Below are 72089 nucleotides of genomic sequence, written 5' to 3' on the forward strand. Positions count from 1 at the left end.
TTTGCCTCTTTCTGTGCCCACTTTGGTATGGGACACGTGGGTTTGTTTACAAGACATTTTGTGTTGATTCTCTTGGGAATGAAGGAGGAGGAGAGACGACATCAGAGGGAGCTAAAAGTAAGAGAGCCGCAATTTGCAACTGGGAAAATCCTTTGAGATTTATGTCAGTGTTTACCATTCCTCCTCCAGCCCTCTTGCTTAAAGAGGGACCACATGGAGAATAAATCATCCCTTTATAAATGGATGGGACGCTCAGAGCCTTTTGAGCTGGACCTAATTTGCTTGGTAACTTTCAAAAGGAGAGACCCCCCTGAGTTAGTCAGAGGCCTCAGTGAAGTGCATTGGCATAGCACCAGATGTTAAACAGGCTGGTGGTGTTTGTGTGTCACTTTCTCTGTGTTCATCCAGTGCCTCCAGTCTCAGGAAACTGGTTTTAGAAAAGGCTTACACAGATTACCACTGATCAGTCTTGCCTGGTATGGAAGTCCAGAACTGCCAACATAACAACTAAACTTAGCTAAACTTCTATTTTAAGTTATATTTGCCCCATGCATGAGCTGAAAGGCCATAACTGACTAACCTGATAACAAGACACAATATTAAATCTATCAGTCTACTTATTTTATTTTTTAGTTTGAATTTACCTTACATTTAAAATTATTATATTCCATTTAAATTTTGATTCCTGGAGTACTTCACTCTTTTGTATTTTCTATTTATTTAATTTTGATCTGTAATATTTTCTATATTTCATTTGGCTTTAAGCTGTTTTTCCAAGGTTTGGCTGCTAACTCATTAACCTTTAGAATAAATAAAGTATATCGTACATTATTATCTACCAGTAATGCCAAATTCATTTTATATTGTGAGCCACATACTGACAAGTGAAACTACATAATAAATGTGTAAATTTGCATTAGTCGTTGCCCAGACTGATGTGTAATTATAACATTAGTTTTCATTAATTCACACAAAATTCTAAAAATCTATTAGTTAGTTATTCTATTATTAGTTGCTCTAGTAGTTAATTACTTTAGTGTAGCATGGCATTGTGGATGTGAGTCTTTATCAATAGGAAAAGCTGTTAAACATGTGAAAATACCGCTAAAATATCAAAATCTAAGCGGTCTATGCCAGGTCCATTCTGGCCCCTGTGCCTTATGTTTATCACCTCTGATCTATATCGTTCAATTACAAATTCTAGTAAGTCCAACGTTGTTTGAAAAGATGAAAACGTGGAAATGCAGATGTTTTAAACACTTAAGGAACACATAAATGTCATTTTATTAGTAATCAGTAAAAACACAGATATTACACTTTTTCAGTTTTTCACAGTAATTGTGCTCCAAACATTACAATGGGATTATTGGAACATTTCACAAAAACGTAATTGCGTTGAATTATTTCACTCTATTGAGAATAGAGCCTCAAAATGATTTAACGATTTAATGATTGATTGTAGACATCGCTTGCCTGGGACTTGTGTACTCCCTCGTACGATTTTCCCATTTTAGGAGCTCAGGATGACAAATTGCAAAACTCACAGAAGGAGACTTTAGCTTTTGTTCTTAGCTACAAATCAGAAGGAATCGCTCTACCGAATAAAATCTGAATGTCAGCATTCACCCTTTAATCCTTCCCTAAGCCTCTCTAAACCACTCGTCAACCTGCCCTTTGCAGGGACCCTGGTGAGGGATCTGGGGTCAGGGAGAGATCACAGGGTTTATTCCAAGGTCAGCGTCAGTTCAAGAACCCGTCGAGTCCGCCCTCATTCCTCCTGCTCCTCCTCCTCTCTCCCCACAAATGAATCTTTTCTCTCTCCCCCCCTCACCCATCCCAGGCTGCACATGCTGTTTTTCTCTGTTTGCTGTCATCAGTCTCTCTCACACACACACACACACACACACACACACACACACACACACACACACACACACACACACACACACACACACAGAGAGAGAGAGAGAGAGAGAGTGGCTCCTGCTGTTCAGTAATGTCACAACTGTCAGGCAGCTCAGAGAGGCAGAGAGCTTTCATCACGTAAACATACAGGTAGTGAGAGAGACAGAATTAACCTGCTGTTTGTCTTGTCATTAGTCTACTGGGTGGCAGCTCAGGACTGAGTCCACCCACACACACACACATACACACACACACACAGAAAGAGCACGAGCTGGCGTGTAGACAGCGATCTCTTATTGTGTGGAAGGCCAAAGCTCTTTCCAAACACAGCACTCATCTGCTGTCATCACCTCTATGATCACACCTCCGCTTTCTTTCTCAACACACACACACACACACACACACACACACACACACACACACACACACACACACACACACACACACACACACACACACACAGATGCACACAAAGATATAATAACAGCAGGCTGGAGGAAGCGGCCATATTTGGGATAAGGAGCTGCAACAGGCGAACCTTTGTGGACAGTAAATTTAAGATGGAGTCAAACAACGGTACAAGCTAGCACAAATGTCTGTTACACAACCCGTGACACATTGAGATCACGGGTTTGGCTTTTCTCCTGTATCGAAAAGGAAACTCCAAAACTGAACTGGAACTTTTGTTGCATGAGTAGATTTAATGATAGATGCTCAAAAAACATACTGTAGCAGGCTCTACGTACTCACACATGGAGGAGGTAACAATAACAAGAAGCATTGTTCGAGTTGTTGTTCCATAAGTAGAACATGCAGTTAGTGGGTGTGTGTGTCCTGAAGTCAGTATATATATGTGTATTATTTTCCAATGTTTGCTATGGGAACACTGTGTATTTATGTGAAGCTTAAAATTTCCACAGTGTGGGTTTGCTTGTATGTTTGTTATTGTCAGCATCTGACCAATAACAACAGAGGATAGGAGGGAAAATCCCACATCATCGACCAATCCTCACACTCTACCTGCACTTGGGGGAGAGTTAATAAGCAGCCTTGTGATAGCCTTAGCAGTCAAAAGGCTATCACATGGAGCTCCGGACAACATCGGGTTAGTCGGGTTGGGACACTTGAGACAGATGGCATCCCCTCGCTCACTGTGTGAATTCACTGGAGTGTTACCTGCACTGTTCTCTCACAATCATACACCATCACATGACACCACCTTTTAAAAGGGAGCAGTCAGGTTTAGGACCTTTTAATATTCACCGTAAACATGTCTGATTTAAATTAGAAGGCTGTTCCCATATTTCCCAAGGGGTCAAAGAAACAGCTGGATCTGCATCTTCTTTGATTTGGCACAGACGCCCTCCTGATACAGAACTCCCATTAAAACAAGCTTGAGCCAACGTTAGCAATACATTGGATCCTGAGGCTGGGGTCTTTTATGTTTAGTTCTCCAAGTCAAACGACTATCAGGTTTATTCACTTTCTATACGTGGGTTAATTACTGGGTGACTTTTTGGCTCCAATACCTGGATAGCTTGGCAAAAAGTGAAGTCCAGTATCCACTTAAGTAATATCTGGTACCAGTGTGTTCGCTGCAGCACCGTTCAGAAATATTTCCTACTGAAACATGAGCTATTTACAACTTTATTCATGGAGATTCAGGGATACAGCTGAAATGACTTCCACTCATCATCTCCGTGTCACTCTGTTGCTGAACATTCTTGACGAACAAATTTCAACTCGCAGCGCACAGCGATGGCGCCATAAATCTAACAAATATTTCTTTTCCGTCCTGTAATGTTGCAGTTTAATAGAGAAGGACCGGTTTTGCTGTCAGAACGCCTCTGATTGATTGCCTGTCAGAGAAGGTATTCTGTGTCTGAGAGCGATGCCAGGAGACAAGGCCGCGACATGAACATGATGAATCCCACATTCATTTAATTGCTGTTTTACAGTTCAGTGACAGCCATCAGCTAAATAAGCTGTCAAACGCACAATGCCACGACTGACTAGCAATTATTTTACTGAAACAAAGAACAGCAGTTTTTTCTTTTTCTTTTGCATTCCTGGCTTTCAGCAAACTTTGTGTGATCTTGATGTTTGCTTTGTGTTACTGGATGTTTTAAAAATACATCATGGACTCCTTGTCTTATAAACAGGGGTTATAAGCTACATTGAGACGGGACCATCAAAACGTTTATGAAAAAACATCTGCAACACAATAATATCCTTCTAGAAGCAAGTCGTGCTACTGCTTCAAGATGACCGTCATCGTGAGATGCCTCTGGGAACCCATTTGGGCAGTTATTTTGGAGCTTTATCTAAATTAAATGAAATTTTTTGTTTGTCTGTTTTTTGTTTCTAAATGTTTCCGATTGTCTGTTCTGACTTCTACTATGAAGCTCTGCTGTTTTAGTAAATGCAGGGCACTATTTAGGATCATGTTGCTGAAATATACAAGGCATTCCCTGAAAAAAAAAACATGTCTGGTTGGAAGCATATGTTTCTCTAACACCTGCACCTTTCAGCATTGATGGTGTCTGGTTCCAGATGTGCAAGCTGTCAGCTCACAGGCAGTGATGTACCCCCATATCATTAGAAGGCTTTAGAACTGAGTGCTGATGATAATTATTTTAAAATTTCGATTGGTCTGACCACAAAACAGCTTTCCAGCCTTCACCCAGGGCAGGGTTTCTGGATCATGTCCACATATGGCTTCTTCTCTGAAGATTACTGTTCTTTGAATAACAGATTTCTTGAGTGTTCCTGAGTCCACTTAGCAAAGTGATTTCTATGACAAAATTAGACCTGTTCTAATCGCTGCGCCTCCTGTGTCTTTTGATTTTTGGCCATCCACATAGAGAATTTTCCAGATTTTCACTCTTTCTTTTCTTTTTTTTTTGCCCTTTTCAGCTTTGTTGACAGACACATTGAAAGGAAAGAAAGTGGAGGGAGAGAGAGAGGGGAAGACGTGCAGCAAAGGGTCATGGGTTGGACTCGAATGTTTGCAGTGTGAAGGTAATTTTTCTGAAACTGTTCGACAATATATAGATGCAGTTTTTGCAGATTGGTGAACCTCTGCTCATCCTTATTTATTTATTTTTTATTATTTTTTATTATCCTCATCCTTATTTCTGAGAAACTCTTCCTCTATAAGATGCTCTTTTTATACCCAATCATGTTACTAACCTCTTGTCAGTTTAACTAATTAGTTGCAAAATGTTCCTCCAGTGTTTCTTTTTAGCATCACTTACTTTACAAGCCCTTTATTAACCACATTTCAACTCTGTCAGACATGTTGCTGCCATTAAATTGAAAATTAACTAATAGCATTCTAAAGGTTTTTTTTTTTTTAGTTTTTTTAAAATTAAAACCACGACAAGAGTGACAAAAGCTGCATTTGACATGTCTTTGCTGGGACGGCAATATCAACAATAATTCAGTGCCACAGGCCAGTGTGCTCCATGTGTCAGTCCTAACCACTGGGAGGGTTTAGTTAGCTTGGGTATCAGGTATAAAGTTTTTGACAAATCAAATAAAAGGATAAAAAAATATCCATTGTGGATTGATTGATGCAGACAGAAGTAGATGATTTGCTATGATGACCGATGGACAAAAGTATACGAGACATAACACATGTTTTAGGTACACTTGACTACAACACTCAATGTTACATCAAATGTCTATATTCTAAAAGTATGTAAGGCCTTTTTGCCCCCAATCGTCCCCTTTGGTATTTCAGGATATCTGCTGAATAGATTAACTGGGAGAAAAAGTATTAGACTAGTCCAAAGTCTTAAAGTCAAAAAAAGATTCTGAAATCATTAAAGAGGGAGTCAAATCCCACTCCTAATAGCATTCCTAGAAGGGAAGATTGCTGAGAGGATACCACTGAGCTCTAGATATCTGAGAATCATATTTCTGCCTCAGCTGTAGAAAAGTTTGACTGTAGATTTTATTATTTTACTGCACAGTAAAAATAACAACCCAAAACACTACATGGATTATTTGACTTCTAGAGGTAGCAGACACAAGCTTGTTGAACCCGTGATGTTTTGCAGCCTGGATGAAATACTAAAAACAAGTCATCTTTGAAAATCACTTTGCTACCATGCTGCACACTGGTAGTAGTTGTGAAGAGGAAATGAGAGGAGCGGCAGCAGCAATGGTAGGCGGATGAGGAAGAGGCGAAGGGGCGGTTTGTCATAGGAGTCATCAGTAACTGTCGCCACCGTGCTGCAGGCTTAATTAACTAGCTTGCTCATTAGCATTGCTGCCCCCTTCTCTCCCCCTTCCTCTCTACTTGCTCGCTGCTCTGAATAGAAACGCCTGATTATTCTGCGCTCCAGTCGTAGCCAATTACAGGCTCCAAATGGAACAACATTAATCAAATCTTTAGTATGGTGGCAAACTCAGAGGTATCAGATTGCAGAGGGACGCAAAACTAATATGTCACTGTCAAAGCTGGTTGCGCAGGCATTTAGCAGCTAGCATTATGGAGACGCGTGAGACAGGGTATCGCCTGGGTTTAATATGGAGCCTGATCTGGAAACCATTAGCATGACATGGCAGCAGAAAGGCAGGGCCTGTCGTCACCCCAAACTCATTTTTTATCCACCCCGCCCTCGCGTCTCTCCTCCCCGTCCCTCTGTTCCTTCTCCTCAGCCGTCAGACGAGCGAAGAGTAGAGAAGGATAAATTGGGGGAAGGAAGGATCCAAACTGGATGAATAGAGAAAGGGAGACGTGGAGGGGTAATGAGAGGTGAACAGTAGGAAATGGAAGGAACAATGAAGGGGAACGCCGAGGGCTTTTCACGATCTTTAGGCAGAGAAAGGAAGATAAAGGAAAGGACGTTTTCTGCCAGCGTCACTGATGTGAGTTTTGCTGGATGTGAACACCCAGAACTAAACGCTGCCATTCAGGCCATGGCCTCCCAGAGGGTGGCACCGGATTTGGGGCAGGAGCAAGACCCACACACATGGGACCATGACCCAACAAACTTTGTCTTTCCACCTCACATGGCTTCCTAGGGCTTGGCCTGAACCATCAAGCCACAGTTGGAGCCAGCCAGAGGACACCACTACATAATGGTCTCATTAGGACAAATGATTAAAGCCCAAGTGAAATGTGCTAAATGCCTGTGTCACTGAAGTGGCCTTTAAACGGGCATAAATAAACAAGAGTTATGCTGAAGGTTTGGGTGTGCACCCTGGCAGCATAATAAATTACAGGGTAATGATATTAAAAGCACAGAGTCGTTAAGATGCCAAGCGGAGATGCCATAAATCCAGGCGCGGGCTCCCACTGGCTGTCCCCATGCCGAGTAATTAAAGCAGATTTATGAGGCGCATTACATCAGTGCTAGATAGTTCATATATCGGCCTCCTTTATTGGACAACTTGACAGGCGCCAAAAAATATTGTTTCGAGTTCCCCGGCCCGTCGCAGCTGAGAGGCCTCTCCCGGCACTCCATCTTTTGTTGTGTCAGTCCTGCGCGGTGGTGATGGATGGACCGATCCACTCCTCCGTCGCTCCCCTTGCTTGTTCAGCTCCCCCCATCCTTCCTCAATGGGAGACTTGTGACAGTTCCAAATAGCTTTATCTTCTTGCAGCAGCTCTTTCACACCCTTCCTATTTCTGTCCTTCTCACTGGGAGAAAACAAAGAGCACAGACACAAGTGTGAAGCCCAAGATGGACAGAAAAACAGAGGAAATGAGAAAACAAAAGGAAGAAAAGGAGCGAAGGAATTGTAGTAGAGGGTTATGCTTTCTATCTAAATGCTCTGTGACTGAATGGGAAAGTTGAAATCTGATTAAAGGATAGATGTTGGTTTTATAACATTATTAGTAGTCTTTTGGCACTACTTTCCAAATTGCAAACTATGTAAAGCTCTTTTTTTAACCATGCAGAACCATAAAAATCGCACATTACTATTCTAAGTCTAGCATTTTTGCCTCTTATTCATTGATTTCACTTTTATTCACTCTTTCATCTAAAAAAGAAAATGCTTGTGGAGCAGCGGACAAAAGTTCCGCTTTGCACACGGCAATTTAAGGCTACGTCCACACTAGCCTGGATAAATTTGAAAACGGCATTTTTGTCTGAAAACGCTCCGTGTCCACACTACTTTTTTCAGTCAATTTCACAGAGTTGTGCGTCCACATTGAAACGGCCGAAAATGCTTAAGTTCCAGTGCGGCGCATGAGTGAAACGCAAGACGATTCGACCTGCCTCATTTAGTCTGCCGTTTGTTTACTTTCCGGCTCTTTGAAACGTTGCGGCAACATGTTGAGGAAAAGCACCGAGTTTTTTAAATGGACTAACAATGAGGTGGAGTTGTTGCTGTGTGAACACAAAAGTACAAAGTTGCAAAAGCGAGTGAGAGTTAAAGAATTTGAAGAAAAGCTATCTGGAGCATGTACAGACTGATTAATCTTTAATAGGGCTGTCAAAATTCAGAGCAATCAAAACAACTGCTGTATAATGCCCTCCGCTATCTTTGTTTAATTGGTCACATGACTGCATCACATAACTAAAATCTGTCATAGTTTTCGAAAAGACTCCGTTTTCGCTGTCCACACTGTGACGCGAAAACGGCATTTTCAAATGTATCCGCTTTGGAGAGCTTTTTCAAAATGTTGCGTTTTCTTTGACCGAAAAAGCCGTCTCAGTGTGGACGGAAGGCCAAAACGGAGAGAAAAACACGTGTTTTCAAACGAAAACGTATTAGTGTGGACAAAGTGTCAGCCAATGAACTTGTGTTTATTTGAACGCTACAGTGCTGCCAGGAGCCAATGAAATCACTTCAATTATTCTTGTGCAACTTAACAAAGTGGAAGACAAAGTTAGTGCCTTGCTGTGTAAATGTCTCCCTCCTTGGTTCCACTAGAGGTTTCTTCCTGTTAAAAGGGAGTTTTTCCTTCTCACTGTTGCCAAGTGCTTGCTCATAAGGGATCATCTGATTGATGGGGTTTTCTCTCTATTATTGTAGGATCCACAACAATAGCTCCTATCTACTACTACATAGGCCAAGATTTATAGAGAAATCTTCCTCTTTCAGCTGCTCCTTTATTCTCAAGATGCTGGCAGATTGAATGGATCCACATATTTGATTTGGCATAGATTTTTACACTGATGCCCTTTCTGTGACTCCCGGGGGCTTATCTCTTCTCCTTGTCTTATACTAAGAATCTTCTGGATGTTGGGCAAATGTGTTAATCACTAAACAACATTTCTTCATCACTTTATATTGAAATACACAGTTTAATTTGAACTGTATATAAAAGATGATGTTAGTGTGACAAATATTAAAATTTCACTCACCAAAACTTAAGCAGACTTCTAGAAAGCCAAAATATTAGTTAGAAAATTCCATTAAAAATGTTCCAAAAGGCACAAACCACATAAAGAAAGTGAAGAGGACAGTTCAATGATTCAAATTAGTGAGGCAGGGCCGAGCAGATACATATCGCTGCGTGGGTGCAACAGTTAATCAAAGCAGACATCACCCTAATATTAAGCCTCACCAACAGAACTCCAGGAGCTTAAAAAAAAACATCCACTGTAAAACTGTTATGAAGTGGGAAACTATCCATAGTGGCCAAAACATTTTTTTGTACAAGACTGTTGGCACGTTTGTTAATGCTGCGAAGCTGTTCGTGTTAACACAGGGATTGACTGACTTTCAGGCCTTAACTAACACTTTCAGCCCTGCAAGCTCCTTTAGTCATAAAAAACACCTTTCTGTAAATATGTGTAAATAAAAACTAAGAAATAGCAGTTGCCAAAGAATCTTCAATAATGTCTGCATGTACAGATATGCTAATTATCCATGTGCTCATGTTGCTTATGCTACTTAGCCATGTGGTGGTGTGGTGGGTAATAGCCCCTTAAAGCTAGTCTGGCAGAAATACATCATATTGGTTGAGTTTATTTTAGATTATGAGCTAGACACGTCTGACTTAATCATAGCAATCAAAACTTCCTCTGCTTGTGTCGGTTTGGGACTTCCACGCCATACTTGGCGCAGATGTTTCTGTATACTAAGCCAGTCACTTGGCTATGGTGTTACATGTACCTGCCTGCTAGCATCTTGCACTCTGCTGTTGTGTGCTGGATGGCTTCACAGGCATCTCTGCACAGCTTGCTTCTGGAGTCTCGCCTGGTGTTGTAGACCCCAGCCTCTATCAATATTAGCTTAGTTTATTATTCCAACAGGGTGACAGAGGGTAGGTGTTTATAGCCTAGATATTCCAAGGACTTGCCTTATTCTTTGTAGGTATTTGGCAGTTGTGGCTTTCCTAATGACCTCTTCATGGTTCACATTTGTGTGTGGGATACTTTTAACCACCTTCAATATCTGCAGTGTTGTCTTCTGGTAGTGCAATCTCCCCAGTTCTGACACCTCCCTCTAATTATTACCATCCAACTACACTTGGATGGACAGCGCATTGTACTTCTTAGACATCCATTTCTTGATCCTAGTTTCCATTAGTTCTGATAGTTAGATGACTTCCCTCCATGCTGCCTTGATCTTTGCCGCTAGTCTTCTTCTCCAGGGAGGGTACTGCTCCTTGGGACTCTTGTTAATCTTGTAGCCAAGCATCTAAAGCTTGTTATCGAGCAAGCAAGCACTTGGTGACAGTAGGAAGGAAAAACTCCATGCAGGGATGTGGAAGAGAGCCAGAGATGAATAACTAATTATTAGATGTGAACTGGTGTATAAACACTGAGTGAAAAAAGCTGCGTGAAGAAGAAACGTTCCAAGTATTATATCATTATTATTATTCTGTTACTGGAATTTAACAGGCACTGGAAAGCACCTGCAGTACATTGTAGAGGTAAATGTACCACAGCAGTAGGCTGCTGCTGGCAAAGCACAAACCTGTAAACACAAAATTCAGAGACAGCAAAAACGCGAGTGTGAATAATGTATATGCCAGTCAACTAAGATAAGATTCTTCTGCTTTGATTCAAACGAGGAAAATCTTACCATAGTGTTCCCTCGAAGCCACGTATAGTGCTTGGGTACATTTTTGAAACAGAGAAAACTGTATTTCTGTCCTTACAGCTGTCCTTATGAAAGACCCCTACATACACATTTACATATTGTACAAGCTGTAATAGCTCTGAGCTTCTAATCTTCTGTATATCTCAATAAAATCCCCGTGCCATTTAACTGCTGATGAACCCTAAATGCCCCCACAGGAAACACGCTCAGAGAGGCAGACAACTTAATTGGTTTGGCTGCATGTAATTTTAATAGCTCCTGTAATTAGATTGCTTATTATAAAGAATCCAGTCATAAATCATGCGAAACAGAGGTACATATACATTTCCTGTCATTAAAATATGTTGTTCTAGTGCTGTGAGTGTGCCAGTAAGAGTCACGTGCTGGCAACCTGAGCCTCCCGCTGCCAGTGCGAAACAGGTAGGAAGAAAAAAAAACCCTCAAGGTGCTGATGTTAATGATCTCTGACTTTTTTACTATCATTATTAATTAGGGCTTTATTAGTAACAGATTAAATGAAGGAGTGAAACAAATTTCAGCAACCATTCAGATCAATCGGAGGGAGTTTTATTTTAACTGTATTAATGCTGATAAATTAAACCTGTTTATCAAAGACTGGACTGACTTGTGCTCAGAAGAATATGAACCAACTTTCCATTATTCTTGTTAGATAATTAGTCTAGTCATATTTAAAGTTCATGGATGTCTTTTTTTCTCAGTTACTACAGTCGATGACACTCCTTATCAGTGTAACACTTGTGAGACCTGCTTCCCACCTGCACAAATCCCAAAACACGCAGTAGTAGGTTAACCACAAGAAGAAAAAACAAACCCAGACACACTACAGTTAAACGTGCTCGTACACTTATCCATGTGTAAATGCACACAAACTCCTGCTGTGTGTGCCCTTTTCTCTACAGGTGCTACCCACGGCACAGCATTGTCATGTGCCCACAACCACCAGAGCCAGTTTCGAAGCTCGGTGCGACCCTCATCTCTGTCCAACGAAATTAACTGCTGTGACAACTGTGCCATCCTAGACTCTATAGGGGAAAAACAGAAAGTGTGTGTGAGCGTAAATGAAGTGTGTGCGGGGTGAGGGGAAGAGACCTAGCCAGCTGCATGCAATATCTGCTTTGTCCTTTACAACAATAGACCAGGGCCATATTTTTTAGACTGCTGCATACCCCTCATTAATTTTAATATCTGATGATAACTTAATTTATCAAGTATTTTTTCTTTTTTAATGGAGCATTTAAGGCAAGTGTGCTGGTATGCCTGCTCTGTCACTTCAGCAGGCATGAGGAACAAGAAGAGGAAAGAGCACATCTGACAGTACACAGTAAATACTCTAGGAAGGGTTTGTGCCTTCCTAGGCTCTTTATCTGGCTCTCTCAGATACCTACAAACCTGAGCTATAGATGAAGTTGTTATGTTAATATGCTCTAAATCTGTAGCAAGATGTTTTAAGCGAGTAACACTCCAGGTCTATTTGATAACTACGATCTGTCTTCTTTAAAACTCCGTCCTAATCAATGATACATCAAAACCTGTACAGTGAGAGGATAAGCTAACCTACCAACCTTGCAATTAGTGGGTCATCCACTCCAGAATAATCAAAGGAACCCCAATGTGTCTTTCTTCTCCTACAACTCCTCTTGGGAAATCTGAAGGTATTCAAAGCATCACTTTTTATTAATTTACTAATGGAGTTAACGATGGCTAGCTCATAAAAATTCTGACTTTTCACCTTTTTAAACTTTATCTGCGTTATTAAACAGTAACTAGTGGGTGGAATGGGAAGCCTCAGCCCAGATATCTGCAGGCTACAACAAAAACTCAGAAAATGATTTGTTTCTCCACAGAGGCATCGTCAGCAGACTATGGATTCCAAAACTAGTCCATTAATAACTCCTGGATAGTGACAAAACACAAACAAGGATGTCCTACATAAAGTTTCCACAGGTTTTACCACTTCCCCTACATAATTCACTGTGACTTAAAATGCATACATGCCAAAATTGTATGTGTTGCAGATTTGTGCATTATTAGTGTCGTTCCTAAGGATAGTGGGCATCGTGATCCAATACCTCGACAACCTCGAGCTCCAAAACGCTGCAGCGTTTCCTTTTTCTCGTGTTAATTAAAAACTCATTGCTTTTATATTTATACCAAAGCCTTTGATTTGAATGGCTCTTTTGGTTCACTGTCTTGGTCTTTCTCAACATCTACTGTTTAATTCCAGTTTATCTTAACCGTTAACTTTTACCTTCTATTTTAACTTATTCATTAAACAGGTTTCTGATCAGTTTCTGTTGCTGTCCCTTTTGTGCCAAAGCAAGTTGTTAAGAAGCTTTAATGTTTTGTTTTGCATCACAGTATATCATGCTCTATTACCACTTGTTGGATAAATGCTTGCTTGACTGGTACATCTGGTACAGCTAACATAGTTTAACTGGATATAATACATTTTCATCTTTTGTGAGTCACAGCACAGACTTAGACATGGTGTCAGTGAAATCATGTAATTTTAAAAATTTGAAAGCCTGAAAGAAACTAGAATAGTAATTAATCCTTCATGTTTTAGAAATTAGAAATGTATTTAGAAAGTTTCGCTTCCTGAAAGCCTCAATAAATCACATAAAAATGAAGATTCGACTGTTATGAGGCTTGAAATAATAGAACATCGTGAAAGGTTTATGTTTAGCAGCACAGCGATGACTTCAGCGATGACACACTTCATTTGTATTGTATTACATATAAAGAAGCAACCTGTAGTTCATTTCTTTTCATGAACACCTTCATTCCACTTCTGTCTTCAATCTGTATCCCACTGTTTTGCATTCCTGAGCTTTGGTGTGTTTTAAAAATACAGTGCATGTGCATGCATGTGAGAACAGACTCTGAATTTTCCAAGTGCGTCAGTGTCGACTGTGTATGAATCTGTGTGTGTGTGTAATGGAGCTTCACAGCCGATCTTTCTGTCCTTGCAGGGTACAGCGTGATTAGTGTACGTGTATGTATACAGAGCAGTTACGGTTCTCACAGTGTCCGTGGTATGCTGCATTTTGCTTACTGTGGATATTATTTCGTGTTATGGGTGTGGTGCAATTTTATGGAAGAGACGGAATCGGCAGACGTGTTTGAAAAGCAGCGCGTCTCTGTCCCTGTCTGTGCCTGAACAGGCGAAGAATGAGAATGAGAGCAAACAGCAGTGTGCAGCCAAGAGTAGCCGAGCCACTCCATCACCGTGATAGGCCTTGTCATCTCTCTCTCTCTCTCACACTCCTGCTCTCTCCCTCATCCTCCCTTCTCCCTCCTCCTCCCAGTGGTAAGGGCGGGTGCTAAAGTTCACCCCTGCTTAATTTATCAACCACCCTCCCTTCACAGCCCTGTACAGTCATTAACTGCTCACACTGACACAGCACCCCGGCCCACACCCAACTCTCATTTATTGTCTTTTTTACAGCAAGGAAGTAGCATCAATTACTTAAAGCCTAAATTGCCCCTTGTCCTGAAGATATGGAAGTTGGGGGGAGACAAGATGGGGCTGGCTGGACTTGGGTGGGGTCAGGAGGCTGTGGGTTCTGGCTGCAGGAAGTTTTTATGGCATTGGTCTTTTTGAGGAAAGGGTAGAATTTATTGTGGGTTATTGGTTTGTTTAATTACATTAGGATATAAAATTTTAAGGGAATTGCATTTTTGCATTGTCGGGCAGCTTTTAAATGTGCTCGGACTCCAGTGCTGTGACATCACTGCTGGGTGCTCAACAGAGGGATGAGATGAGATGTTTGCCATGAAGATGAAATACTAAAATAAATAAATATATATATATGAAGACTACAATTTTTCTGACTCTTCCACAACATTTCTTTCACTTTCAACTTGGCCAATATGAATACAGAGCACTCCACCAGCACTTGTGAGATTTTTTTTCTATCATACACAGTGCTTTGGTTGCCATTTTCTATTTACATCCATCTACTGGAAATCAGTAGTGCCTACAGCAAGCATGATGGGTCTGGGAGCAAACTATAGTCTTTCATGTCTGTCACACATTGTGTAGTAGGGCCCCGGCATGAATCATAAATGAAGACTGTAAACCTGTCATATCAGAGCTGAGAACAGAAAACAACTAGAAGAAAACAGGAGAAATAACTGCTCCTCCTGCACGTGGAGTAAATAGATCTGTGTTTATGCTCTGTGCAGTATTGTAGTATTGCAGACCAGGTGACCACCGCTCCTAACAGGTGCTTCAGGCTCAGCGTCCTTGTAAGGGCAGGCTGTACAGTACACCGCTCGGCTGTTTACTCTCTCAGTCAACCAGCTGCACTGCACATTTATAATGCTCTCATAAGTACGCTACAGAAGGATACGTGTCCCCTCGCCACCGCTCCCTCCTTATGATTAATGAGCAGCACTTGGAGCCGCATTTGTTGCCGCCTCGCAGCTCCGACATGTCTTTCCGGACTCGACATTTTGTATCCTCTGTGAAAAATGAGCTCCTTGGTGTCGTTCATTACTCTGTTCCACTGCCAGAACTTTCCAATGCATATTCCTGTTTGCTAAGCTTTGTGCCATGCTTGTGCTGCGTGTGGGTGTCCGTGTCAATTTGCATCTAACTCACTTATCGAGACAGCTATCCACTGAAAGACATGCCGAGGGAATGGCTCGACTGTAATTTGGGACCGTTACAAAGGGAGACAAGTCAATAGCAGCAGATCTGACAGCCAGTGGAGGAAAAATTCTGCTCATTCCTGTTGAGGACATGCTGTATAAGAAGCCCTGGCCCAGCAGGAAAGTAGCCACTTTTCTGCTGCGCAGGCACACTGATATGACAATGGCCTCGCAATCATTGTTCCCCTTCTGAAGTTAAGCTGTAATTTGGTCGGTTGGAGAATGGACTCCATTTGTCTGACAATGCTGGCCACAGTCGACAGAATCGGCGCACTCGTGCATGGACGTGCTCACACAAAGCAGTACCCCACCCCACACAAATACACAACAAATCCTCATATGGCTCCATATAAACACACAACACAGCACTGGTGCACACGCAGATAAACACACTCCCTGCTACCCAGCACGCTCTCAAGGGCACATTCCAATAAAGCGGCATTGGAAAACAGCCATCTGATGGATTGGACCGGGAGACGGCAGCACAGGCAAATCCCCTAATGTGGCATAAATAAGGCTGCCGTGCTCCGATCGCTCTCTACAGACAATGTAAATTATATTGTCAGGCGCAGTCACTTCCCTGCTCGCTGCGCAGCTAACAAGAGTCACCCGCCAGAGCTCGACAAGGAGAGGAGGAGCTTGTAGTGGGAAGGAAAAGTAGAATTAATTAAAGTGGCAACAATACACACACAAACAGGTACATGCAAGTGCACACAAACAGATGCCTCCAAAACAATGAGCTACACACATACATGGGTAGTGCACATGTGACTGATTTATTTCCCCTGCTCCTCAGTGCTCTCCTCTCTCTCCTGTGGCTCTCATTGAAGGTCGATGCGATAGCTCTGATGAGGAACAAAGGTGATGCTGCTCAGCCATTTTGGCGCTAAGCTCCCTCCATGTCTGCCTGAGGCCTGCACATTCTCAGCGGGCTGACAAACTCAACACAGAGGCCTCTGAGTAATGCCAAGTGTGACACATTGGCTTCCATCACTTCAAAACTTCCCACAGCTGTCTTGGAATGATACAAAGCGGAGCAAAAGACAAGAGATTTGGAGATTTTGTCTTCTCCTAATATAAGCTTTTACCAAAATTGTCCTTCCTGTTTTGTTGCTCCCCCTGCAGCTGTTTTTTGTCAGGTTGGTTCCAAGACTTTGTCAGGCCACAGCTGTTTGACGCTCGCCAAATTAGTGTCTTCACAACAGGCTTTGTTGCTATGGAAGAACTCAGTAAGGCCTGTCAGATTTTCTCTATTCTGCTCGGGTACTTTGCCAGTTCCTGTAAAATGTAATGACACCTTGTAAAGTGTAGTGAAGATGCAGTGATATGCTGATGATGAGGTGCTATAACTCACAACAAATAGCGTGTCACTGAAGACAAAGCAATAAACTGAATTTAAAGGATTTCTTTGACAGTTAAACAGAGTTGTAGCACATGTGTATGCTTCTTAGAGCCTAAACCTAGAGTACACTGTGCAGTCCTTGTAATTATGGACCGCAAGTGGACACATTTATAAGATGGGAAATACATAAAACAAATGGCATCTTTCTCGCAGCCCTATTCCCGCAAACACTGAAGCTCCTTGCTAGCAATCTACTGTGCATAGAAACAGCTTTGCCCTCTCTCTGTCAAAGATTTCCTCCCATAGCAGGCTAAAAAAGTGTTTCCCAATGCTGACAGGGAGAATGGATGGCCTCCATTACGCCTAGCTACAAACACATTCCGCCAGGATGAAGGGGCCGTAAATTATCCTGCGAGCGAGCAGCCCAGGCCACAGCCGAGCCAACAGCCCCTCCTTCGCTTCTAATGGGGTCGGCCCATCCACAGCTTGCACCACACTGAATCACACACCCCATAGCCAAATATACACTGTCACCAGTGTGTGTATATACAGTATGTACGTGCATGTCACTGGGGCTTGTTGAATCAAGCACCTGGGAAGAAGTCCTTGAACTGTCATCTAAATATGTTGGCTTTAACAAAGACGTGCACTGTAATAAATAGCAGCGCGGTTCCTCTCTTGTGACTGGCCACAACAAACTTCTGTTACATTGCAGCACAATAACTGTGCATTGGGCTGCACACTGACATGTCTAATGATGTGAAGCTGGAGGGCGTAACTGTAGAAACATCAGCAGTATGTCTGGTCAAATTCAGTTCACATGACACAAGTACTGCTGGCAGCCGGTAAACCATCAAATAGGCCGAGACATTGCCCTGTGGCATGGTTAAATGCTAAGTGTGCGTGCGTAAATCATTACATGCGAATAGTAAAATGTCAGACAGCATTGTGTTCCCACTAGGTGAAGCGTGTTCTGCTTGTGTGACAGTCTCCTCCCACTCTTACCCCACAGCACTGATAGCAATCTAGGTCCTTTCTTTTTGTCAGAAAACTCTCAAAGGAGAAATTTTCCAACTGTAACTACCGCTGTCTTCTTTCTTGTGATACGGCATTCACATTTCTCTCTGTTGTTTCTCTTCAGACAGCTGGGGATTCCTAAGAGGCCTGTTGTTAAATGAAAGGAGTCTCATTCTTGGAACATTTTTTTGTGGCTTTGAATTTTGAGCACATAAGGTTTGTTTTTCTATCACCTTTTTGTCCCTTAGGTCAGTGTGTACTTAATCCTCAGGGTACCATCTTTAAATGAAGCCTAACCCACGTGTATACCAGCTGTCACTTCATTAAATTTCTTTCCCTGCTGAACCAGAAATCTTTTTGTTCAGCAGTTGCAGTGCATCTTTGCTGCCAACCACTAGCGCCTACTATTTCAAAAATTACAGTAGTCTTACTTTTACCCAGTTACACAGTTGAATGTTTCATCATCAACTTAAAGTCTGATTAAACAAAAATAAATTAAAATTCTCAATCAGAGTAGAATGACATTTGTTTCATTTCAATTCAGTTCTATTTATATAGCACCAAATTATAAAAACATTCTCTCAAGGCACCTGACATTGTAAGGTAAAGACAAAAAAAAAAACAGAGAAAACCCCAACAATCAAATGATCCCCTATGAGCAAGCGCTTTAGTGACAGTGGGAAGGAAAAACTCTTTTTTAACAGGAAGAAACCTCCAGGACAACCAGGCTCAGGGAACGGCAGAAGACAGGGCAAAGAAAAGCTAGAAGTTAATAATAGCTAACAATAAAATGCAGAGAGATGTATAAACAAATAGTGAGTGAAAAATGCAACTGAAGAAGAAACACTCAATGCATCATGGGAATCCAATGACATGAAGCTAGCTACTTGATTCATACTAAATACTTCCACGATTTTACTAGCCACACTCAGGCATGGTTACTGCAAGGCCTATTGAATCTAGAAATAACTTAAACAGAACATGTCTGACAAAGTGAAGTAGACTAAAAGATCTCAAAACAAAGTCACTGACGTCTGTAAGTCTGGGAAGGGCTACAAAACCATTTCTAAGGCTTTCAGACTCCAGTGAACCACTCCACAAATAAAGAAAACTTGGAACAGTGTTGAAACATCGCAGGAGTGGCCAGTCTACCAAAATTACTCCAAGAGCACACCCAAAAAGAACTAAGAACAACATCTAAAGAACTGGAGCCCTCACTTGCCACAGTTAACCTCAGTGTTCATGATTTAACAACAGGGAAGAGATTGTGCAACAATGGCGACCATGTGTAGGCACAAAGGCTTTCACATTTGATGATCCCCAAGATTTTTGGGAAAATATTTTGTGGACTGATAAGACAAAAGTTTAACTTCTTGGAAGATCTGAGCCCTGTTACATCCAGTGTAAAACTAATAGCATTTTATACACAGAAACACAGAAAATGATACCAGTCAGTAAAACTGACCACCAGCTGTCTTTGGCTGTTTTGCTGCTTCCATACCTGGACAACTTATTACTTAAACTTAGTTGATGAAACCGCGGATTCTGCTCTTTACCAAAAAATCCTGAATGTCCAGCTATATACACGCTTACTTATACAGCAGGAAAATAGTTGGAAGCAGATCAGCAAGTCAATCTCTGATTGGTTAAAAATCCAAAACTGAAAGATTGAATGAATAAAGGTTATGAAATGGACAAGTTCATAGTCCAGACTCAAATCAGACCTTAAACAGATCATTCATGACCAAAAACCACCCAATATGCCACTGTAAATTAACTGACTAGTATAGAATTGGGCTATAGCTATCTGGATATATTCTGTCAATTTGTAGCTTTCATCTAGCCCACACTTTCACAGATTACAGCCAATAAATGATTCCACATATTTTTACTATATGTATATGGATCTATATAGATCCATATAGATTTATATGTATCTTTGTCTGTTGTTATCAATAGTGCATTCAATTTTAATTGGAATTTCCAAGTTCCTAGTTGGAGTTTTCAACACCCCCTCAAGTCTGACTTGGAAGTCAGAAAGTAGCCCCACAAGCCCTGACTTAACAAACCAAGAAGATTGTTAAAACTGTGAAACTTATAATTCAATTCAATTGAATTCAATTGTATTTATATAGCGCCAAATCACAACAACAGTCGCCTCAAGGTGCTTTATATTGTAAGGTAGACCCCACAATAATACATACAGAGAAAACCCACCAATCATATGAGTCCCTATGAGCAAGCACTTTGGTGACAGTGGGAAGGAAAAACTGCCTTTTAACAGGAAGGAACCTCCAGCAGAACCAGGCTCAGGGTGGGGCGGGGCCATCTGCTGTGACTGGTTGGGGTGAGAGAAGGAAAACACCATAATCTGTGCAGACACCGTCATGTACTTGTGACCATAGCTGGACTGGCCATCGGGCATACCGGGCATTTGCCCGGTGGGTCGCTGGCGATTTTTTGTTTTTATGGGCCGATGGATTTTTTATTTTTTATTTTTTAGGAAGGCTATATATAATGAAAGGTGTTGGATTGGCCAATTGGTCATGATCGACTCTGGGCTAGACCAATTACAGCCGAGGAGGCCGGATGCACCCTCCCCCTTGTTTAGCAATCACGTGATTTTCGCGCATTGCATGCCGGGAACTAGTGGCAAAACAATCCAAGTACCGCATCAAATGCAAGCATTTGTAGCACCGCAAAACGTTCATTCTCCGGTTCCAATACCTTCTTGTTTTTTCTTTGCCGCACAAAAAAGGAATGTACAAAACAAAAGGAGAACAATGCCGGTCCGTACAAAGACAGACTCGACGAAAAGACAAAGAAAAGATACGAGGAAAAAATCAAAGGAGTGAAAGGGTCAGACCACACAGAGTGGACAAAAGACGTTAGCGTGCTGCCCAACTTTCACCACGCTCAGATTTATAATTATACGGTTCTTGGAGTGAGTGCATACACTCATGAAGTTTAGTAACTTCAGGTCACTGCAACAAGCCCAGGTACAGTTTACTGACGGATGGGTACAGGACCTTGAAATGCACCGTGTAGAACGAAAGACCATCGTACGAACAAAGGTAAGTTTACCAGTCTCACAAATCGTCGTCATAAATACACATTCGTTAACCGTTTATTAATATAACCTTTGAGCTCAACGGTAATTAATTAGTAGTGGAAATAATTTCTGGTAGCATTACAGAAATGTAGCAGTGACAATAATATTGTATGTTGTAATCGCACTGGACAATAAGTGATACAAAACAACTGTTTTATCCTGTGAATAAAAGTATATGTTTTTGTCAATGTACCATGGTAATAACAGAAGCGAAACGCGATATTGTGTCAGGACAATTCACTATTTATGCACAATAAATAAAGGAGCATAGCGCGACAATTTCTGTTCAGCGCCAGACTTGCTTGTAACCTATATCACCAATTATGTTTAAAAAAATGACGTATTAACTACTACAAAACTCTGACCTTTGTGGGAATGCTTGGAGCAGACTAACATGTGAGCTGGAGTGTTCTGGGACGTTATATTTGGTATATCCAGACCATCCGTCGGCTCTTACTTCGGAAACATGGCTTAAAAAATGTCTCTTCAACGACGTAATCCGATAAAAAAAACGATCTCTCTACCCGTCGGTTTCCCGTGGCTGTCATGCGACCGGCTATTGCAGTTAATAATACAACAGCTTCTTGCCATTTTTTGGGTTTCTTTTTATCGCTGTGTAACTGAGTTCAATTGAACGCCTGCGTGCGCTAGTACCTCTTGCCACAAGTTCCCAGAATCCTTTGCGGTTTTACCCCTGAATGACGTCACATTTTCAATCTTTATCCTGGTGGGCCGGTCTCTAGTCAAAATGCCCGGGCCGATTTTTTGTCCCAGTCCAGCCTTGCTTGTGACCTCCTAAATACGGCACACATAGGGCATAGACCAGGTTCTATCCATGAATCAAGTGCTGCAGAGGTGATTTTTAGTGTGACAGACAAGCATCGCACTGTGTGCAATGCCTCTACCTTATTAAGAAGCAAAACAAATTCAGTCTTTCCTTGCTTTACTACTGGAACACAGAAAACACTACAAGTTCCAATCCTTGGGATGGTGGTGCAGTAGCTGGCAGGCTCACCTCCCAGTAAGATGGATCTGGGTTTGAATCTTCTGAATGTCTCAGATCTTTCTTGCTGTACCTTTTTGACATCTGGAAGTGAGCATGCTGACTGATTTGTCTAGCTCTCTGGATTAGCACTGTGATGGACCAACCAAGACTCCACCCTGATAACTGGTGTGATGAAAAAAAAAATGATGGAATGGACATTTCTGACTACGTCTGGATGTAAAAAGATATAATTTTTAGGTGTTTTTTGTGCTTTGTGCCTTTCTCTTGTAAACCAGAACTGAATATTGTTTATCTGGAGAAGATGTCCTTTCAATTACTTTTGGGTAGAAATGTTCTAAACGTTTTGAGCATCAAAGCACTGAAACTCATACCTAACTCACAAAGCCGAACAGAATGACCCCTCTCTTCTTCCTGCTAAGGCTCTCACCACTGGCCAGCCAGAAGCAATGCTCCGCCTGAGGCGGAATAGGCCATGGTGACAGGTCACATTTTACCTGGGTGCTGACAGGGGGAAAGAGGTCAGCCATGCTGTCAGAGCTGAGGGAACAGAGGAGGTGATGGGAGTCTGAGGGTGAGGAATGAGGAGGAATGGAACTCCTTTCACCAGCCTTCTTTTTTGAGTGATGTGCAGCACAGCTGTGATGGTACATACCAGCACATGTGGGCTTAAGTCTGCACAGACAGAGCTGGAAACAGTACCACAGGAATGTGGTGGAAGGGAGACCCAACACCCAGAATACTGTTTACCCATCATTTAAATTGCAGAAAAGGTTTCACCACCTTGTAAAAATGACAAATGTTGATGACATTAAATCCATGGTGTGCATAATCATAAGGTAGAAGTGTTATATGATGAAAAATAGGCCCTTTGATGGGAAAAACCCCCCCCCCCCCCCCCCCCCCTTTCATTTATTTAACTGTGGCAGTGCGTGCTAATGGACATCAATATAAAAACAACCCAAGTTATAATCAGGCCTCATTGTATCTTAAAGCCCTCATATTACCATATAACCCCAATAGAGTGCTTGACTGTCAGACTGTTGGTTTACTTGCATTTTTGGGGAGATTTAAAAGTAGAATAGGAGGCAGAGGCTTCAGATTTCAGGCCCCTCTTTTGTTGATTCAGGAGACAAACACTATCTACTTTTAGGATGAAGCTTTAAATTTTCCTTTTTGATAAAACATACATTTAGAGCTGGATCAGATAAACCTGAACCCTTCCTTGGTTACTCTACAAAAGGCTGAGACTGCTAGCTGCTTCCCATGATGCACTGAGTGTTTCTTCTGCATTCACATCTTTTGAACCCAGTTGTGTTAAAACACATCTCTGTGGGTGTTTAAACACAGCTCTGTGTCACTCTACATTTAACCATTAGTTATTATTAATCTTTTCCACAGTGTGTATTTTGTCCTGTTTCCTTACCCTTTATAGTTAACTGGTTGTGGCAGATGGTTGCCCCTTCGTGAGCCTGGTTCTGCCAGAGTTTAGTTAGATATATTTAGAGGCTTCCTCTTTCTCATGGTCGTCTGCCTGGTTGTCCGCCTGTTTGCACTCCTTGTGCTTTTCTCCTTGAATTCCTATTTTGTATGACCAACGTTTATGACCACAGTGTTTTTGGGAATTGTCTTTAGTTTCATCAGCTTCATTAAAGCTTTTTGTTTGCTATTGTAACCACGAAAAGATGTGGCTGTTATTCAGCGAAGCTATAAACTATGTCTTTTGCACCTTTTAAGCCAAACATTGGTGGTATCAACAGAACTTGGCCCATTTCAGCCTTCATTGCTCAGAAAGTGAGCAGCTGGGTTTGGTTACAAACACAGCTGTGTTCAGCATCAACTGTCTTTAGATACTTTAACTGATAAAAATGTTCCCACGTATTCAGTAAAAAAAAAAAAAAAAAGGAGGTCTGAGACACTTCTCTCTATCAACTCTTTCATCAGCTTGGCCTGATTTGACTCATACACATCCTGTACATATGCGTATCACTAACAAAACCGATGTGGTTCCAATACTCCAGCCGCTCATGTCAGTTGTTTTTAAAGTTAAATCTAATGAAAAACTCCGGATTTTGGAGGAGGACTTTGGAAAAGACAGATTGCCGTCCCAACAAACATTTTGACCATGTGCATCTTTTGTGTTATGTAGAGAGGAAGACAAAAGAGGGAGAGTTCCAGTCTTTGAAGGCTTTGAAGTGTCCGAAGCAGGAAACTCAGTGATAGATCAATAGCAATCAATATTTTCTGCAATGTGCTTCTGATGATCAGCCTTACATTTGTTTCCTTTTGGAATGTTACCTTTGGGAAAACATTTCCGTGAACAGGGTCAGGTTACTCTGACATGTTTCAATTCAGCAATCACATGTAAACCTGCATCTGATGACCAGATAAGAGACATTTGTTCTACAGTGCTTTGCTTCTAATTTCAGTCCGCATGTGCACATTTCTGTGCACGTGTTTGTCCGTCCTGGGCTGTCTGCCTGAGAGTTAGGACTCTGTGTCCTCTCTTTACTTCCCCTGGCTGTGGCACAGAGACTGTCCACCACAGTCATCCTTCTCCTGTCGGCACCGTCAGCCCTTTTACCCTACACCCATTCATCAGCCTGTAAATGAAGTAGCAGGTTTATTAGGCTGCGGTAAAACAATCCACCCTCCCACTGTCCAGAGCCAGCACACGAAGACAGCCAGCTCCCTGCCGGTTAGAGTCTGCTGATACAGCTAGTGTGCATGTCTGTTTGAGTGTGTGAGTGCATGCCAGGTGGGCAAACCACTATGGCCACTTGGTCAACATCCTACAGAAAAAAAACAAACATTTTTTTCTTGATTCTGACTCATGATGGTCACATATGTCCTATTCTCACTATGTTACAGAACTGAATAGAACAGAAATGTGAAGGCCAAACAAAATTGATACAGGCATTCAAAGCTAACACAGAAAGGATGTGTCATGATCTGGCATGCCTCCCCGGGATCATCAGCTGGACTGTTGTTTTTGTTGTTGTTACTCTCTTTCTCTCTCGCTCTTCCACTCCTCTCTGTCTGAGTGGAACTCATTATGGGTTCCCACCTTTGGCCGACGCACCTGCAAGTAATCTACTCACCTGCTGCTCGTTATCTCCGTGTTCTTGCCACTTCTTAAGGCAACTCGCGTCAGTGTGGCCCCGGCTCTAACTTACTCTTTCCCTTCATCTGTTCTTTGCCTCTAGTCTAACTTGTGTTTCTCTTTGTAAATAGACCTCCTGGAACCGTCCCTGTTCTTCTCTGGTATTGTGCGTAAGTGATCTGCAGATGGGAGTGTGTGGCTGAAGGGGAGTGTTTGCGACCAACCCTTTTCCAATAGAATCCCTGGATTCTATTGTTTCTCGTTTCTCTAAAGCTCTCTGAGTCCCGCACTTGAGTCCGTCCACATGACAGGATGTTCTTTTTGTTTCTAGGTTCGTACAAATTTGTTGGTATGCAGTGAATGAGGGGTTCAGGGTTCGCTATCTTGCCCAGCAGGGGAAGCTGGGGATTGGTCCACCAACCGCTGGATTCATGGATGACCTGCCACAGCTTCTCTAACAAGTGGAAATTATTTCTCCATTAACTCATGTAAAATTATGCATTGCAGCTATGTCTTTACAGTGCATCAGTTGCATCATTAGTACCTCAAATCTCATTTCACTAATTCACTCTCCCATCATGTCATGACCATGTGGGTAGTCTGCATCAATGTTTCTATAAGGATGCTAACCTGATATTCAACCAAAGCATGACTAGTTTAAAGTTGGTAGTACGCTATACTGTTGTTAAAAGCTTGGCTGTTCAGAATGCCACTGTGAGGCTTCATAGTCACTAGTATACCCTCCACATTGCTACTTGCTGCTACAACAGTCATTTCTACTTATGCCCATTGTTAAGGCGGAGGAACATTGCCGTATTCTTTTGATTGATAGGTGCCACTACTCAGTCAATACTGCCACATAAGTCCTGATATTGAATGACTTTTTTTGCCTCTGAGTCTCAAGTTTTCAAACAGTTGGAACAGCTCCAACGTAAAACTCCCAGGTTACAGAAATCGAGAGGTGGATGACCAGCCGAAGTACCACAAATATTTTGGTGGAGTGTTGCATGCCGAGTTTGATGTCACATCAAACAAGCACAAAAACACTAGGTACTTCAACGTAACACCATTGTTGATTCTATTGTACCGGCTTGCCATTAACGGCAGGGTCCAATTTAAGATTCTGGCTTGAATTTGAAACTGTTTTTGGACAAGCATCAGCATAAATCAGCAAACATCCATTCATCCTCAGTAAGTCCCTGAGGTCATGTGATCTGGGCCTGCTGGCTATGTTTCATAGATGGTGGAGATGGAGCAAAACACTGTATACAAACATGTAATGCAATAGTTTGCACAATTTGTTACACAATCTAAATAAATTAGTTTCTTCTTTCTTCTTTTTAATTTATTTATATACAAGAGCCACATATACTAGGATAGTTAACATCCTAGAAGAAAAAACAACAGACATTCCTGTAGCATCAGCCAAAGCTACCTTATTTAATATCTGATTATGGTAATTTCAGAGACCACACAATGACAACTATAAAACCTTGGTAGGATCATACATACATTCCCTAATGTAACCTAAGCAGCAAAGATTTGTATGGTTTAAGGCATGATCGGGAATACCGAAAGCTCAGACAGTAACACCAAAGATCAGTCGATCCAGTTTCTGTCACTTATCCAGGTTTGGGTCACAGAGACAGAAGCCTTTCTCCAGCTACTTCCTCCTCATCCAGTGGGACTTAGGGCCCCATTATACATGCCGTCTGGTGCCTGACAAAGTTGTTGACAAAGTTGATGTCAAATAGACGTCACATCCACTGTTTCTGCCAGTTGTGCAACTCTCCATCTTTAAAGCTGGGGCATTGTGCTGCAGCCGCTGCCAGGTGCTGTATTGATGCAGAAGTTCAGAGATTAACAGACTTTACAGTGGGGGATGTTGCAACAGTTCGAAAAAACCCCAAACAAGACTTAGCAATGTTTTTGCTTCTAGTTTTGACTTCTCCTGCTATCCCAGAACTGATGTTTCAAGGGTTTCCCCAAGGGCTTTCCAAAGGGCCTAAGAGGTGCCCAGCCAACTCAATTGGTTGCTTTCATAATGTGGAGGAGCAACACAATAAAGTACAGAGAACTCACTGTCACATTCAACTTATGGTTGAGCATAGAGAGCGTGTTTGTTGTCTGCTCAACTCAAGAGTTTGCTCGTCTCCCTGCAGTGAGCTCTGTGTTCAGAAGGAGGTGTGTACAAAGTATGTGCTATGACTGGTCTATAGGCCACTCGTGTTGTGCCCAGTGCATAGATGTATGTATGTATATATATATATATATATATATATATATATATATATATATATATATATATATATAATGGTGGTCCCCGTGGTAATCGGAGCACTAGGTGCGGTGACTCCCAAGCTAGGCGAGTGGCTCCAGCAGATCCCGGGAACAACATCGGAGATCTCTGTCCAGAAGAGCGCAGTCCTGGGAACAGCTAAGATACTGCGCAGGACCCTCAAGCTCCCAGGCCTCTGGTAGAGGACCCGAGCTTGAAGGATAAACCGCCCACAGGGGCGTGCTGGGTGTTTATATATATATATATTAGTCTTTAATATGCAAATATTGTAACCATAATAAAAAAAAATACTATTCCATATCTCATGACACAACCTTTTTAGTGACATTTAATCCAGTGTACTATACTAACACAGAGTTGATGTTTTAAACTAAGTACTTCAAACTTTTTAATCACACAAATCAACAACAGCACGGAAAACTTTTGAGAATCTTGACATATTAAGATATTAAATTCTCATTTTCAATCATGGTTTCAGGTGTTTAGCTTTAAGAGAGAAATTTTAAATAAATCCTTTGAGGCTGGACTAAATTGTTTGGTCTAGGGAGATGTATTTGTATGTGAACCGTCTCTTGTGTCTGTGTTTTTGAGGTATCTTGTAGCAGGGCGTCCAGCAGTTAGGCATTGATGCTGATTCACTGTGAACGGCCCGTCTTAACAGGAGATGTGCTGCTGTTTCTTCGTGGACCTCTTGCTGTCAGTAAGACCTGAGCTGTGCCCGCTGCATGGATGTTCACAATACACAACTCATTCTGACAGAGAAATCATAACTGAGGCGCAGGTCACCACTGTCCTGTCACCCCTTGAAGGTTCAGAGAAGTTGACCTCCAGCTGTTCTTTCTTTCTGGCTTTCTGACTGTCCCTCTGCTAATGTCTATCTCGCACACACACACACGGCCACCATATGACATGTTCACTTCACCATGGTGACAGGCTAGTCAACATCCCCCCTGCACAAATGACATTTCCACTGTCTCATCTTGCCGGTGTTATTGTGCCTTCACTAATGACCACACACACACACACACACACACACACACACACACACACACACACATCCAAGGCGATTGAAGTCACCGAGCTATTTGGGTACGTCAGTCCGATGTGCAGAGCTGTATGCTGGCTCGCCAAGCAGGATCACATCAAACAGACGGGCCTCTTCTATGGAGGTCTAACCTCTCTCTCACTGTCTCTCTCTCTCTCTCTCTCTCTCTCTCACACACACACACACACACACACACACACACACACATACGGGTCTATGTGGTATGGCGGGACTATACTACGTCAATCCGCCCGGTGGTGGTTTAAGTGGACTACCCTTTTGAAAGGACTTAGAGCCAAGGGAGCGAGGTTAAAGTGTTCGAAAAAATCTGAAAAAAATTTGGGTCACTTCAGACCTCATACACTCCCTATAGAAGTCTAGATACACTGATACACACCAACCAGACTCTATTGTGTTTTCTGGAGACATTGTCCACTTGACAACAATGTGTTTTATGAGGTCCAAAAAAAGCAATATTGGGTCTTTAAAGGGACAATGATGTAATATGTAAATAGCTCATCATTACCATGAATACACATCTGACAGGACACAGGATTACTGGAACATCATTTTATTAGTGTTCTTGGATCTGAACATTAATTTTAACCATAAATAAAAAAAGAAATCTATGGACAAAAATGCCCACGCTTCCCACAGAAATATAAAAATATAGAAAACAGAAAAATTAAAAACATTTAAAATGAATTTTAATAGTTTAAAGGTAAATATTAAGGGGAGAAAATATGCATTTATAATTTTTTATTTTAAATATAACCCGTCAAAAAAAACCCTAAATAAATTAAATGTAAAAATTATGAAATACAAACTACTTCTGTATTTAACAAGAACTTTTTTTTCTTTAAACAGAACATCAGTGTTAACAACAATTGGCAATCTGACCAAGATGTAAAACCACAGCTCTCTAAACAGTTATTTTAGTTCATTTTTTTCTGCCTTTTTGCAGTTAATCCTCTGTTTCTTACAAAATCTCTTATGTTTTGAACTGTTCTTCCTGCCAACACCGGATCTTCTACCAATTTGCAATGACTGCATTCATTTTTGGTGGCTAGTTTCCCTTCGTTTATGTGGTCTTTCAAATGCCTCATCACTGCAGCAACCTCAGCCTTGGACCACATGTTTTTGGGAGCTCTTCGGGAATTGTGGGATTGAGCAGCATTTTTCTCTGGAAGATATATAAAGTAGTAGTAGTTAAAACAAACAAAAAACCAAACAAAAAAAACAAAAAACATTTGCTTGTTAAAAGAATGGATGCTACCCTGTACTAACTTCTGAAATGTGTTGCTACCATCAATATCAAAACGAGCTAAAATTCTGTTTGAAAATTTATCAAATTTCTAAAATGAGACAACATTTAGTGTTCCGCTGTGAATAAAAGACTGAATAAAAAGTTGAATAAAAGTCTCTTGATGCATGCTCAATCATCCAGGTAAGTAAATCCCAAAACGTTGATTCTGTTAATCTGGACGTAGCGTTTTCAGTGGGAGAAACATTTTGTCACTCATCCAAGTGACTTTTTGCCACCACTCTGCAGTTTGCCATATGTTGCAAAGTGATGAAACAATAATAAGCTTCGAGAACCAACTGCACCCCTTACCTTCAGAGGGAGCAGCAGTCTCACTTGCTGCAGGCATTGTGAGTAGTCCTTCATCTGCTGATTACACAATTTGATTAAGTTTTAATATTTGTAACAAACATTTTATCCACAGAAACCAAGCTAGTGGTAACTTACCACAATCTACAGTGTCTTGGGGCTGCGCTGTGTTTGTGGAATCAGCTACTGCATGTACAGGCTCACTGGTGCCACACGCCGACATTGTGAGTGATGTGTCATCATCATCTGATTCACTCTCACTGTCCTTTGTTTCAGCATCACTTAATGCAATTTCATCTGAGAAATTGTGGGGGAAAAAAACCCAAAAAAACCAAACACATACAACCCCCCCAAAAACCTCACATTAACAACGAGATATGACAAAAAACAGAGCAAATACTGGAAATTATAGTACATAGTTTTACTATTTAAGGCCTGCTGCTGGGTTGTTGCCCTCCTATGGCCTACTCCACATCCAGGTAGCACCTCCATGCTCTGGACACTACACTAACAGACACAGCAAACCTTCTTGCCACAGCTCACATTGATGTGCTACGCTAGATGAGCTGCACTACCTGAGCCACTTGTGTGGGTTGTAGACTGTCTCATGCTACCACTAAAATGAAATCACCACCAGCATTCAAAAGTGACCATAACATCAGCCAGAAAGAATAAGTGCTGAGAAGTGGTCTGTGGTCACCACCTGCAGAACCAGTCCTTTATTATGGTGAATTGACTATAATTTCCACTTGTTGTCTACTCTATTTGCAAAACAGCATGTGAAACTGGTTGTCAGTGTTACTTCCTAAGTGAACAGTTTGATATAACAGAAGTGTGACTGACTTGGAGTAACATCGCATCGTTTAAGTGTTCCCTTTATTATTTTGAGCAGTTTATGTTATGGAATGGGGAATTGAGGACAATCCCAAGTATACCATTTTTACAAGGTCCTGCACCAATGAGGTAATACTACATTTCTTTAATTAGACGTGACCACCCATTAATTAAAAAGGGAGCAGTGTTCATTTCAGCTAGTCTTAACTTGTTGAACTCCATTAATGCTTTTTACTATATAATGTACCTATTCACTAAATGTCTCACCTTTGCACTTATAGCCAAGCCACTTGAGGGAGGAAACCAGTCCCACACACTGAATGCACTTGTCCAAAGATGATATTGTTGTGCACACCAGACGATGATTGTGACACTGTTAGCAAAATATTGCAACATTTATTTGTTTTGGACAGTTGGAAAGGTGAGGTGTTTTCAATTCAGTTGCAGATATCAACTAATAAACTTCATCCATGTAAATCACATCACACCCAGGTGACTGCCAAACACACACACACACACAGCATCCATAAGGAATGATGATAGATTAAATTATTAGTTCATTAAGTGGTACACTGGATTATATTTACCCTTTCAGGCTCTGGATGTTTCAGGTCCAGATCATTGTTTGGAAAGCTGTTTGGTTGCGGCTTTAGGCAGCTCACAGTCTTCTGAATCTGGCTGGTCTCAGTCTTCGTGTGTAACAGATAGAGAATGAAGACAAAAGAACAGTAATCTGACAGTTACTAAAAATGCATCACTCAAGAGGATGAATAGACCATTTCACTATTGGCAAATAGCGTAAGGTACACATCGTGCATGAGAAACATTCATTAAAATCTGTCCTAGGTCAATGTTACCTCTTCAAAATCTTGCACTGAAGAAGAATGCATGGCTTCTGAGTCTTGCTGAGGCATTTCTTCATCAAGATCCTGCAACAAAGAAAAGATGGCACAAAGATTAGACCAAGTGCTCTTCTTGCAACTGTACTGGGCAGGCCTGTGCTTCTGTTTTTAATTTGCATGTGTGTGTGTGGGGGGGGGCCTTTCCACTCAAGAAATGTTTTCTTCTGAAAAAAATACTGGCTACAATAGTTAACAACTGATTCCTTTGCAATCATCCATCCTCTTCCACTTATCCTTATCAGGATTGTGGGGTAGCAGTTTTGGGGCCTATACCAGCTACCATAGGGCAGTACAACCTGGACAGATCACCAGTCTAACATGGAAGGACAAGCATTTGCATTCACACCAAAGGGCAGTTTTGAATCACCAGTTAACCTAACCCCATAAGCTACATCTTTGGACTGTGGGAAGAAGCCAGAGTACACAGCCAGAGAGAGCCCATGCACTAAAGCAGTAAAAAGTGCCTAAAACAACTTAAGAAGTTGTATAGTACTATCTATCTTAATGTTCAAGCCTGAGTTTCAAAAAATTTCAACATAGAAACAAAGCACATGCAGTCAGTTCTGCATGCTGTAGGTCAAACTGTCAAGACATACGAGAAGACCCCTCCTAAAACCAGAGTGATGTCACCATGAAGCAAACTTTGACGGAGTCCCCCAATAACAGTGTGGTCCTCCTAAGTCACATTTGGGTGGTTAACACACACACACACACACACACTCAGATGTTATCCAGACTTGCACTTTGAAACAATGAAAAGGACCTACAAGCCACGGTCCATGTAAATCACATCACACCCAGGTGACTGCCAAACACACACACACACAGCATCCATAAAGAATGATGATAGATTAAATTATTAGTTCATTAAGTGGTACACTGGATTATATTTACCCTTTCAGGCTCTGGATGTTTCAGGTCCAGATCATTGTTTGGAAAGCTGTTTGGTTGCGGCTTTAGGCAGCTCACAGTCTTCTGAATCTGGCTGGTCTCAGTCTTCGTGTGTAACAGATAGAGAATGAAGACAAAAGAACAGTAATCTGACAGTTACTAAAAATGCATCACTCAAGAGGATGAATAGACCATTTCACTATTGGCAAATAGCGTAAGGTACACATCGTGCATGAGAAACATTCATTAAAATCTGTCCTAGGTCAATGTTACCTCTTCAAAATCTTGCACTGAAGAAGAATGCATGGCTTCTGAGTCTTGCTGAGGCATTTCTTCATCAAGATCCTGCAACAAAGAAAAGATGGCACAAAGATTAGACCAAGTGCTCTTCTTGCAACTGTACTGGGCAGGCCTGTGCTTCTGTTTTTAATTTGCATGTGTGTGTGTGGGGGGGGGCCTTTCCACTCAAGAAATGTTTTCTTCTGAAAAAAATACTGGCTACAATAGTTAACAACTGATTCCTTTGCAATCATCCATCCTCTTCCACTTATCCTTATCAGGATTGTGGGGTAGCAGTTTTGGGGCCTATACCAGCTACCATAGGGCAGTACAACCTGGACAGATCACCAGTCTAACATGGAAGGACAAGCATTTGCATTCACACCAAAGGGCAGTTTTGAATCACCAGTTAACCTAACCCCATAAGCTACATCTTTGGACTGTGGGAAGAAGCCAGAGTACACAGCCAGAGAGAGCCCATGCACTAAAGCAGTAAAAAGTGCCTAAAACAACTTAAGAAGTTGTATAGTACTATCTATCTTAATGTTCAAGCCTGAGTTTCAAAAAATTTCAACATAGAAACAAAGCACATGCAGTCAGTTCTGCATGCTGTAGGTCAAACTGTCAAGACATACGAGAAGACCCCTCCTAAAACCAGAGTGATGTCACCATGAAGCAAACTTTGACGGAGTCCCCCAATAACAGTGTGGTCCTCCTAAGTCACATTTGGGTGGTTAACACACACACACACACACACACACTCAGATGTTATCCAGACTTGCACTTTGAAACAATGAAAAGGACCCACAAGCCACGGTCCATGTAAATCACATCACACCCAGGTGACTGCCAAACACACACACACACAGCATCCATAAAGAATGATGATAGATTAAATTATTAGTTCATTAAGTGGTACACTGGATTATATTTACCCTTTCAGGCTCTGGATGTTTCAGGTCCAGATCATTGTTTGGAAAGCTGTTTGGTTGCGGCTTTAGGCAGCTCACAGTCTTCTGAATCTGGCTGGTCTCAGTCTTCGTGTGTAACAGATAGAGAATGAAGACAAAAGAACAGTAATCTGACAGTTACTAAAAATGCATCACTCAAGAGGATGAATAGACCATTTCACTATTGGCAAATAGCGTAAGGTACACATCGTGCATGAGAAACATTCATTAAAATCTGTCCTAGGTCAATGTTACCTCTTCAAAATCTTGCACTGAAGAAGAATGCATGGCTTCTGAGTCTTGCTGAGGCATTTCTTCATCAAGATCCTGCAACAAAGAAAAGATGGCACAAAGATTAGACCAAGTGCTCTTCTTGCAACTGTACTGGGCAGGCCTGTGCTTCTGTTTTTAATTTGCATGTGTGTGTGTGGGGGGGGCCTTTCCACTCAAGAAATGTTTTCTTCTGAAAAAAATACTGGCTACAATAGTTAACAACTGATTCCTTTGCAATCATCCATCCTCTTCCACTTATCCTTATCAGGATTGTGGGGTAGCAGTTTTGGGGCCTATACCAGCTACCATAGGGCAGTACAACCTGGACAGATCACCAGTCTAACATGGAAGGACAAGCATTTGCATTCACACCAAAGGGCAGTTTTGAATCACCAGTTAACCTAACCCCATAAGCTACATCTTTGGACTGTGGGAAGAAGCCAGAGTACACAGCCAGAGAGAGCCCATGCACTAAAGCAGTAAAAAGTGCCTAAAACAACTTAAGAAGTTGTATAGTACTATCTATCTTAATGTTCAAGCCTGAGTTTCAAAAAATTTCAACATAGAAACAAAGCACATGCAGTCAGTTCTGCATGCTGTAGGTCAAACTGTCAAGACATACGAGAAGACCCCTCCTAAAACCAGAGTGATGTCACCATGAAGCAAACTTTGACGGAGTCCCCCAATAACAGTGTGGTCCTCCTAAGTCACATTTGGGTGGTTAACACACACACACACACACACACTCAGATGTTATCCAGACTTGCACTTTGAAACAATGAAAAGGACCTACAAGCCACGGTCCATGTAAATCACATCACACCCAGGTGACTGCCAAACACACACACACACAGCATCCATAAAGAATGATGATAGATTAAATTATTAGTTCATTAAGTGGTACACTGGATTATATTTACCCTTTCAGGCTCTGGATGTTTCAGGTCCAGATCATTGTTTGGAAAGCTGTTTGGTTGCGGCTTTAGGCAGCTCACAGTCTTCTGAATCTGGCTGGTCTCAGTCTTCGTGTGTAACAGATAGAGAATGAAGACAAAAGAACAGTAATCTGACAGTTACTAAAAATGCATCACTCAAGAGGATGAATAGACCATTTCACTATTGGCAAATAGCGTAAGGTACACATCGTGCATGAGAAACATTCATTAAAATCTGTCCTAGGTCAATGTTACCTCTTCAAAATCTTGCACTGAAGAAGAATGCATGGCTTCTGAGTCTTGCTGAGGCATTTCTTCATCAAGATCCTGCAACAAAGAAAAGATGGCACAAAGATTAGACCAAGTGCTCTTCTTGCAACTGTACTGGGCAGGCCTGTGCTTCTGTTTTTAATTTGCATGTGTGTGTGTGGGGGGGGCCTTTCCACTCAAGAAATGTTTTCTTCTGAAAAAAATACTGGCTACAATAGTTAACAACTGATTCCTTTGCAATCATCCATCCTCTTCCACTTATCCTTATCAGGATTGTGGGGTAGCAGTTTTGGGGCCTATACCAGCTACCATAGGGCAGTACAACCTGGACAGATCACCAGTCTAACATGGAAGGACAAGCATTTGCATTCACACCAAAGGGCAGTTTTGAATCACCAGTTAACCTAACCCCATAAGCTACATCTTTGGACTGTGGGAAGAAGCCAGAGTACACAGCCAGAGAGAGCCCATGCACTAAAGCAGTAAAAAGTGCCTAAAACAACTTAAGAAGTTGTATAGTACTATCTATCTTAATGTTCAAGCCTGAGTTTCAAAAAATTTCAACATAGAAACAAAGCACATGCAGTCAGTTCTGCATGCTGTAGGTCAAACTGTCAAGACATACGAGAAGACCCCTCCTAAAACCAGAGTGATGTCACCATGAAGCAAACTTTGACGGAGTCCCCCAATAACAGTGTGGTCCTCCTAAGTCACATTTGGGTGGTTAACACACACACACACACACACTCAGATGTTATCCAGACTTGCACTTTGAAACAATGAAAAGGACCTACAAGCCACGGTCCATGTAAATCACATCACACCCAGGTGACTGCCAAACACACACACACACAGCATCCATAAAGAATGATGATAGATTAAATTATTAGTTCATTAAGTGGTACACTGGATTATATTTACCCTTTCAGGCTCTGGATGTTTCAGGTCCAGATCATTGTTTGGAAAGCTGTTTGGTTGCGGCTTTAGGCAGCTCACAGTCTTCTGAATCTGGCTGGTCTCAGTCTTCGTGTGTAACAGATAGAGAATGAAGACAAAAGAACAGTAATCTGACAGTTACTAAAAATGCATCACTCAAGAGGATGAATAGACCATTTCACTATTGGCAAATAGCGTAAGGTACACATCGTGCATGAGAAACATTCATTAAAATCTGTCCTAGGTCAATGTTACCTCTTCAAAATCTTGCACTGAAGAAGAATGCATGGCTTCTGAGTCTTGCTGAGGCATTTCTTCATCAAGATCCTGCAACAAAGAAAAGATGGCACAAAGATTAGACCAAGTGCTCTTCTTGCAACTGTACTGGGCAGGCCTGTGCTTCTGTTTTTAATTTGCATGTGTGTGTGTGGGGGGGGCCTTTCCACTCAAGAAATGTTTTCTTCTGAAAAAAATACTGGCTACAATAGTTAACAACTGATTCCTTTGCAATCATCCATCCTCTTCCACTTATCCTTATCAGGATTGTGGGGTAGCAGTTTTGGGGCCTATACCAGCTACCATAGGGCAGTACAACCTGGACAGATCACCAGTCTAACATGGAAGGACAAGCATTTGCATTCACACCAAAGGGCAGTTTTGAATCACCAGTTAACCTAACCCCATAAGCTACATCTTTGGACTGTGGGAAGAAGCCAGAGTACACAGCCAGAGAGAGCCCATGCACTAAAGCAGTAAAAAGTGCCTAAAACAACTTAAGAAGTTGTATAGTACTATCTATCTTAATGTTCAAGCCTGAGTTTCAAAAAATTTCAACATAGAAACAAAGCACATGCAGTCAGTTCTGCATGCTGTAGGTCAAACTGTCAAGACATACGAGAAGACCCCTCCTAAAACCAGAGTGATGTCACCATGAAGCAAACTTTGACGGAGTCCCCCAATAACAGTGTGGTCCTCCTAAGTCACATTTGGGTGGTTAACACACACACACACACACTCAGATGTTATCCAGACTTGCACTTTGAAACAATGAAAAGGACCTACAAGCCACGGTCCATGTAAATCACATCACACCCAGGTGACTGCCAAACACACACACACACAGCATCCATAAAGAATGATGATAGATTAAATTATTAGTTCATTAAGTGGTACACTGGATTATATTTACCCTTTCAGGCTCTGGATGTTTCAGGTCCAGATCATTGTTTGGAAAGCTGTTTGGTTGCGGCTTTAGGCAGCTCACAGTCTTCTGAATCTGGCTGGTCTCAGTCTTCGTGTGTAACAGATAGAGAATGAAGACAAAAGAACAGTAATCTGACAGTTACTAAAAATGCATCACTCAAGAGGATGAATAGACCATTTCACTATTGGCAAATAGCGTAAGGTACACATCGTGCATGAGAAACATTCATTAAAATCTGTCCTAGGTCAATGTTACCTCTTCAAAATCTTGCACTGAAGAAGAATGCATGGCTTCTGAGTCTTGCTGAGGCATTTCTTCATCAAGATCCTGCAACAAAGAAAAGATGGCACAAAGATTAGACCAAGTGCTCTTCTTGCAACTGTACTGGGCAGGCCTGTGCTTCTGTTTTTAATTTGCATGTGTGTGTGTGTGGGGGGGCCTTTCCACTCAAGAAATGTTTTCTTCTGAAAAAAATACTGGCTACAATAGTTAACAACTGATTCCTTTGCAATCATCCATCCTCTTCCACTTATCCTTATCAGGATTGTGGGGTAGCAGTTTTGGGGCCTATACCAGCTACCATAGGGCAGTACAACCTGGACAGATCACCAGTCTAACATGGAAGGACAAGCATTTGCATTCACACCAAAGGGCAGTTTTGAATCACCAGTTAACCTAACCCCATAAGCTACATCTTTGGACTGTGGGAAGAAGCCAGAGTACACAGCCAGAGAGAGCCCATGCACTAAAGCAGTAAAAAGTGCCTAAAACAACTTAAGAAGTTGTATAGTACTATCTATCTTAATGTTCAAGCCTGAGTTTCAAAAAATTTCAACATAGAAACAAAGCACATGCAGTCAGTTCTGCATGCTGTAGGTCAAACTGTCAAGACATACGAGAAGACCCCTCCTAAAACCAGAGTGATGTCACCATGAAGCAAACTTTGACGGAGTCCCCCAATAACAGTGTGGTCCTCCTAAGTCACATTTGGGTGGTTAACACACACACACACACACTCAGATGTTATCCAGACTTGCACTTTGAAACAATGAAAAGGACCTACAAGCCACGGTCCATGTAAATCACATCACACCCAGGTGACTGCCAAACACACACACACACAGCATCCATAAAGAATGATGATAGATTAAATTATTAGTTCATTAAGTGGTACACTGGATTATATTTACCCTTTCAGGCTCTGGATGTTTCAGGTCCAGATCATTGTTTGGAAAGCTGTTTGGTTGCGGCTTTAGGCAGCTCACAGTCTTCTGAATCTGGCTGGTCTCAGTCTTCGTGTGTAACAGATAGAGAATGAAGACAAAAGAACAGTAATCTGACAGTTACTAAAAATGCATCACTCAAGAGGATGAATAGACCATTTCACTATTGGCAAATAGCGTAAGGTACACATCGTGCATGAGAAACATTCATTAAAATCTGTCCTAGGTCAATGTTACCTCTTCAAAATCTTGCACTGAAGAAGAATGCATGGCTTCTGAGTCTTGCTGAGGCATTTCTTCATCAAGATCCTGCAACAAAGAAAAGATGGCACAAAGATTAGACCAAGTGCTCTTCTTGCAACTGTACTGGGCAGGCCTGTGCTTCTGTTTTTAATTTGCATGTGTGTGTGTGTGGGGGGGCCTTTCCACTCAAGAAATGTTTTCTTCTGAAAAAAATACTGGCTACAATAGTTAACAACTGATTCCTTTGCAATCATCCATCCTCTTCCACTTATCCTTATCAGGATTGTGGGGTAGCAGTTTTGGGGCCTATACCAGCTACCATAGGGCAGTACAACCTGGACAGATCACCAGTCTAACATGGAAGGACAAGCATTTGCATTCACACCAAAGGGCAGTTTTGAATCACCAGTTAACCTAACCCCATAAGCTACATCTTTGGACTGTGGGAAGAAGCCAGAGTACACAGCCAGAGAGAGCCCATGCACTAAAGCAGTAAAAAGTGCCTAAAACAACTTAAGAAGTTGTATAGTACTATCTATCTTAATGTTCAAGCCTGAGTTTCAAAAAATTTCAACATAGAAACAAAGCACATGCAGTCAGTTCTGCATGCTGTAGGTCAAACTGTCAAGACATACGAGAAGACCCCTCCTAAAACCAGAGTGATGTCACCATGAAGCAAACTTTGACGGAGTCCCCCAATAACAGTGTGGTCCTCCTAAGTCACATTTGGGTGGTTAACACACACACACACACACTCAGATGTTATCCAGACTTGCACTTTGAAACAATGAAAAGGACCTACAAGCCACGGTCCATGTAAATCACATCACACCCAGGTGACTGCCAAACACACACACACACAGCATCCATAAAGAATGATGATAGATTAAATTATTAGTTCATTAAGTGGTACACTGGATTATATTTACCCTTTCAGGCTCTGGATGTTTCAGGTCCAGATCATTGTTTGGAAAGCTGTTTGGTTGCGGCTTTAGGCAGCTCACAGTCTTCTGAATCTGGCTGGTCTCAGTCTTCGTGTGTAACAGATAGAGAATGAAGACAAAAGAACAGTAATCTGACAGTTACTAAAAATGCATCACTCAAGAGGATGAATAGACCATTTCACTATTGGCAAATAGCGTAAGGTACACATCGTGCATGAGAAACATTCATTAAAATCAGATCATTGTTTGGAAAGCTGTTTGGTTGCGGCTTTAGGCAGCTCACAGTCTTCTGAATCTGGCTGGTCTCCGTCTTCGTGTGTAACAGATAGAAAATGAATATACAGTGCATTTTTGAAGAGGCTTTTGAAACATTAAATAAACTGTATGAGAAAGATAAGTTTCAAGCTATTGTCTTTAAAATATTCACTGTCATGTATAGAGAATTTAAGGCCCTATGATTAAGAGACAAATAGTCAGTGTGATTTCTTTATTTTTTAAGCCATTGCTAAAGGAGTAAAACAATCACCTGTAGCAGCAACGAACTGTCACTAGGGCCCATTTATCTTCGAGGGACAAAATTTAAAATGAATCTAACTAAAGAGGCTACACAGCAAAATCTCCAGTGTTAAATTAACACTAGAGAGTGTCTATATGGGTCCACACAACACTGTTGAGTGTTGAATTAACACTTTTGACAGTGTTATATGTTTAAAAGTAACCTAGTCAGTTTTGAAGATTAACAAAGACTAACACTGAGCAGTGCTGATTTTCTAACACTGGAATATTTCTAACATTTTGAGTTATTTTCCAGTGTTAGAAAATCAGCACTGCTCAGTGTTAGCCATTGTTAATCTTCAAAACCGACTAGGTTACTTTTAAACATATAACACTGTCAAAAGTGTTAATTTAACACTCAACAGTGTTGTATTTAACACTCAGAGGTGTGGACCCTTATAGACACTCTCCAGTGTTAATTTAACACTGGAGATTTTGCTGTGTAGAATCACATTAAACATCAATCACTGTTAAAATTTAGAAACCGAAAGCCATTTTTTATTTCTGCATACCTGCTGATATTTTTTTAGTGCTTTTAGAGGGCTTTGATGTGGCAGCCATCACAATTGCCTGTTTTCCATTAGTACCTACCCCTGTTTTTCCAGTAGGTTATAGTACCATGTAGTTTTTCAGTAACTACTGCACCAAGGTTCCAAGTGATCCAAAGTGATCAGAAAATTTGACATAGACTGAATGCCACCAGGTGGCTGGTCAATGGTGTCACTCGATAAGTTATGAGTGCGCCTCCTTCGTGAAAATCCAAGCCATCATTTTTGAAACTCTGAAATGTTTGAAATAGCGACCAAAATTAACAGCGTGATCCCTGAATTGAACACTAAAGTATAGACTGAGCAGCAGGCATTTTGTCACCTTGACGTCCATGCTTGCTGTGGCATTTATATCACTGGATGCTCGGCTGCATTGCTATAGTTACCCCAGGCACAGTAGGTGATACTCAATTTCAGTGAAAAACTAGATGCCCTAAGTCACGTTAAGCCAATTTGAGTAGGTACAAATGTAAAAATGGCTTAGGGTATGCAATTTATCAGTTCCAAAAAGTACAATTGTAGAAATACCTTGCATCTCCAGAGCCAATCCGAGTCACCATAATTATAGTCTATTTCTTCACCTGGACTTATGTCTCTGCTTGCAAATAAGCATAGATGGGGCTTTCCATTGATATTTAATATTTTCATCTTAGCACTTGTCAACGACAACCACATCAGTCCAAGTCTGCCTAATGACCCATCTTCTTGAGATGCATCCACACTGTGGGGTTAGGCAAAAAAGTATTAGCTTAACTAGTTAGGAAGCTTTTTTTCATAAATCAAAAGCAATGTGTAATTTAATCTTAATCAAACTACACTGATATAATACGCACCACCAGAGTTTTCCATCAAACTTGAATTCAAACATGAACACCTTCAGGCTGTCATGATAAACTCTGTGTCTCCGCTCACATTCTTCTTTTGTTATGAGTTTACCTCTGTATTCCAAAAGAAAGTCTCCTTTTTGGAATGGAACAGTCGTGAAAATGCCCCGACCTGAATTGCAGAGGCATACCAAGTGAGTGACAAAAGACAGTGACAAACTCCAAATCTAATCCAAACTAAAGACCAACTTACCTTTGAAGGCATTTATGTAGTGGATATCAAGTCCCAGTTTGTCCCTTCCAGCAGAAACATGACAGACTGCATCCTCCCGTGGAGGAATGAGTCTCCTTCGCATGTTCTCCTGTACGATTGGCTGTATTACCAAAGCATATAAAGTATTACGATTATCGTCATCATTGTCATCATCATCAGTAGTAGCAGAACTAGCAGTAGTGTAGTTTACAGCATAAACACAGCTGACTTATTCATAGTGCTAATTTATGCCTTCTTTTAAAATGTTAAAGGCCTAGTACTCAAAATGGCGACATGTGACATTTCTGTAATGGCGACTGCAGAGAGTGATACAAGTACTGAGAAAGCTTAGGCATCAAAACTGTAAGAAGTTTTTTCTTCAGGCATATAAATAAATACACGACTAAATACACTTATACCCTTGCTTTTATTTTAGGGCTGTCAGCAGAATGGACAGACATTGGACAAACTGCCCGAAATTAGCTAACAGCGACATCAGGGATTTTGACTCAGACTGCGCTGGTTTAATTGTTAATCGCGTTAGTCGCGATGTCGGCATTAACACGTTTAAGCCACAATAATGCTTTAACACCGAGTAAATCCTAACACGGGTTAGCCCGCTTTATCGCGTTGACGCGGTTAGTCGTCAGCCCTATTTTATTTACTCAATGACAAACGCTGGGGCCGTTTTACTTCTTCAAAGACTCACTAACAGTCCATAAAGCATAAATTAAACCAGTTTAATATAGGCCTGTGCACCTATAATTTCATATAGTATTAAAGTCATGGTGCATTTTACATTAAAAAAGGCTTACCTTTGTGTTTTTAATCCGTCTTCGTATTGCCGTCGACATACACTTGTTAAAGGGCACGCGCGCGAAAGTTGTGGCGCCGTTTCCTGTAGGTACCGCCTATATATATAGCCTACCAATCACAATGACTTCCGGCCGTGTGTATTGAAAATGTGTATTAAATTGCAGTACCTACACACATCCACTCTAACTCGAAACGTCGCTGTGCAATACACTGGAATACACAAAAATCAGGTGAGGGGTATAGGTGGACTTTTAAGAAAATCAGAAAATCTTTTAATTATAGTTTAATAAATGAATTTACACTACAGTTTAAGCAAATACAGGTCAAAAGATAAATAATGACCTCATAAGAAGTAGAAAAAATTATTATTTAGACACTTAAAAATGCATTTACAAGTCATGTTTTAGGGGGACACATGAATACACAGCAAAAAGTCGAAATGTCCCCGGAGCCCAGGTACAGCGCAGGTCAAATGTCAATCCATACCACATAGACGCACTCACACACACACACACACACACACACACACACACACACACACACACACACACACACACACACACACTGTGTCCTGCAGGTAATTAGAAGCTGGAGGCCTTCCATCAGACATAAACTTGCCCTTTTTGACTTCACAAATATTGATAAAATATTCCTCAGTGATTCAAGTGCAGCCACGCAAAAAAAAAAGGCATCTCCATCAAGGTGCTGTTTGCCTTATTTGACTTCATAAAAGCACACACCTACAAACACTCCTTTCTCCCATGCATGTTCAAAGGCAGATAAAACCCTCCAGGTACACTATGTCTGCTCATACACAGAAATACATGTGCACCACACAAACTTATAAAATAAGTTCAGAACAAAGGCAGCCAAGTATTTGGGTGAAGCCAAGCGAGAGTCATGAGTGTCAGTCAGGACAGATTCTCCCGTCTGTGTGTTCACCTGTGTGTTTATGTGTGTGTGTGTGAGAGAGAGAGTCAGGCTGATTGTTTGCAGCTCAGCCTGGAGTCTATCCAGGCCATCACTCACACTTTACCCAAGGAGAGGGCGTCGGACAGGTTTTATTAAAACTCTGTCAGAGGGTGTGTGTGTGCATCTGTGTGTGTGTGTGTGTATGCATCTGCCTCAGGCTCAGAAGAGATATTATCTCTCCCTTGACATGTTCTTTCATCTTGCCTTTTTTCTTCTTGACAGACACCATTTTGGTTGCCAGTCATTTTTTTTTTTTACTAAGGCCTTTTCGCAAGGTTGACTTAATCCATTGTATTGTGTGCGGCAGCGCCTGAGTTACTGTGTGTAATGCCTTTTCAATCAAATCATCAGCAAAACGAATATCCGAAGACAAAGACAAATTTCAGACTGTTTTTTGTTAGCTTATTGTAATCTTATCCTCACATGACACACGAGTTAACAAAGTGCTTGGACATTTTCATTAAACACAAGTTCTCCTGCTTATTTTGATCTTGACTAAGTCCACCCTTACGTGTAGTTTTGTTATGTTACAGTTTGTAAAAAGAATATCCAGTGAACTGATGTTCTCTTTGTGATACCAGCGCTCAGAAAAGAATCCGGTTGTTCAGTGATGACGCGACGAATCCTACTTCCGGGTCTAAAGTAGTCTGCGTTTAATATGGCTTTTGTGTTGTTAACATGTTTAATGTTATGTATTTTCTTCTATTTGATCTCAAAAAGCTCCTAAAACAGTCAGTGATCACTGTTGACCTCCCTCGGCTTTTATTACCACTAATCATTTATTTAAGCTCAGTTTTTAAAACCTTAGGATGTAACTACAGCCCAGCCCATGCAGCAGTATATGAATGACTAACCTCGTATTGTGGATGGATTATCTCAGTTGTTCTCCTGGCTGAAGTTTGGTCCTTTTACAGCATCCTGCCATGCGATTACATTTGTTCCTGACCACCGAGAACACTCACGGTAACTTTTATCGAGTGGAAAAAAAAGTTAGCTTGTTTATATTATGCTAACGTAGATGTGTCGCTAGCGGTCACGCAGCACATCATTATATACCAGCTAGCCCAACTTCAGTAACCCTACAAACGTTACTGCTGTTTAGTTTTCTGTCTTCATTTATGCTGGAAGTGATAGCAGAGCTGTACGTTTTAATTTGTTTCCAAAACCCCGCAGTCAGGACATGCTATATTGTATTTAGATAGAAGCTAGCGAGCTAACTCCCTGCTAACTTCTAACTCCGTTAAATGTCATAAATTCCGTTTTCATGGATGCCTGGATGTTAAACTCAATTGTTACACCTGGGAGAGCAGAACGCTGATCATTTTATTAAAGATGAAAGACTTTAGACAGTTTTTCAACTCTCAGTAATGCCATAGTGATCGTTTGATATATGGACCTGCAGCGGAGTTTAGACCCAGACACGGCTAGTGACGTCAGACTGAACAACCGGATAGCCAAACTCCTCTGAGCTGATAGCAAGGCAACAGTAACTCAGATGTAGTTACAACCAAATAATAGTAGTAGAATGCACTACACATTAAATCAGATGGACTACGGCAGCAGAAGACCAGCTAAGCAAAGGAGGCTACAATTTTAACAGGCACACCGATATTAGACAACAAAAGATTTAAAAAAAATGGCGATTGGTTTGATGAGTTATGATTTCTGCTGAGACAACAGGATCTTAGGGCCAGATCAGACTGGTGGTGGTTTAATAGTGTGGCTATTTTCTTGGCACAATTTGATCCCATAACTACCAGCTGAGCATTACGTAAACTCCACAGCCAACCTGACCTTTGCTGCTGAGAATGTCCATCCCTTCCTGACCACACCGTGCTCATATTCTAATTGTCCAAACCTCAGATCATCTCACATTGGTTTCTTGAACATGACGATGAGTTCTCTGTACTCAAATGGTGTCCAGAGTCACCAGATCTCAAGCCAATAGAGCATACAGAACCACAGGAGTTGTATAACATACAGGAGCAGTCGAATAATTCCACTACAGCCAAATAAAAGTGTAGATGCGACCAGCTTGACGTTGCTCCAACCCATAAAAACACACAAAAAAAATAAAAGCATGGTTGCAAGCACTGAAATTTTTAGGAAATAGCCCAATACAATAAATGAAATCTATGAGAATCAACAATTTTCACGGTTTTCATGAAAATATTCAACCTACTATTTTGTCAACCAGACGTGGATAGGTTACTAAAGCCCATCCAAACGATGTACTACCACTATTTCTTACCCATTATATATTATTATTCATTATATTAGGTACATTAATAATTAAGGATGCATCTTACAACTCCTCTAGTGTCCTATTCGAACGAAGCATTAAGGGTTCCATGAGGAAACACAAAAAAACTAGCTAAGAAGTTAGCTAACTTGTTTCTGACTAGCTAACAGGAAACCCTAGCACAGGGGTCTCGAACTCCAGGACTTGAAGGCTGTTGTCCTGCAGGTTTTAGATCTCATCCTGGGTTAACACACCTGAATCAATTGATTAGTTCATTACAAGGCCTCTGGAGAACTTCAAGACATGTTGAGGAGGTCATTTAGCCATTTAAATCTGCTGTGTTGGATCAAGGACACATCAGGACACCGGCCCTCGAGGCCTGGAGTTCAAGACACCTGCCATAGCATGTAGATATGTAGATACACAAAACATTTAGCTAGTGAGCTCACGACTGCTAGCTGGATAACACATTTGCAGTCTTAAATTGTGTTCTTACATACTTACCCTTAGTGGATGTGTACTTTTACATGGTAAAATACATGAAGTGTACTGTTCATGCTGGTCAAAACTTTGATGGTGGAGCACAATTTAGTTCCTGCCCTCGGTTGCAGCCACCTTGGCTACTAGCAAAGAGTGAGATAACAGTCAGAAGTTGGACATATCATCAACGTCCCAACCCAACCTGCACCGGCAACCCAATATCTTGGTTTCATAGGTACCACACATGCATGCGAAAATGTGCGTACTTCTTCTCATTGCTACAACTGACAAAGAATTGCTTTCCTGCTGTTGCACTAAAATTACTGTAACTCCTTGTTTCCATATATTGTTGACATCAATATTAGAGTTGTAAAGAAATGCACACTATATGGTTTTGGTTGTTTCTCCAGACACGACTGTTAAAGTTGGTTTCTTTCACTGTAGGACACCTGTTATCACAAAATGCAGCAGCTAGCATGACAATCGCAGTCAAACCACTACCCTGTCAAAATTTATGGTGCAGCATTTTACTGCAGTACGGTGTGCTATTAGTGCTCGAATTCAGAAAGGCAAACTGAGCTCACAACATAGAAAAGCTTCTCAATAAGAGCAGATGAAGAATGTAGAAAAGCATCTCTTTTGTTATACATAACATATTCCTCACAGGAAGGCCTAAGTTAAAAAGATGAGGCTATCCCGTTCTTTAAACAACCTGAACAGCAAAGCAAGGAGAGGTGTTGTGAAGGTACATCCATGTTTTTTGTTTCTTCCTTCACAAAGTTAACCACAATTCTCGAAATAAAAGCAGAAGGAGAAAAAACACGTTGAGCTGCCGTAATAGTTGTCACAGATGCTCTTTTTCCACAAATGAACTACTTCTTATTCCGACGTGAAGACGAGTCACACACAGCAGGCGCAGTAATTAAAACACTGAAACAAGGCTTTCCCTGTACAATGGGTCCTGTCTCCGCTCCCACCCTCCCTCTCAAGCTGCTCACTCCCATCAGCAGGCCGTAAGTTTTTAATCATGCTGAAATGATTTATTTAAACGTCAGGCAATGTGTCACCTCACTTCCTTTCATTTTTCAAAATGTTTGTGTTCTTTGCTGGATGATAAATTTATCTTCAGACATCCCCAATATGACTAATTAACTTTGAAATATCAGAACCAGATGTCGAGCTGAAGGAAGTCCTTATCAAGCAGCCAAGAGAGCGACTCACCTCCCTACCTCCCGCCTTCAGCAACAGCCCTCCCCCTACTTCGTCATTCCCTCTCTCCTCCAACCTGCTCCTGCCCTCCAACAGTTTTTTCCCCCTCTTTTCAATTACATGCATCTTCCTCACAACTGCAGAGAACCAACACGTCTTACCAGGTCATAAATCTGGCAGTGTGAACTTAACCTGTACATGCCCTCTGTTTACCTCCTCCTCCTTTTCCCTTCCGTGTCACTCAGCACCTCCACCTTTTCTCCTCCCTTCCTCCTGTCTTGACCAACTGGCTTACTTTTCTCATTCAAACTCCAAAACCTCAGGTTATAGTGAGTTGATTGAGCTTGTGCCCAGAAAGAGTAACCAGACTCCAAGTTGGTAGATTTATGATCCATCAAAATGAAAAAAGAGAAAAAAAGTCCAGACGCTACTTTTAAACTTTTTCCTCTGCTTTTCTTTTTTTTTTTTTTGCAGCTAATCTCAGACAAATGTACTTTTTCATGATTTATGTCACTCTTTATTTCCGCTATATGTCAAAAATGTTTGGATCAGGAGACTTAAGTGGGATATGAATTCTGCTCGCTCCGTATTCTGGCTTGCACAGCGATAATGTTTTGAGTCGGAGCGGTGGTGAAAAATCTTCTGTCCCTGCAGAAATGCCGAGAAAAAGCAAAGGGCCCCTGCAGGAACACTGCAGCGCTGACACTTTGACAGTTTGCCATGAGTGACGTCTGATCTGTACAAATTTCAGGACTAATAAATCTACCTGTCAGAGCTTGGGACTTGAAAGGGCCGCAGCCCTGCGGCACAGCTTTAACACAACTTGTGTTGATGAAATTCTGTAGGCTGGAGAATTATAGCTGTCAAAAAAACGCCCACATCAAACCTGAAGCCTTGGCGTTCCTTCTTTTTTTCCCCCTCTGCTCTCTCAACACTCATATATTGCTCATTCACCTCCTCCCTCCCTGCTGCCTCTCCCTTCCAGACGTCTCTCTTTTCCTTCCTCCTGTTCTTTCTCACTGCTTGGAAAATGAAAAATAGTCGTCCTTTCATGGCTTCGTTGACCATCATTACATCATTTTGACACCCAGCAGCACAACGCATACACACTTCATCACACATTTTTTTCTTTTTTAATCAATGGCTGTGGCAATACAAAAAGTTTGCTCACAGACAATAAGTTGTCAGCGGTGACAGGTGTGACTCATTGGCTGTCATGCTTTCATCTCCCTCCTGGCTTTCAGCCATGGCGGAGGACAATAAGCTGACGCTGTCCCATTGGCTGGTTTAAAAATTCAACCTCGCCAGCTAGAGGTGAACTGGGCTAAAAAGTGGGAATGAAGGCACATGATTTCACAAGAAGAAGTGTTAGAGGATGATTTAAATACCAAAAGGGGCATAAATCAAGTACCCCCCACCTCCATTTCCACATTCTTCCAGACCCACCACCTCCCCTTTTCCCTCTGGATTTATTCCTGTTTATCTTTAATCCCCGCACTGGTGTGTTCCTCGTGTCCTTTCAACCTGAGCCGATGTATCCTGTGGGTGATAAATCATCTCCAAATGTTTAGATACTCCACTGCTGCCGCTGATTTTTCCTGTAAACCTTTCAAGAGGGGCGGATCGTATTTGCATTCTTCAAAGCAGCAACGTCTGTGTTAAAAGTTCACCGAGTGTTGGTGGGGACACTCGGTGAACCCCGCCCCCCACCACACCGGCTTATTGATTTAAATGTCAAAAGGTGTGGCTTTTGCATAAGGTTGGGACCTTCCTGGATGCAGCATGATCACTCATTGACAGCTGAGTCAAAGAGGCTGTGAAGGTGCTCTTGCTTTATCATTGAAATGATTCAGGTCAACTGTGTGAGCAAGGTAGCGGCTTGGCTAAAGGCAGGCTGTCGGCGGAAAGTTGAATTAATACAAATTCACAGTTGGAGACAGGGTGTCGTAGCGGTTAGAAAGGCTGTCACATCGCCAGAGGTTCACAGGTTCAGTCCCCGCAACAGCCATTTTGTGCCTGTCATGCATGAGTCACTCCTTTCACTGTGCCGTTTTAAATGCTTAAATTGCAAATCAGGTGGCATTCCATGACTGTAATTCACTTTGATCCCAACTAAGCTAGTTTTCATCAGTCATATCAAATAAAAGAGTGACAATGGAAATATCTTTGTTCATTAGCCCCATGCTGAAGCAGCAGCAGTCATTTACACTACACACACACACACAGAGCCACCGCGGCAATCTGTCAATCCGTGTGCTTGTCAATCACTCTGTGTCTCTGCGGGAAGCTGGCTCTGACTGACAGCCCGTGTGATCTCTCCCAAGGGCTGGCAGGAAGGCAACAAAAGGCCCGGCTACAGTAATTGGCAAGATAAAGACATCCCGCCAAAGCGGCGCTGTCACTCATTCAATTCCAAAGCGATGAATCAACATGAAACGCACCACACCAGTTAACCGAAGGGAAAGTATGCTTGTCGGCTAAACGGTAACCAATCACGGGGCCAGCTCAGGGTCACTTCCCCTGACGATTAGCCAAGAGGTGACCTGTTTAAACGAAGAGATCACACCCCCCGCCACCGCAACATCCTCATCCCCTGGATTTACCTCTCTAACCTTCTCACCTCTGTTTTCCACCCCTCCCGTGTACACCCTGACCCCTCACTGACCTGCTGGCCCTTTGCTGAGGTCAGCTTGGAACACCAACGCCCCTCCACTGTGTCTGCCCAGTCTTACCCCCATCCCTCATACACCTGGTTCTCATTTCTCACATTTCACTTTCCATCCAGGGACGCCATCTGTCCATCTGTAAGTCTGTGTGGAGAATGGAGAAGGTTCAGCTGCCAAGCTGATATAAGCATTTACTGACCAGGGATATAGGCTACGTCCACACTAATGCGTTTTCGTTTGAAAACACATCGTTTTCTCTCAGTTTTGGCCTCCCGTCCACACTGAGACGGCGTTTTCCCCAAGGAAAAAGTTCTCAAAAATGCATACATTTCAAAATGGAGCTGTCCCGTCGCAGACTTTCGAAAACGATGACGCATTTTAGTCATGTGATGCAGTCACAGATAGCGGAGGGTATTATACAGCAGTTGTTTTGTTTGCTATCAGTTTGTACATGCTTCAGATTGTACTTTTGTGTTACTCGCAGCAACAACTCCACCTCATTGTTAGTCCAATAAAAAAACTCGGTGCTTTTCTTCAACATTTTGCCGCGACGTTTCAACGAGCCGGAAAGTAAATAAACGGCAGACAGAAGTGAGGCAGGCCGAATCTTCTTGCGCTTCACGCATGTGCAGTACTGGAACATAAGTGTTTTCGGCCGTTTCAATGTGGACACACAACTCTGTGAAAACGACTGAAAACGGTAGTGTGGACGCGGAGCGTTTTCAGATGTGAACACCGTTTTCAAATCTATCTGGGCTAGTGTGGACGTAGCCTTACTGTGAGACTGGGGAGATTTCAGATGTAGATAAGGGATAGAAGGACCCAGATGATGACTCGCAGTTTAGATTACACATTAAAGGCTTTGTTCTGTCATTCTGAGGCAACTGTGTTTGATTTTCCTGATGAAGATGGTCCACTCACAGAGGTCAGATCGGGTGTCTATGTCTCCTTAAGAGGTCCTGTCAGTGTGTGTCTGTCAGTGCCCCGTGTCTGACCTCCCTCTCTGTCCTCTTTCAGCCACCCATGTCTCCTCAGACACCTTTCCTCTCCCCTTCACCTCCTCTGTGTGTGTGTGTGGGGAGTGTGTGTATGGGTGTGAACATGGGAGGGGGGCTCCCTCTCACTCAAAGGGACCCCCTGCTCAGCATGTAAAAACCCTTTCTACATCCACACTCATACATGGGGATCCTGTGTCTGCCTCCCTGGGTCTTTGCAGGGCAGTCATTAGTCATCAGGCAGATCAAAGGACGACTGCAGGAAGTGAAAGGACCCTGACAAGGAGAAGTCCATCTGGCTGGCAGGCAATCGCTCATCCTTTGCTGACATGCAGGCATGCTCTTCATCTAACTGCTGTTTCCGGCGCAGGCCTGTGCCTGCTACAGGTCTGAGGTGCCTACAAGACAAAAGCTGTAGATCTGAAGAACAACTCATTAAAAACCATCAACCAAATGTGAAATACTGTATTATGACTGAATGTAAAAAGATAAAGTGGGATACATGTGTTCATACACTTTAATGTAGCAACTGTAACTGTGTACATATATGAATTTCTCCTTGGTTGTTTTTTGCCATCAGATCCAATCGCACATGGCTCTATGGGCAAACAGACAAAGACTGTATGTGTGTAATGTCATTTGCGGGCATTCAAAGAAAGGTTAGGTGTATTTTTGAACTTTTTTTAATGGCAACACAATTTGCAAAGCTCATAGCTAGTCATCATATTATCACAAACAGATTGCGTGTAATGACTCCATTCAATCCCATACTAATTGCACACTCCATCTTATTGCTATGTTCTCACCTTCTTGTGACTGGTCACAGACCTGGTCCCTTCTTCGAAACATGTTTATTGCAAATGTTGTCGGCACGGTCAAACACAGCCTCCAACCACCACCTTATGTGGTTGTAGCATAATGCAAAATTATATATCATTATAGCCAATCCATTTCTAAGTGCTTGTGTTGTGCTCCTCCTACTGCAAGTCTCATTTGTCTCACATCTCACATACAGTGCCTTTTTCTTGTTTTTTAAATCTGTATGTAAGCCATTTTAACACTGACACACACTCATAGACACTGGGGGCAACTCGGAGTTGTAGATGCTACCCCCCCCCCCCCCCCCCCCCCCACCCAATCCCACTGTCATTCAAGTAGCATTAGCTAGCTTTTAAACTTTTTAATTTAATTCAGTTTTACAATTCAGTTTTATTCATATAGTGTCAAATCCCAGCAATGGTTGCCTCAAGGTGCTTTATATTGTAAGGTCAAGATCATACAATAGTGCAAAGAAAACAGAGAAAACCCCAACAATAATACGACCCTCTATGAGCAAGTGCTTTAGTGACAGTGGGAATGAAGAACTCCCTTTTAACAGGAATAAACCTCCGACAGAACCAGGCTCAGGGCGGGGCGGCCATCTGCCGCGACTGGTGGGGTGCCGAGAGGAAGACAGGCTGTGGGAGAGAGCCGGAGATTAATAATAACTAATAATTAAATGCAGAGAGGTGTTTAAATACATACACAGTGAAAAGGTGATTGAAGAAGAAACACCCAGTGTATCAGCAAACAGTTGATAACATAACATAACATATTGCATAAGATAAAACACTTGAACCACTTACTGATTGTTCCAGAGTTTCCTAGAAACAAAGGCATTTTTTTCTTTTCCCCCAAAGCTAAGACATCATAACAACATGATTGGAAGAGAAACAACACCAACACAGGGATAGCAGACATACCCTATGAGCATGTGTTGCTTATTTCTCACTTTATAAGCCTATTGTGATCTTTGTGGGTACACTATACAGGGAGTGCAGAATTATTAGGCAAATGAGTATTTTGTCCACATCATCCTCTTCATGCATGTTGTCTTACTCCAAGCTGTATAGGCTCGAAAGCCTACTACCAATTAAGCATATTAGGTGATGTGCATCTCTGTAATGAGAAGGGGTGTGGTCTAATGACATCAACACCCTATATCAGGTGTGCAGAATTATTAGGCAACGTCCTTTCCTTTGGCAAAATGGGTCAAAAGAAGGACTTGACAGGCTCAGAAAAGTCAAAAATAGTGAGATATCTTGCAGAGGGATGCAGCAGTCTCAAAATTGCAAAGCTTCTGAAGCGTGATCATCGAACAATCAAGCGTTTCATTCAAAATAGTCAACAGGGTCGCAAGAAGCGTGTGGAAAAACCAAGGCGCAAAATAACTGCCCATGAACTGAGAAAAGTCAAGCGTGCAGCTGCCAAGATGCCACTTGCCACCAGTTTGGCCATATTTCAGAGCTGCAACATCACTGGAGTGCCCAAAAGCACAAGGTGTGCAATACTCAGAGACATGGCCAAGGTAAGAAAGGCTGAAAGACGACCACCACTGAACAAGACACACAAGCTGAAACGTCAAGACTGGGCCAAGAAATATCTCAAGACTGGTTTTTCTAAGGTTTTATGGACTGATGAAATGAGAGTGAGTCTTGATGGGCCAGATGGATGGGCCCATGGCTGGATTGGTAAAGGGCAGAGAGCTCCAGTCTGACTCAGACGCCAGCAAGGTGGAGGTGGAGTACTGGTTTGGGCTGGTATCATCAAAGATGAGCTTGTGGGGCCTTTTCGGGTTGAGGATGGAGACAAGCTCAACTCCCAGTCCTACTGCCAGTTTCTGGAAGACACCTTCAAGCAGTTGTACAGGAAGAAGTCTGCATCCTTCAAGAAAAACATGATTTCCATGCAGGACAATGCTCCATCACACGCGTCCAAGTACTCCACAGCGTGGCTGGCAAGAAAGGGTATAAAAGAAGAAAAACTAATGACATGGCCTCCTTGTTCACGTGATCTGAACCCCATTGAGAACCTGTGGTCCATCATCAAATGTGAGATTTACAAGGAGGGAAAACAGTACACCTCTCTGAACAGTGTCTGGGAGGCTGTGGTTGCTGCTGCACGCAATGTTGATGGTGAACAGATCAAAACACTGACAGAATCCATGGATGGCAGGCTTTTGAGTGTCCTTGCAAAGAAAGGTGGCTATATTGGTCGCTGATTTGTTTTTGTTTTGTTTTTGAATGTCAGAAATGTATATTTGTGAATGTTGAGATGTTATATTGGTGTCACTGGTAAAAGTAAATAATTGAAATGGGTATATATTTGTTTTTTGTTAAGTTGCCTAATAATTATGCACAGTAATAGTCACCTGCACACACAGATATCCCCCTAAAATAGCTAAAACTAAAAACAAACTAAAAACTACTTCCAAAAACATTCAGCTTTGATATTAATGAGTTTTTTTGGGTTCATTGAGAACATGGTTGTTGTTCAATAATAAAATTATTCCTCAAAAATACAACTTGCCTAATAATTCTGCACTCCCTGCAGTTGTCAATCTGAGATTATAATTATGTTGTGGACTTTGTGATACTAAACAGCAGTGACATGAGACAATGATATGGACAAAACATTTTAAAAAATCGTAGAAAATAAAACTTGAGTAATCTGATAAAGGAGCTTACAAAGACCAGACTACCAACAACTGCACCCACTGAAATCTGCTCCATGTTAAACTTCGAAATGACTCGTATGAAATACAGTTTACTTGCTTTCAGAGGTGTAATCTAGTTTATTGACGTGCTTTGGTTCAGTTGTATAATTAAAGTTAGGGGAAACAACAGCATTGAAAAAATGAGCATGGTGAAAGCCATGTGTCTGTCACATGTGTCTGTCACACATGAAGCCCTACCTCGACAGCAAGGGCCGCGAGCTGCCGTCAGCTTTCGACTTTGTCGAATTCACTCGCTCGCTCTTTGTCAACTGATCGTTTCCCCTCCAGATAATTTCCCCTCAATAATTAGTGAAAGCCAGTGCAGGAGCTGATGCTCCTTTTTACCTCCATCATCCCTCTGCCCTTCTCACCCGCCACCACCCACCCCGGCCTGTCTGCAGGGTGACCCTTTCCTTTCGCTACGTGACTGAGTGCCTCTCCTGTCGCACAGGAGGCATCAATTACAGGCCCTGGCCGTCCCCGTGTCACTGCTCCGTAATTAATGGGCTCTCCGAGCGCTGCGCCATGGGGCCTGGCCTCACCGTGAACTCCACAGGAATTCAGAGACAAACACACACTCAGAGCTGTACACACAGGAGCGAAGCACGCACGTGCACATTTGGAATGCTTGCTGCCTTTGAGATACTGCTTAATACCTGTTTGAGGGATTTTACAGTGTAATCTTTAACGTGTGCACGTGAGTACACAAGCGTTAACGCCCAGGAGGGCACGCCTACTTACTTACGTGCTAAATTCATAAGTACATGTGCACATTCTTACTTATATATAAGTAAGAGTAACACACACTTGACTGCTCATAGACTCACACACACACAGAGGCCCAGCCCCCTGCTGTCTGCCCCTTCATTTGTCAATCAGCCAGACAAACAGAAGCACAGGGTCCCCCCAGGTCACGGGGTCATGGGATCCTGCGATTCCCCTCCTGCCCTAGACCTCAGCACACACACACACACACACACACACACACACACACACACACACACGGTCCAGATCCTCCAGTCAAACTCTGTCGTTAACTTTCTCTGCAGCACCCTAAACCCTCTTGTCTCAGTTTGAGTTCCTCCATCCTGGTTGCTGATGCTGAGGTTCTTCCTGCGGTGGACACGTTTGCACGCTTCCCGGACCTTTTCCTCTCCCCTTCAGTTCCTGCTTTCATGACCCCTCCTTCCTCTGGCCCTCCCTCTGTCTTTCTTTCCTTCCATCTCACTTTCTTTGCCCTCGCTCCCTCCTGCAAATGTCACGCCTGGAGCTGACACTGAGCGTGACCCGGCTTTTTATTGTTGCAGCAGGGCAGAGGCGCAAACACGGGGCAGGGGCTGTCACCCCGGTGATTAAAGAGCGCATGTTTTCAGTCAAGCGCCTCTGAGGGGAGCGATTCAAAAGAGCGAAAAGAGAGGGGAGCGGGGGAGAGGGATAAGGGGCTTCTAGCATTTTCACAACTGAAAGAATAAAAGCATTTCGGTGAGTCCAACATCGCCAAAAAAAGTGACACTTTGGTGAAGTGGCTGGGATTGATATGCTGTGCTAACAGTGGCTTTTTTTTATAAAAAAGGAAAACAGATTTCAGTCAGTTTCCACACGTAATGTCACTGAGGGATATGCTTTATGGCTGTCGGGGGTGACAGCCTGAAAAACATACGCTGAACTTTCTGTTAAGGAACTGCTAACCAACTCAAAAGATTCAATTAGGACAAAGTTTTAACATCACGTGATAGTCTAAAGCTGTTTTAGAAGCTTGTTTTGCTCTAAACCTGTCACTTTTGAGGATATTAACTGGGCTCACCCAAAAAATAAAATTAAAAAAACACTGGCATTGTCACATAAGCTCCATAAACCCTAATTTGGACCACCACGTGAGAGACAGACAGGGCAACCAGCATGCAGCTACGGGGAGAATCGTCCTTGACGGCTCTGGACGAAGCAAATAAAAGAGCAGCTTGTTGAGTTATGGCTGCGGGTGGGGAAAAGAGAGTCATAGATTTGACATTTTGACCATTAGACCTTGCTCCACAAAATATTATTTTTATTAATGTGAACAGGAATCGTTTTCTCCTACAACACTCGTGAGGATTAAAACAAATAGGGCCATGAAAGCGCCAGGCAGGGAAAGACATAAATAAATAGCACAGCTGCCTCCATATTTCATCTAACAGTCACCTCCAAGAGCTGTGGGCCTCTGTGTTAGGCGTCCAAGCTAAACACTTGGAAGTTTGCTCAGTCATAAATTAAGGGAATGACAGTCAAAAGTGTTCAAACTAATTTGTCAAATCTCGCTGGCTTTTTTTCCCGTCTGCGCTCTTTAAATACATTATAGCAGTTTTTCTTTCTTTCCATGACGCTTCCTGAAAATGTGTTTCCCACTACACTGCAGTACTTTTATAAGATAATTTTGGATACTAAAAACCTTCAACTATGCATCACGTGTGCTCAACTCCCCCCCCCCCCCCCAAAAAAAAAAAAAACTATTAACTTTTCTCTGCACAGAAATAAGCTTGAATTAATTCCCGCCCAAGTACAATTTATCTCCACGGGTTGCTGTCAAGGGACTGGGTTCTAAGGAACCTCCAGGCATCAGATCAACATTCATAGCTCATCAGCTCAACAACTTGTGTTTTTGTTAATTCAGCAGTCATGTTCTGCTAAAGTGGGATAATTGCTATTGACAAGTTTTCGCCAAACATGCCAGCGCCGAGTAAACACAGATGATGCCTTTGGCTCAGAGTGTCACACAAACAAATGTCATGCAAGGCAGACGGAGAAATGCTGCCAAACGATGTCTTCGCTGCCATAACGCACTGTATCGTTACCTGCTGCTGATTACCTTTGACAGGAAACGCACCGTAAACAAAGAGCTACTTTCCTTATTGTCTAGTGGCTCCCAAACAGAGGCGAGCAAGTACAGAGTGTGTTTGGTGTTTTGGTGATTTACAGGAGAGTAAAAACACAAAACCAGATGCAACCAGATTTTTAGGATTCTTATCATCACAGAGAAAGGGATTTTCAACATAGCTTTTCTAAACATGCTAGCTTTCTCTAGAAAGCAGACATTATTTCTGTTTCTGTTTGCACACAATAATAGATTATTTCAAAGGCCAAAGTTCAAGGTTACCAGCTGGAAAACTGACCTTTTTACTGAGCCACAGGGCAAATGATCTTTGTGAAATAATTTTAAGCATCTAAATTAAACTAGGATGTTTGGAACAGCACTTGGGAATAAAAAAGAAATTTTCAGAGGTGTGCTAATACCTCTGTCTTCATCTGTGAGTCTACATTAAGGCAGCGTAAACCTAAAATGCTTTTTGCATCCACGTTTTCATCCCTGGACCCTTTCTGTAGAGAGCTCTATCCACACTGGAAACGGCCATGTCTTTTCTTCTCCATCATCCTTTTCAGTTGATAAACAACAAAACTTCGTCCGCGCCAACATCTGGTGAGGAGTGAGCTAAGTAAATTATTATTCCCAGCTGTGCTCTGTCATTAAATATCAGCGTTTAAAATATGTAAACAAAGGCACAGTCAGACATTACAAAAACGTTATTTTCTCAAATTTTCTCGTTTCAGCTTGATTTAGCCAAATCTATTCTCATTTCCATATTTACTGTTGTCATTGTCAGACAACAGCAGTTTAACTGTGAAGCTCAAACACTGAAGCACTGTTGCTCTGCAGTGATGGAATTTCACAAGTGTTGAAACATCCAGGTTAATGGCAGCAGTGGTCATAAAGTTTCTGTGAGTATTTGCTAAACAGCAATCCAGCAGAGACGTTAAACAAAATCTAAACTGTTAAAACTTTGAGTTCTGACATGTGTACGACCTAGAAATGAAATCAATATTTCATTCTGAAGTGTGTAGTAAATGCAGATATTGAATACTTTATCATTAGTAGTTAGCACTGACAGGTGTAGTCTTGTGAATCTAATAAAATGTTTCATTGTGAGGTTATAGAAGAAGTGCATGTGCAGCGGGCACTTTTCTGTTTAAACTTCTTTAAAGGCATAAAGTGGCACACTGATACAACAGGGCAGAATGACATGCATGGATTTGTGTGCAGGCTGTTCATCAGTTTGTCTGACAGAAGATCAATGTATTGTAATGCATTGACAGGATGGATTGATCACCGGTGAAATCATACGTTTACCGAACTGATCGAGCGGCCGTGTTATTCTGAGCAAAACATTGAAAAACCTTACTGTAGGTGCCAGATGTCTACTTTATATTTGGGATTACGATGTTCATAATTCACAGATGCTTATGGGTTACATAAATGATCTTTTCAGGATTAATACATTTGAACATTTAAGTTATGTTTATGTAAGGCAATGATATGTCACTGTTTGGGATTAGAATCTAAAAGAGGTGCCTACCACTTTAAGCATGTAAGCAGCATGAAAACCTGGGTGTTTTAGAAGAGAGGTGGGCCATGGGGCGGAGAGGTTAGGAGTCTCACGGTTTACTGAACATGTACACAGGTTGTTCTGGACAAATGTCTCATTTTTTAGAACGTTCATGCTTAGTTTAGAAGGTCATTGTTACGTCTTTAGTTTGTAATAAATACAACAATCTTCAAGTTATAATTCATAATGTGGAACACACATCAGCCATAGACTCCTTTTTTTGAATGTGGTCTATTGGAAGTTTTCCTACACTTACTCTATATGAAGTTTGACTGTCTTAGCAAAAGATTTTTGATTTTTGGTTTTGGCCTCATGTCACAAAGAAAAAGATGTCCAAATGTATCTGTTGTAATGATTTTGTGGCAAAAAGGTGGACAAAATTCAAATAGTATCAAAAACATAGAACAGCATTTTCACAGTGTAACTTCTGTGATGCCAAATTTACTAAATATATATAGTAAAATGTCCAAAATAACGTGCTTGGGATTCCAGCTCAGGAGGGTTGCTGTTTGACAGAGAGGAATTAGATTTTCTTCCACAGTATTTCAGAGAAAATACGTTCAGAGGGGAAACAGAGGGGGAAGTTATGTTGAGCTACATAATGTTAACAAATTAACAACACTTTTAATGTCGCGCTATAAACAAGCCACATCGCAGTCTTGCAAGTTTAACATCACCACCACTAAGCTTCTGTGTTTATTGAGATGATATTGAACATCCCTGACAACATCTGTTGTGTCTTTAAAGTGGGATTTATACCGACACCACGCACCCATCATAACTGCAAAACCCAGTCTTATGTGGATCCCACAAAAAGTTGATTCTGTTCATCTTCAGTGGGAGAAACGTCCAAGTGACTTCTTCAGCCTTAGCTGAATGAAGGTTTCCCAACCTTATAAACAGTACACAATGACTGAAACCAGCCCATCGATGAACAATGGGCTGTGAGGTCAGTTTCTTCATTAATGTGCAAATTGTCATGACCATTGGTCCTTATGTGTACCTCCCTTGAAATTTACCTACATATCAATTTGAAGATGCTCTGTATCCTCCTATGCTACTGTTTCTCAGATCAACAGGAAGCGAATGGATCAGCTCTACAGATAAAAACGTCACCACCAGCCAGGCTCATAAGCACAAGTAGAAACGCTGGCAACGATGTCAGCCACTTGTGTAGGCTTGTTGCTCTACTTGGATTCAACACAGTATGAATCAAACATTAACTGCTGTAGTAGCTTAACAATTGCCACTGATCGGCTAGTCAGTGGCATCACTTGCTGGGTACTCGTTTGTAATAGAAAACGACTAAGTCCAGTCGAGTGGGTCTTAATGGCAAAGAGGCAAAAGAGTTTGATAAGCAGGAAGCAGAAGTGCAAAAATGCTAACTCATATCTGAGTTGCAGGACTTATTTTTGCTTCACTCTAACAGCTGTGAGTGCCTGATTCAGATGCAAGGCTAATATCATCACATCATCGACATATATTAAACTTGAGTCCTCGCTAACTTTATTAGACCTGTGGTGTGCAGACTAGTTTGCAATGAACCATTGAGTTGTTTGATCATTTGGAAGAAATGAACATGATTCATCGAGATGGAGAAATTAATTGATATATTTGGTGATTAGACTTTGATGACCCTTCATAGCAGAACAGAATCCCAGTGGTGATAGGAATTAGGACGGGACCCCAGAGTCTAGACACTGGTGGTGTTGAAGCTGGCTTAAATGGAGCTCTGAGTCACTCGGGTAAGGTGGAGATGGCGAGGACAGATGAGCGTCTGACTGGGAGAATGACGGAGAGCACAGATATAAACCATGCAGAGTGCAGGCTGATTGGCTCAGAGAAGGCGGGCAAGAAGATGATTGAACTAGAGTAATGATGTCAGTACTGAGTGTGGGAAAGTGGAAATAATGAAATCAAAATGAGCAGAGGAACACATCTTATAGAAGTCACAGTGCATCAGCACAGCACATAACCTATTCGAAAAGTACAGCTTCCTGTTAAAAAGGGAGTTTTTCCTTCCCACTATCACCAAGTGCTAAGGACAGGGGGTCAGGTTTGATTGTTGGGGTTTTCTCTGGACCATTGTAGGGTCTCTACTTTCCAACAAAAAGTACCTTCAGGCGACTGCTGTTGTTATTTGGTAATGATTTGGTGATTTTGATAAGTAAACCTGAATTGAATTGCTGTAAGCAACAAAAACATAGAATGTGTTAAATATTATAAGCTTTACATTGTGGAAGGTAGTTGCCCTAGGTTTTCCACATCATATTGGTTAGTATGCCGGTTATCCTCTCGTCACAAACTTCTCATCTAAGTGACTCCCTGAAATAGAAAACTCATATTTTTTAGCCGCTTTGAGATAAAAACTGAAATACATAATCACCACGAAGCCAGTGACAACCCTTGTGTTTTGCTGTTATGAACACCATGAACAAAGTGATGCTTATCTTACAGGCACACTTCCTGTCATTGTTAATACTGCCTCCTCCTCTGCTGCCAAACCTCTCATCTAGTGCCTGACACATGCCAGCTCCCATCTCTCATCATCACTTCTAGAGACACATACAGATCCATTTTCAGTGCCCACCCCCTCGTGTGTGTGGCCCGTGTGGCTCTGGTTATGTGTGTGTGTGTGTTTGTGTGTGAGCCCTACCCAAAGAGACAGGCACACGAGCATGAAATCCACCAAACCTCCTCTAATTCCCCCTGTAATTTATGGCTTTCAGATACATGTCATGCTTAGGCTAAACAAACGGTCCTTTGTCACTGACAGCAGCCTTTGATCAGGATGAATCGGATTCACTGTCTAGCTGCTGCACCGGATCTGCCCTGCACCAGTGCTGCGAGGAATTCTGCTCACACACACTCACACGTTTGCCCTAATGGCACTGAAAGTTTTCCACCTCTTTCTAAGAAACACACATACACACACAAACTTTCCGGGAGTCAAAACACAACTCCCCCTCATCAGTTTGCTCTGAACTTGTGACCCTCGCTAACAGCCCTCCTGCCGCTCCCCCTGTACACCCAGTCGCCCTGCAGGATGTCTTTACAGCAGGCCCCACTGGGTGATTGACAGCCGTGGGGGAATTATCGAGCCACAGGAGGAGAGGAGCAGAGAAAGAGAGAGACAGGGGAGCCGAGGCTCCGAGGTCAAGGAACAGCAAGCAGAAGCGAGAGTTCAGCATCTGTTAAGTTACACAAGCTGACATGACCCCCCCAACCCACTCTACGCAAACTGCCAAGGCCTTCGCCAGGCCTGCCGCAGACGTCCTCACCTGTTGGCAGCCACGGTGAAAGCCACTCGCTGTGGATTTCATCCAAATGAAAGCATAAGGTTTTGGCTGAGATGTTTTTGAAATGTGCAGCGTAGTGGGATTGTATTCACACTGTCAGCCAGTGGGACATGTAAATGTGTGTGTGCGTGCGTTTGTGTGTACTGGCGATGTAGAGTGATTAAATACGTCGCTGCTGGCCTGTGGGATTGACAGTAACGCTGGCTGACTTGGGCACACAAGGGGGGAAAAGACTGGGGGCACTTGTGTAACAGAGACACACAGGCAGGTACTGTTCTCCCGCTGAGCTCGAAACAAACCGCTGTTGACATCCCTGTCACCAGCACTCATTTCTAGCGCTCAACGAGATTAGACTCAACTGGCAGCGGTGGAGACAGAGGCATCAAATTAAGCGATAGCGGCTGACAGCGAGCATGTTCGGCGTGCTGGCTTTCTGCAGGCTGTTTTCTTCCGCTTTGCCTTGCATGAAATGTTATCTTTCAGCCTGCATTCCAAGAGGAGGGATCAAAGATTAAATTCGGGGTAGATTTGAGGAGCCGTTTGAAGAAGAACGAGCACACCAAAAGGAAAAGTGGGGGTTCAAAAAAAAAAAAGGAAAAAAGCTGTACTTTGAGGTAGAGATGCATTCAAGACACGCCTGGTAGACAGATTTCATCATTTGGCTTCAACTTGTGCAGACTTTGTTGTGATGACATGGGCATAATTCATTGCTCTGTCGCACACGTACAGATATCACATTCCCCGCCCATTCACTCACCCACCCACGTACACGTTGACACATCTTATATCACACACACACACACACACACACACACACACACACACACACACACACACACACACACACACACACACACAAACAAATACACTATCCCCACCCGCCTACCTAGCCATGCACTCATTCGTAGGCTTTTTGACAGAGTGAAGTTGTCAGGGAAATGGAGAAGAAATGACACAGGGCATATTTTCACAAATCTCCCCTGTTGGCATACTCCGCTCTGGCACAGGGCCTGTCAGCAGCCTGTCTCCTCAGTTTAGCCATCAGACACAGTCAGAGTGCCAAACATACTGGGACACGCTCGTCCTCAGACAGGAGGGAAGACAGAGGGAAGTGTCAACAGACAGAGAGCGGTGTGTGTGCGGGCGCGTGTGTGTTTGTGTGTGGAGAGGCTTGAGAAAGAGATGTTGAGGAGGAGCTGGAGAAGAGAAAACACAGCAACAGAGGCATGCAGAGATTGAAAAAAAAAAAGATTCACTTCCACAGACAGAGGTCCAACTCCACACACCACTGCTTTCATCCCTCAACCCCCCCAAACTGAAATATCCAATGCCAGGCCATTAGCCCTTTTACCGGTACTGTAACATAAACCGGGGGGGCTCGGGGTGCCGTGCGTCATCGCTTTCTTTGGGAAAGTGACTTTGACGAGATGGCGGTTGGCCAGAGGTAGTCGGCCCGCACCATCTACCTGCATCACTGGAGGCACCGCATTGGTCTTGATGGCTCTCTCCCACAACCCCCTGCCCAGCCACTGCTGCTTCCCTAAACACACGCACACACATGCACGCAATCCCCAGCTGTGGACGCTTTCCTCCAGCTGCAACAGACACACCGCTGTTCTGCCGCACACCGCAGGGCTAGCACAGCCCCCTGTCATGCAGCCCGACTAATTACTTTGGCATAAAGAGGAAAAACACCAACAGGAGCTGTTTCACGTACTTTAAACAAATGCTGAGGCCATATATCCTGGATGACGGGCATAGCGGTGTTCAGCCTATCGCTCTACTTCAGCCTAAGCAGGGTTTCTAAGCTATAACACAATTTTAGATTTATTTCCCCCAACCGTTTCTCCTAGCCTTTTTTTTGTTTTTGTTTGATCTTCATCATTTTATTCTTGAATAATCGCTTCTGGACTGGAACAACTGGACCATATAAACCTTGTTTTTATTTCACCTTCACTAAGAAAGCTACAACTAACTGCACAGTTTACTCAGCAATAAGACACTTCAGCTAAAAACAGCACCTTAATGTATCCTGGCTCAACTGACACTAAAATGAATCTCTTTCCAAACCTAGCTGTGGTCTCAGTGTGAACGGACAGTAAACTAAAGCTTTACATTGAGCAAAGGCACCTGATCTGCTGCCATTCATTCTCTGTTTAGAAAATGGGAAGCAACTTATACAGATAGCCTGGAGTAGTATGACTTGTCCAATCATCAAGCAGCTTTTTAACATGTGTACCACTAACATCCTGTATATTTGGATGGTGGATTTCAGTTGTTTAAATGAACTTGGAGTCAGAATCTCAGTATTGCTCGATAGATTTGGTGACTATTGCATGTTTTTTGCTTCTAATATCAACAACAAATGTATTCTCCAGCTTAACTATGGCCAAACCTTGCACAATGCCAAATGTTGGAGTCCAAGAATGTTAGATCCACTTCGAAGACAATTTTGCTAACAGAGGCTAACATCAGAAAAGTTCAGGATATTCTCCACAAGTCACTTCAGCATCGCTGTCATCATGAGCTTCGTTCACTCATGGACTCATATTGGAATCCTTTCACAAAGTTTCACAGCCTTCTGTAGGGCTTGGAAATCCAGCATGCATTGCAAACACCCAAATTCTTAGGTCGAAATGTGACTTACAGAGAGGATTTTTTTAAAAAAAATAGCACATACTGGAACCTTTGTACCACAGTCCAAAGAGATAACCTTGAAGAGGAAACCAGCCAAATTTAAATGAATAGGTTTCTTTGGAAATGATCATGACTTATAGTATAAAAATTCTGACCCTGAGTGCAACCCATGGAAAATAAATGCTTCTCAAAAACAAATGCTTAAAATTTCTGCGAGTAACAATAAAGCTGTTGAGTGGGTGGTTGATTAAGAATCCCAGCATCTCGATTTTTACAAGAAGCTACCATGACTCCTTGCACTTTCACACAAAGTTATAAGTAACTGACATCTCCCTACATTTGTGATGTTTTTCACATCAAAGTTTTCAGAAAAGGTAAGACCAAGTAGTAGTTGGTGACTTTCATCCTGAAGGGTAAATAGCTGACAGAGAATGGAGTTCAACCCACTGCTGTCGGGCTGCATGGAAGCCTCGTGGGAAAGACCAGGGGCCAGAGCCACCTTTCACCACCACCCTGTCTGCAGCAGGGACAGCGCCAGGAGCACAAACAAGGACACGCATGTCTGCTGCTGTTTCCCTGGTGTGTGTGTGTGTCTTTGTGTGTTTGTTTACATCATTCTGCTGGTTTCTGCCGAGGGACTTTTGATTATCCTGTCCTGAGGGAGCCATCTCCCAGGGGAGTGTGGGTGATTAGCCTGTGGATATAGCCTGTCACCAATTCCCCCACTACATCACAGCGCACACACTCAGATGTCACACACAAAGTTACACCGCACACGTATTGTGCACACTGGGAAAGGGAGATACGGTTAACATGTACTCCCTAGGCAGTGTGAGGTCACCTAGTTCTCTATTTCAAAGGAGACAGGGTCGCCGTAGAGCCAGCAGAGGCCCTGTGGAAGCAACCAGTCATGTGTGATTTTCCAGTCCACTGCTCTGTGATGAGCAGGTCTGGCCGTGGCTCAGCCCCCAGGGCCCAGCCTGCAGAGGGACTGGTGGGCTTGGAGCTCGTCCACCTTCTGCTCCAGCCTTGTTGTATCATTGGGAATGAGAGCTCATCATCGCCTGCCAACCAGCGCTGCAGTCATCATTCTCCTCTGCTGCCTCGGCCGCACTGGGGCCCCAGCCCTGGTAAATTATGCTTACCCACGCCATTATTAGACTCATTATAGACCCATTTGAGTGGCTTTTAGCCTGTCACAGGCGCTCAACTATGTCTTCAGCTTGACTTGATTTCCTCTGACAGGCTTTTCTTAAACTAAAAGGCTGGGGAGGAGAGTCAGAGAGATGGGAGTCTGGAGAGAAATAGGAAAATGCATCTTGAAGGAGTCGAGCATGGGGTTTGGAGGCTCATGCGGAACAGTCATTTGCTTTTATGACGAGGCAGGTTTTGGCATGGCTCTCCGTACCTAAAAAAACAATTTTTGCATTTCAGTTGGAGGCAGTCGGTTATAAATGACTGGAGGGGTAAGAAATCTGGATGGTTCAGTCCATCTTGCTGGTTGTTGACACATTTTTAAACACAGTTGAGAAATGACCCTCATTTTTGGAAACCTAAGGCCTTTCAATTTTACTGTGCTTGGCAAAGCGACGCAGTTCACTTGGATTCCCAATTGCCTGTCAACTGCAAGGTCTGCCATGCATTCATTTCCCAAGTTGTGTCCCCACTAAGCCCCTCACTGCATCACTCATTCTGTCATCGCTAACATGATAGGGAATTCCTAGGGAAAAAGGGAAACTTCATTGGGAAAGGCTACAGAAAGCAAGTACCAGCGCCCCTCCATGCTAACCATGAACAGAGCCAAGATCTCTCAATCTGTGACGGCTCATTTGGAAATGTGGCCCTGGGCTCTTGTTCCCTCTCTCCTTTGCCAAATACAATAAGTCCTTTTTTCATTTCTCCTGCTCAATTTTATAATTTTGTGATTTTTCACTGTCAGCTATGGCCTTTTGAAGTATTTTATTGAATTTCCTGCTGGACTCAGCTCTGAAGTCCATTTTTACGTTTTTGCCCCGGCTTAGCTCCATGCTGCTGTTTCACTTTGCTCTCACTCACAGTCTTTTGCAACATGGTCAACCTTTAAAAGCCTTTCCAGCCTTTCCAAAGCTCCCCTCCTACTGCATCAGTCGCAATCATTACTTCTTCCTCTGGATTTCTCATTACTTTCACTGATATTTCTTCACCTCTCAACTCTGTCAAGAGTATGTGTGGGTGATATCATTGTCATGTCACCGTTTATTTCCATCACACGGATTGACAGAAGGACCCAGGCCAGCTTTGCTTCTGATAATGGCTGATCTAATCCATACCGCTGTGTACTTTCACCCACTCAGCTCCTCTGTTCTTGGCATCAATGCCTTTAAACCCAAAAAGCTTCTCTGCGCGCATCCCCCCCCATGTGTTTGCAATTCCCCTCCGGGGGGTTATGATTCAACAGCGGCATCATCTCAATTCGTCTCAAAGCATGAAGCATCGCAAGAGAAACTAAAGTGGGAGACAAGACGGCCCTCTCTGCCCCCCTTTTAGAGGCAAGAGCCTGAGTGTGTTTGGCGGAGTTGGACGTGAGGCTCGCTCTTTGGGATGTGGGAGTTTAAGAAGAGAGTGCCACGCTGGCCTAATCACATTACGGGTGCCATATTATGTGTCAAGCTGTCACTTTCAATTTGAGCCACCGCACTGCAGCAGCGGGCCCTGGCTTTTCTTCATATTTCTGTTTTGATTGGGGCTTGATAGTGACTAGGCTGAAACTGGGTGCGCACAACAAGCAGGGGAGATGCCGTTCCACTGCACGGAAGAGCGTCGATCATATGTTTACAATTAGCATTGGTCGGGATGTGGATGGAGCGAATATGTGCGTGTCTGTGGAGGCTGGAGCAATCGTTCCCTCTGACCCCTTCACACTGAATCACATGTCTAATCTCATTCTTGTCTCCCGTTTGAACTAATGTCATGTGCCTCATCGTCCAATCTGTCACACTGGTTGACGGAGAGACCGTGTCGAAATGCCGCAGGACGGAGGGACGGGTGGAGGGCCAGGAAAAGTCTGTGTAGTCGCTCAACTCCGTGAGCGGGATAATTTGAGGAGATACAGACTGACAAGAGGGAAAGAGAGGGTAGGAGGGGTTATAGGATGAAGGGAAGCAGGGCGTAAGTTCAGTCAAACCCAGTTGTCCTCCAGTTGAGTGGAATGACTCAGAGGAATTGATAGAAGCTGGGTGTTCTGCGCACAAACGGACATTTGAGCGATCGAGTCAAAATACCGCCTGTCTTTCTACTCTGGACAATCTGTTTTCACAGCAGTTGAGGCTCAGCTTTCTCTGGGCAACAACTGTCCTCCCTTTTTCTCTCTCTCTCTCTTTACCTCCCTCCATTTATTCATATTTTGCTTCATCTCCACGGCTGTCTCTGTCCAATAGATCATCGGCTTGGTCACAAAGCCCTTTTAGCTTCTAGCCGCAACCAAGAATTATTCCACAGGAATGGCTGAAGATAATATCCAAAAACAGGGGTGGGGAAGGGGTGAATGAAGGGGAAAGTTGGTCCTCAAACTGGCATCCTGAGCCAACCAGCTGGGTATGTCATTGTAATAGTGTCATCTCTCTCTGTACATATCGACCACTGCCCGCTATCAGAGCCACAAAACAACACCAAGACCGCATCGCACCTGTACCACAGCTATTGGTGCTGTGCTGCTGTTTCCTCTGTTTCCTTAGAAGAATAGGTGAGTTGGAGTTTAATACATATACATTTTATTTAAAGCTGCAAGAGAGTGCAATGAAAACAAATATTATACATATTATACATTATGTCATAATTATATTTAAGGCATGCTGATCACCTGGTCAACCTATGAAAGCATCCCGTTTTTAAAGTAGCTGGTAGGTAGTTTTGAAACTTTTTTTCCCACATCTGTAATTTTGCTCCTGCTGACACGCTGTCGTTGGGTGAAAATGTAAATGGGCTTACATAAGATCAGCTGCAGATCCCTGGATTCATGTTATCAGAGGAAGCGTAACAGAATTTGTCATCTCAGTCTTTAAAATGGTGGTTTTACATTAATATATTACTGTAGGTTTATTGGCTCTCTCTGTAATTTAATACTGTTAGCTATGAAACATTGGCTGTTTGTAAGAGATACGGAGATCAACGTGGCAAATTTGCATCAGCGTGCTAGCATTGAGAGATGCTGTATTGCCATTGGGTAGAATGGTAACATGTAGAGTACATTTTATGGTTCTAAATTTGTCATATTGGCAGCATGATAGTGCAGCGGTTAGCACTATCGATTCCACCGGCCAGCTGGTTCCTTTCTGTGTTGTTTGCTTGTTTCACCTGTACTTTAATATTAGGTTGACTGGTGATTCTAAATTGGCCGTAAGTGTGAATGTTTATTTGTTTATCTCTGTTATCCCCACAACAGATTAGTGTCCAGTGTACAGGCAGTCCTTCGCCCTATGATAGCTGGACTCTAGGCCCAGCTTGACCCTGAAAGGGTAAGCAGAAGAAATGGATGGAAGGAAATTTGCCATACAACAAGCGGTTCTGCAGGTTCCTTGTCTATGAAACCTTTACACAAATCAACACAATACACAGACAATTACTTAAGCTTAGCTAACAAGCTGCAGTGGTACGACTCTGTTACATATCAATCACAGAGTAAATATGATATATGTAAATGCCTCCAAATAACACACTTGTCAACCTAAATGCGAGAACAGAAAAAAGAATCCAGAGTAATAGGAGACTGATGAGATGCAGAGCAACAAAAAGCATCTCCTGACAGCAGAAAACATCAACCACTGGCAGCTGGAGAGTGAAGATCCCGTTTCATGCAAAGATGCTCCAAATGATCAAAGGGTTGGCCCAAAATTAGACCAAAAAATGCTCCTGGAAAAAATGTGGATTCAGGTACAGCCTTAATTACTAGCAAATGATGAGGTGTAGCTACCTGCAGTTTTGAAAGAACGCGCACTTCCAGAACGTGTCAAAGCAATGCCGCGTTCCTTACTTATTATAGACTTCAGTCTCTCTTGACGTCTGAGCATTAGTAAAGACAGTGCAGTAGGGTTCAGGTAGAACTTCCATTTACAGTATAAAACATTGACTAATAAGCTGAAAAATGTCTGTATGTCCACGTCCAATTCTCTTCTTCCAACTATTTGTCACGTCAACTTTAAACTTGGAAAGTGTGCTGTTGGGTATCAGAATAAGTGCAGTGTACTTGAATGAGCAGTTTTAGCTAAAAGCAATTTTCTGTTACCGGTTTTGTCCTGGAGTGAGTGCTGCCTGACCCCAGGTATGAGCAGGTTTGAGCACAGATGTGTGGTGACACTAGTTGCTGCTGCAACATTCCTTATGAAATCACCATTTTTTTCCCTATTCTTGTGACAAATTATGTGTGTCAGTCATATTGTTTGGATGAGCAGATCTCGAGAAAGTCGCAGCCACAATCTGCCCGTTCTACACGAGCATGTTCTGGACGGGCTCAATCACTGAGTGAGTGTATCCTAATAGCTGTCCTCTTTGCAAATCAGTAACTTTTTGATGTGTTTAGAGGACATCTGTAAATTGTAGCTACAAAACTTTCTCTGAACAGGTTCTGCACAATTATAGGGAAAAAAACATGTTTCATTTTCAATTCTCCAGGCTTGTGCTTTTGTGAGGCACTTTGAACACTTCTGTCACTCTGTTAATCCAAAAGCAGTCCTTTCAAGGGCTTCACATCCATTGGTCGTCGGCGTTATTCATGGTTATTTCCAGTATGATGCTGGCCAAAATTACAAAGGACAAATGATACAGCACAAGGACCTGATTATCCAAATGCAGTTACCAAGGCATCCATATAAATGCAAGCAACTTGTCATGCTCTGAGTGTTCCATCTGACTTGATTTACTATGCCTCATTTACATTCCAGCGTATCATACAGCTAATGGTTCATAAATCCTGTGCAGATAATGCCCATAGATTAAAGTGAAATAACCGGCAGTATAAATCAATCCTAGAACAGAGTGATCTGTTGTTTCAATAATGTGCACCATTAGTTTGAAAAGCAGACCTCTGACACGTACTCATTTTATTTTTCTGTTTCTTTCTGTCTTTTGTTTTTTTATGTGAAAGATGGCATGTTGCTTGTTAAATTTGTTCATAATGCACTGATTTTGGCTTTTAAGAGTCTGTCCCATATGAAACAGCTGGATGCCTGCTCTTACATTATGATGTGTGCAATTTTTAGTTTGCATTTTGAATCTACAGACAGTGAACGCTTAGATGGTTAAGTTGTGACTGCTGCGTTCGGATGAGCTACAGAAAGAAGTGGAGTTGAGTGGGTGACACCATTTCTTTGGTGACACTAAAGTCTTGCAAAGCATTTATGAGTGAGGGGTTCCACACTTTTCCTTGACTCTTAAGCTTGGTTACAACTAGCTAGTGCTTAGGTACTGATGGAGCTTTCTTGGGTTGTGATTTGAATTTCCACAGCAAGTCAAGTTAGTCTGAAGACGTACCATAACTGCAGTGGCTTTAAATTCATTTTGAATGTTGTCCTCTTTGGTATTAGCTAACAGCAACTGAACACATCATTTTATGCTAATCTCCATGCTAAAGTAGCCCATAAACTACAGGGAAAACA

General features: G+C 42.3%; 7 long non-coding RNA genes across 9 annotated transcripts; all 7 read right to left on the bottom strand.

Moving 5' to 3' along the window:
- Nucleotides 1-29298: 29298 nt before the first annotated feature.
- On the bottom strand, nucleotides 29299-35210 carry LOC113033584 (uncharacterized). 3 transcript variants are annotated; one of them, XR_003274047.1, is made up of 5 exons: nucleotides 35180-35210; nucleotides 31232-31337; nucleotides 30269-30427; nucleotides 30134-30187; nucleotides 29299-29701 (listed from the first exon to the last, which is right to left on the bottom strand). It is a non-coding gene; the product is annotated as an uncharacterized LOC113033584 (long non-coding RNA). The 3 variants fall into 3 exon arrangements; XR_003274045.1 differs by having other exon boundaries at nucleotides 30134-30190; XR_003274046.1 differs by lacking the exon at nucleotides 35180-35210 and adding an exon at nucleotides 31552-31562 and having other exon boundaries at nucleotides 30134-30190.
- Nucleotides 31624-32791, bottom strand: LOC113033585 (uncharacterized). The gene is made up of 3 exons (XR_003274048.1): nucleotides 32761-32791; nucleotides 31822-31893; nucleotides 31624-31653 (listed from the first exon to the last, which is right to left on the bottom strand). It is a non-coding gene; the product is annotated as an uncharacterized LOC113033585 (long non-coding RNA).
- LOC113033586 (uncharacterized) lies at nucleotides 32833-34002 on the bottom strand. The gene is made up of 3 exons (XR_003274049.1): nucleotides 33972-34002; nucleotides 33031-33102; nucleotides 32833-32862 (listed from the first exon to the last, which is right to left on the bottom strand). It is a non-coding gene; the product is annotated as an uncharacterized LOC113033586 (long non-coding RNA).
- Nucleotides 35211-35251: 41 nt separating the features above from the next.
- On the bottom strand, nucleotides 35252-36416 carry LOC113033587 (uncharacterized). The gene is made up of 3 exons (XR_003274050.1): nucleotides 36386-36416; nucleotides 35450-35521; nucleotides 35252-35281 (listed from the first exon to the last, which is right to left on the bottom strand). It is a non-coding gene; the product is annotated as an uncharacterized LOC113033587 (long non-coding RNA).
- Nucleotides 36417-36457: 41 nt separating this feature from the next.
- LOC113033588 (uncharacterized) lies at nucleotides 36458-37620 on the bottom strand. The gene is made up of 3 exons (XR_003274051.1): nucleotides 37590-37620; nucleotides 36656-36727; nucleotides 36458-36487 (listed from the first exon to the last, which is right to left on the bottom strand). It is a non-coding gene; the product is annotated as an uncharacterized LOC113033588 (long non-coding RNA).
- Nucleotides 37621-37661: 41 nt separating this feature from the next.
- Nucleotides 37662-38825, bottom strand: LOC113033589 (uncharacterized). Its single transcript, XR_003274052.1, has 3 exons — nucleotides 38795-38825; nucleotides 37860-37931; nucleotides 37662-37691 (listed from the first exon to the last, which is right to left on the bottom strand). It is a non-coding gene; the product is annotated as an uncharacterized LOC113033589 (long non-coding RNA).
- A 41-nt stretch (nucleotides 38826-38866) lies between these two features.
- On the bottom strand, nucleotides 38867-40030 carry LOC113033590 (uncharacterized). The gene is made up of 3 exons (XR_003274053.1): nucleotides 40000-40030; nucleotides 39065-39136; nucleotides 38867-38896 (listed from the first exon to the last, which is right to left on the bottom strand). It is a non-coding gene; the product is annotated as an uncharacterized LOC113033590 (long non-coding RNA).
- Between the last annotated feature and the right edge of the window lie 32059 nt (nucleotides 40031-72089).

Source organism: Astatotilapia calliptera, chromosome 12 (assembly GCF_900246225.1).
Source record: "Astatotilapia calliptera chromosome 12, fAstCal1.2, whole genome shotgun sequence".
Lineage (NCBI taxonomy): Eukaryota > Metazoa > Chordata > Actinopteri > Cichliformes > Cichlidae > Astatotilapia > Astatotilapia calliptera.